The following is a 72,089-nucleotide window of genomic DNA, read 5'->3' as shown; positions in this document are numbered from 1 at the left end:
AAGAAAGAAAGAAAGAAAGAAAGAAAGAAAGAAAGAAAGAAAGAAAGAAAGAAAAGTGACATGTTGTCTGTCCCTGTGAATAGCACTCAAGGTGAAGATAAGGGGTAAATCTTACTACACAAAGAGTTACACACACTCTTACATGTAGAAACACTACAAGAATGTTGGCTTTCAATTTCTTCCAAGATGAAGTGGCAAAATACCACACATGTTGCTTACCAAGTAAACCTGCTCATTGTAACAAGGCCTATACATATGTTGAATTGCCTCTGGCCTCCAATGTTACTCTTAACGGTTGAAAAATCACTGTACATTTCCTGCCATTGAGGAGACCATTGTATATCCCAAAGAGAATCTAAATACCTCTTTCCTTTCCTGTTGCTCCCTAGAATTTTAGGTGGGTATGATTATATCACAATGCTATACAGCCCATTAAAAGGTAAATGGTGTAAATAGCCGTGCCCCTAATCACACTCCATCCTCCAAAACAGTGCCCCTCTTTAGCCAACTGAAATGCAGAGAGGCATAGCGTGGCTTTGGAACTATTTCGTCATTATTATTTCAGCTTACTTTTTTTTCTTTCCCGGGAGCCCCACAGTTCCTGTTTTCATATTGGAGTTATACTGCTAAGCAAAAACATCTATTTCATAAATTAAATAAGGCTGTTTTAGATACTTCTGCCCTGAGCCATTTGACAAAATATAGTTTTCAGACCTTATTCCCCTCCTCTGTGTTCACAAGTATACTGAAATATTACCCATGTCTCATTTTATTAATTTAGTGTAAGTGTTCTGTTGCACACATAGACATATATTTATACACATTAAGGAAAAACATGTTTCTTTTGAGAAGAGCTACAACACATTTAATAGAGCAACTGCATACTTCGGAATTCTTTTATGAACAAGTCTCTTTTATGGACATGTCAGCATAAGCCATATCACAGTGCATGCAGACTAGCCAGATGGGCCCTTACTCCTTAGCAGGGACACTGTAGAGTATGCATAAAAAACAACTGCATTTTTGTGATGCATTCTGTTCTTTGTGTTAAGGTTTCACGGGAGTGATGGTCTACTAAGAAACCAGCACATATACCAATTCACAAGGACCGAAATTTGCAGAGTTGCCAAGAGGCTGGAGATACGGTGAGGAGTGCATCTCCCACACCCAATGGTCTGCTTGGCCAAGCTCAGCAAGACAGAAAGAATGGCTAAGACTCTTCCTCCTCTTTTTGCTTTCAGTCATTGCACATTTCAAAACTACACTTCAGAACATCATGGGTATCTAGTGGGTAAAACAAGTGGCCCAAAGTCTGGAACAATTCATAATCCACCATGGCTGGCTTGCCCGTCTCCATTTGAATATCATTTTTATCAATTTTATTTTTAAAAGTAAACATGAAACTGCATTACTTGAAACAGGACTTTCATAGGCGTATTCTGTCCTAGGCCAACTATACATAATCACCAAGGTATATTTGGTGATCATGCAGGGTGCACCAGTGCTGATCTCCCCAAATGTTCTAATTACATTATGTAGGGCTGTGTCCTAATGGCACTGCCTTCATAGTGTTCTGTACTCTGTGATACCCAACCTTCTGGGGCAGTGAGGATGTCTACCATGGAATTGAGTTGTAGTAAAGCTGTGCAACTGCCCTGGGTCAGGCCTAGGGCAGCATTCAAATTAAAAATACCACTGCTTAAAGACAATGAATGAACCAAGTAAGTAATGGCTGACAAATGAAATAAAATGGCTTATTTTAATATAATGTATATATGTAAAAAGAGGTACATCAGTTGTAAAATGCATAGAGTTAATTACTGAGATCCAACACTTATGTCTGAGACATACTGCATTCATCAAACATATTATTAATATTATTTTACAGCAATATCAGTGGTTATTGACCTGTGAGCCAATACTAAAGATGTCCTGTACACAGATCTCTCTACTCTCTCACAGATGGAAAAGCATTACCAAAGGATAGCATCACATTACATTACTACATTAATACTGCATTTATCACTGCTGTGATGCTACGTCACATTAACGGCATGACAGATTACAAAGAACTAAACAGAAGCTAACAAGCATGTAACACCGGCAACCAAAAGACTTCATGATGCAAAAGTGGGCCATTTGATTAAGTCGCTAATAACAGTTACTGCTAATTATATACAGTATATTACTAGATATGCACAAGGTATTTATTTACAGGGGTTTTTTTTCCAAACTGGGCACCTTCAGTTTATTGTTTCCATAATAATCAACAGCTGATGACATTCTGAGACAAACATTTATATCTAAACTAAGGTACATATTAGACAGTCTGTGTGTGTTTTGGAATAGATAAATAGATAGATTAATCGATCAATCAACCATGTAAAGACACACTGTTATAGTAATGAGCATATGGACATAACACATATATGAATCTTTGATACTCTACAAAATAAAACAATGCCAAACAATAAATAGAATAATTAAGGAAGGAAAAATGAGTCTTTCTACAATATACTCTAAAATTGCAATTAGAAATGTATTAATGACTTAATGATCTGTTAATCACATTGTTTTATTCTTCCTGGTTTAATAACCCTGCCTTTACAATCGAGGCTGTAATGATGTCCCTTGACTATGCAAAACATAAACCTACGTGTCACATTGTACTGCTTGTCCTTGAGTGCAAGGGTTTTTATTTAGGTCTCAAGGTTAATGGGCAGATGCTCAAGGTCACATATTCTAGAGTTACTCATCCGTATGACAATAGTTCAGTCTCAAGCATAGTACCATCGTATACTGGTACTTCACTGCTGAAGTCAATGGCTGCATACTCCCTGTGAATAACTACAAAAAAAAAAGAAGCGAGTGAGAGAAACCAAGTGTGCGTCATAGATTCTGATTCACTAAGTAGAGGGATTCTCCGTACTGATCTCAAGAGAAAGTACTCACTGTATTTCTGGGAAATGTCCAGCTCTCTGGTAAAATTCCAAGATGGCTGCTTCCTGTAGCTGCTGTAATCTGAAGCTGAGACAGCCTAATGTATGCTGTGCATATGAGGACCTCTAAAAGTTATGGATCCCATTTATCAGCTAGACTGTGCATTATGGAACTCCTTAGGGTTTCAGTGACAACAAGAATTACAACTATTTGGTTACCACAAATGGTGGCAATTAGTGGGCTTAAGTGGTTAATATTTTAAAACATCTAAGGGTCACAGTTGCTAGACAGATCTGGGGCTGATGCATATTGAATTATTGCTAATAATAGGGATATTTTTCTTTTTCTTTATTTGTTTTCTATGTCAAAATATCAAATATGTAAAAACAATAAGGCTGTATTTACAATTAAGCATTACAATAGTATTTTATTATTCACATTATTTGGGGGATAATTGCTGTTAGGTATCAGCCGTAAGCACTAAGCTATGTAGCAGATTAGCATTTTATAATGTTTTTCCATATACTTTTATGTATAATATTGTTTGCATTATGTACATGGTGTTTATATACGATTCCTCAATGTATAACGAGCTAAGACAAGCTTAAGCCACACATGGTTAGGTACAGTAGGGCCTAAAGGCCTAGGGCACACATTTTTGTCAACATTCATATGTTCTTCTATCAAAATGCATAAAAGTGCTACAGAATCTGATGGCATATATATATATATATATATATATATATATATATATATATATATACTGTATATAGAGAGTCTATTGTATGAGGCATTACAGTACACCAAGGATGATGCAGTGGCCAATGTTATCTCTGTGCAGAGTCTGGTGTTGTATATATATATATATATATATATATATATATCAATATCATTACTGCAGTATTAAAGATTCTGTGCAGAGCTGCCCCTCTTTGTGGAATAAATCAATAAATCCTGGCACGTAAATTACGTAAATTCTGCTATTTAGGCCACAGGGCTAATTGTTTACTGGTTACACTGGTTACATGTTAGATGGGCGGTTAGAGCTGGTGCATGTTGAGGACTACTGTATTTCCACAAGCATAAGGTTCATGGATGTAATGTTACCAGGGTTAATATTGTTTATGTGTGTATTGTTTTTATGTTGTTGGCTAGTATTATGTATATGCTCATTAAGGTTTATGTGGTAATATATACCATTACAAATATTTTGTAATATGTTATTATAGTAGAAGACTGTTTACATACAATGTGTACCCCATGACGTAATAATATGTAACGCCCCCCCCCCCCTCAAAACACCATCACAGGCACATGTTGTGTTATGGTGTGATATGTTGCCCTTTGCTGTGATTATTACCCTGCCCAGTATGTGACAGACCCGCAACCCATGCTCCCCAGTCTATAATCAGCATCAGCCACCCTGCCCAGTGCCGGGCCAGTGGTGCATCCCCATCCAATGCCAGCTCGCAGCAACTATGCCTGGTCTCACCTGCAGCCTGGTGGGGAGAGGGAGTGGAAGGTGGAGAGAGAAAACATCTCAGCTCGATCCGCCATCTTCAGCCAGAGAGGAGATGGACTGGGAGCGGATCATACACAGACACACCCTGGGGACAGGGAGCGGTGGACAGTCCAGGCCTCTAGAGAGACAGAGAGCTCCGAATGTAGACGGAGAGACAGCAGGAAATATGTAGTCCTACAGAAGGCAGGGATCAGTACTGGAGACAGCGCCCATCCACAGCTCTGCGGAGACTGTCACTCGATCATAGACATCTCCTGCACTGGCGGTGTCTCTATCTCTCTCTTCTCCTTTTGCTCGCCACCTCTCTCTTCAGAGGTCAGTCTCTCGACAGTCTAGAGCTAGTGTCTCTATGTCTCCCCTTATTTGCGACGGGTTCCTGCGGTTTGATGCAGTCACATCCAGGAGAGACTGCACAAGCCAGTAACCAATACACAGAATGGGGGAGGGGAGGGGAGAGGGAGGGAGGAAAAAAGGTGGGGGAGGAGGAGAGAGAGAAATTGTTGTGGAGGAAAAGGAGATTAAAGGAAGAATGGTAATAGGACAAATAGGTAGGGTATAAAAGGCAGATCGCGTGGAATGGGGGATCGGATGAAGTTCTCATTGGAGGAGGAATAAGCAGACCCAGCAGCGATAGTACACATTCAGGAGCTGTCCGGTGTGTGGTGCTGAAGCAGGAGAGCGGACGCTTCCTGCCTCCTCTGCATTATCAGCAAGACAAGGCTTATACAACACAGATTCACTAAATAATCACACATCCATTTATTACAGAGATAAGTATCTGTCCAGGTGAATGCAGGATTCCTTTATAATCACTAAAATGCGAGATAATAGATATGACAGGCATAAAAAGCGCTTAGTACATTCTAATGTTTGAGAGATGAGGTGGATTTGGGTTGTGTCCATCTTCATCCTACATTTCCAAGATCTACAGCTGTCTGGTGTGCTTAAACCCAGGCCCCTATTCAAGTGTTGCAATGCAGTGGTATGCAACCTGTAGCATCTTATTTGCTGGAAAAATACTTTATTGCTTAATTGTGAGCGTTGGATAGCCCAAGGATCCATATCAACATAATCATTTTTATTAATCACAATCACTAAGCAGAACCAAAGAGAAGTTGGGTTACCCCCAAATATGAGAAATGTGAGATGGGTGAGATCCACTTGCTGCATTATATTTTATGAAGTGGATGCAATGTGTGACACAGAAACTTGTGAAATATATTATGGTCAGGACCGGAGTGATGACAACATTCAGGTCTAGCAAAGCGGCCTAGTAATAAAGCAACCCAAGATTTGTGTGTTGGATAGAAAGTTAGCCGAGTACTGGGCGCAGAGGACTTTCCTCTTCTAAGTGTTTTGTGTAGATGGGTAAATGATAGCCTCCTGAATCCAAGCTTTCAAAATCCGTTCTTTTATTATGTGAAATCTTCAGGACATAAAAACAATAAAAGCTGTAGTAGACACTTTAAGACCAAGGTGCAGAATTTGTCTTTTCTTACCATCAAATGGAAAGGAAAATGGATATGGCTTTATTAGAGAAAATGGAGCCTTCAGTTGGACTTGATAGCTTGTATTGAGATATAGAAACATAAAATTCGGCTGCAGAACATTTCAGCCCATCTAGCCTGAGTGGTTTACCTGATGCAAAGACTCAGGATTTCATTAGTTCGGTGCCTTGTCTTAGATTGAGCCAACATAGAAAAAGATGTAAAGTTGGCACCTCAGTTATCAGCTTTCTCAGATAATCTTCCTGGGATTGTAACAGTAACTAGTCAGAATATAGTTATGGTCATTCTAAAAGTAGAATCTGAAAATATGGTATTGCTACTACGGAACTCACAATCGTATAACCATCAGCCCCTTATCTGCTGCAGTCCGGGGACTCCCTGGAGACATGTAGTCTAGCATTCTCTGCTAAGGAAATGGGTCCTCGGTGGCCACGGGCTGACATCTCCTTGTACATCATTTTGTGTCTTGGTGTCTTTTATGCTTTCCTGAATATGCATGTAGTTCGGTGCATGGAAGCTACGGGTGCCAAATTCTTGATTGTACTCAACCTGCCATGACTCTTTTGGCATTTCTGCTGAAAATTATCTTATTGCTACAGCAACAAATGTGATATACTTATCAATGTGTCAAACCCTCTGGTTTCTGTGGCGATAAGGCTAATTTGCAAAGTCTTTGCAGTATAAGCACAAGCTACATTGTTTTTGTACCATTTACCAGAATAGAACTATAGTAAATTGTTCCTTTATGATAACAGAATACCACATTATTATTAACTGTTAAAAGGCCCAAATAAGTACCTGGGAATGGACAAAATCTTAACTCCTCACCATCCATGTGTACTGGATAAAGATGACATCAGTGCTGGGCAGATAATATAGGATAGAATTTTATGTGATGGCATTGGGAGTACATCAGTACACTAAAAAAGTCATGATACACCTGAAGCCACAATTTAGTGCCATTTATCCTTTTTAATAAAACATGCAGATTGAAATAGAGTAAATAACACAAAACCTTTACTTTTCCTCTCATTGATTTCTGGGCCTAGAAAGCTTTGTACTCTGAAGTGACTACAAATTCAGGAGGGCGTTTTATCTCAGGATAAGTAAAAATTAAATAGTTCTATTTTTTCCTACAGTAAGTAAAGTGCCATGAAACAGAAAACCAAACACACACACCAGGACAGACACTACCACACCGACACCCAAACACACACACCAGGACAGACTTTGCAACACCCAAACACACACACACCAGCACAGGCTCTGCCACATCGACACCCAAACACCAGGACAGGCTCTAGCACATCAACAACCAGACACACACACCAGGACAGGTTCTGCCACACCGACACGCAAACACACACACACCAGGACAGGCGCTGACACACCGACACCCAAACACCCACACCCAGACACCAGGACAGGCTCTGCCACACCGACACCGAGACACACACACCAGGACAGGCTCTGCCACACTAAAGCATAAATATTTTATTTTCTACACTGCTTTGTCATTAACTGCCCTTTTTGTATTTTTGCCCCTTGTGTATTGATCCCCAGCCAGGCCCCCTTTAGTATTGATTAATGTGCCCCCCCCACAACGTTGTGTATGGCCCCCTTTTGTGCATTTATTCCACCACACCCTTGTGTATTGATTTATGTGATGCCCCAGCCAACCCCCTCCCTTGCGTATTGATGCCCCCTTTTGTACTGATTAATGTGCTGCCCAACCACCCACTTGTCTACTGATGCCCCCATTGCCATATGTATTACCCCCAGCCACCCACTCCCCGGTTTATATTGATTTTGTAATGCCAAAACCCACCCACCCCTCCCTTGAATATATATATATATATATATATATATATATATATATATATATATATATATATATATAACCCCTAACAATTTTTTGGGGTAATACTTACATTTTTGTTTTTTCTTTTTTCCTGCTCTTCTCCAATGTGATGACCCTTTCCTTGTAACGAGGAACTCTTCCTCGTGCAGCTGTAAGATCGCCTTCGCCGGCTGCCTAATTAAGTCAAAGCGGCCGGCAGAGGCGGTCTTATAGCCGCACAACGGCTGCTTTGAACTGCGCGGCCGGGCTCCCACATTGAATGTTGGTCTGTCGGCCCACAGACTGGCCGGCCCACTTGGAAATTTCCTGGTTGTGCAAATGGAAAACATGTGCCCCTTCCAACCATATGTCATGTAGGAGATGTGTTTGGCTGATATACTGCGAACACTGGCATGGGAGAGGGGTCAGTGCATGTGTATTGATTTAACAAGGTACTTTAAAATGCACTTTTATTTAATAAACTAGTTTATTCGTTAAACTGTCCCTTTAAACAATTACAACTAAAATAACACATGCTATAGTATAGGTAATTTGTTGAGCATATTTAATCATTCAAAATACTATGCAGATGGCTGTTTGAAGTCCTGATGCATGGAGTCACAATTTACCTTCCCTGTGGTTTACCACAAAGGGTGATTAAACATGGGGAGCAAATGCCTAGAATTAGGGCAGGAATTTACAAAGTTTGTTGTTTAGATTCTCATAAAAATTAAATACACAATTGTGTTTTTGGATATGTGACTACTGGGTATTTAGGGCGTGTACTGGGGTTCCAAGGTGGTTTTTTTTCTCAAGAATTATATTTGTCATTTCACCTTTAATTTAACAGTTCTGATGTTTTCAATTGAAATTTATCAACATATGTGCATAATAGACAAAAAATGTTTTCTGTACATTATACAGGCACCCTCCCACAAATAATCCATATTAACATTATCAGTAATAAAACAAACTGTATATATATATATATATATATATATATATATATATAGCATTGCAAAACAGTGAAGAATGGTGTAATGCAATTCTTGTACATATTAAATTTCATATGAAATAATTATTTTCAATGAAAATTATAATTTGTGCGCATTAAAGTATAGGCTCATCTGTGCATGTACTTTGTGTAAGTGTTATATTTTACAATACATTAGTTGAAACTAGAGCTTTTAACCCCCCCAACTAACTACCCAATATACAAAAGTGAGTACACCCCTCACATTTTTGTAAATATTTTATTATATCTTTTCATGTGATAACACTGAAGAAATGACTTTAATGTAAAGTAGGGAGTTTACGGCCTGTATAACAGTGTAAATTTGCTGTTCCCTTAAAAATAACTCAACACACAGCCATTAATGTCTTCGCAACAAAAGTGAGAACACCCTTATGTGGAAATGTCCAAATTGGGCTCAAAGTGTTAATATACACATTTATTTTCCAGCAATGCCTTAACCCTCTTGGGCATGGAGTTCACCGGAGCTTCACAGGTTGCCACTGGAGTCCTCTTCCACTCCTCCATGATCACATCACGGAGCTGGTGGATGTTAGAGACCTTGCGTTCCCCCACCTTCCGTTTGAGGATGCCCCACAGATGCTCAATAGGGTTTAGGCCTGGAGACATGCTTGGCCAGTCCATCACCTTTACCCTCAGCTTCTTTAGCAAGTCAGCGGTCATCTTGGAGGTGTGTTTGGGGTCGTTATGTTGGAATACTGCCCTGCGGCCCAGCCTCCGAAGGGAGGGGATCATTCTCTGCTTCATTATGTCACAGTACATGTTGGCATTCATGGCCCTCAATGAACTGTAGCTCCTCAGTGCCGGCAGCACTCATGCAGGCCCAGACCATGACACTCCCACCACCATGCTTTACTGTAGGCAAGACACACTTGTCTTTGTACTCCTCACCTGGTTGCTGCCACACGCTTTACACCATCTGAACTAAATAAGTTTATCTTGGTCTCATCGGACCACAGGACATAGTTCCAGTAATCCATGTCCTTAGTCTGCTTGTCTTCAGCAAACTGTTTGCAGGCTTTCTTGTGCAACATCTTTCCTTCTGGGACCAATTTGATGCAGTGTGTGGCGTATGGTCTGAGCCCTGACAGGCTGACCCCCACCCCTTATACCTCTGCAGCAATGCTGGCAGCACTCAGATATCTATTTCCCGGGAGGGAAAATATCTAATTGTGCCCAATTTGAACATTTCCACTTAGGGGTGTACTCACTTTTGTTGCCAAGGTTTAGACATTAATGGCTGTGTGCTGAATTATTTTGAGGGGACATAGATTTACACTGTTATACAGGCTGTACACTCACTACTTTACAGTGTAGCAGAGTGACATTTCTTCAGTGTTGTCACATGAAAAGATAATAAAATATTAACAAAAATGTGAGGGGTGTACTATATATATATATATATATACACACACACACACACACACACACACACACACACACACACACACACACACACACACACACACTATCACTTATGGTCAGATTAAAATAAGTGGGTTTTATCATTTAACTGTATCCATGCATTGAATGTGCTCTGGTCATGGAGTGGTCAGCTACAGTGGTGACCCCGTGATTACAGCACCATGGGACCAGTTTAGATTACTTGCAGCAGTACAAAAACTATTTCCCTACCTTATTTTTTAATATATTGCCTAACCACATGAGGCTACCTACTTAATAGCGATTTGTAGGTTATTTTCGGCCAGGTATTCTAAAAGAACATTGGACTGTATAAATACTGGACGTATACATACATTACTCCCAATCGTTCAACCTCTCACCCCGTGGACACCAGCCACACTGCTGCCCATCTTCTGACATGGTGAATCCGGCACCCTATGCTTTCCTCCAGGGTCGCGGTAAGGCAAGTGCATTACGTGACCCTGCTGGGAGATTCATGATGGTAACCTTGCAAACTCCTGGGTGCCTGAAAGTGATTTTTAGTCACCACGGTGACCTGATCCAGGGTTTGTCAAACCCTGATGTTATATCTTAACTGTATATATTCTTTGCGAAAAAATATGTACATTGTGATGCAGGAAAGAACACCAATACATAACCCATGAAAATGATGTTTATTTTAGGTAGATTGGTTTTACATTTCACAAGAATGATTATATTTACATTCTGTGATTATCTAAGAGGAAAATTTACTGATTTGTACCTTTTCGTCGGCTGAAAAACACAATTGCTATGCTTCTAAAAGATAATCCTTCCTTTAGAAAAGCCTCCATGCTCATCTCCTGTTTTCTTCAGTGTCACCATTCTGTGGAACAATGTTCGATTCCTAGTAGTCACTAAGCTTGGAAGGCTTGGATAACCATTGGTCCTACCTACCTACCCTGCTACAGGGAGGGAATGTGTTGCCCTTTTATATATTTAGCACTGCCCTTTGCAGTCTTTCTGCAACAAATCTATATAGGCCCCTGTGAGAAGATCCTCGGGTGGAATCCCTAGAGACTTCATCAGATTCTCAGCAATAAGATTTCCATCCTCTGGAGCCTGAGTATCTGTCAGGACCACCTATACATATAAAGAATGAAAATAAGATGCACAAATACAGCTCCAGAATCTTAAGGTCTCTTGGTCCTTTTGAAGTTTTAATGAATACTGTCCCAAATTATAATAACATATAGAACAACAAAATCCATATTAAAAGCATCCTCAAATAAGCATACTCAGATAAGCAAACAAAGCAAGGACTAAGTAGTACTGTGGAACAGAATGAATTGTGAATCAAGCTCATGCAAAGCACATTGTGAGCCAGTGGCTATGAAATGTCTTAATTTCTTTATTTATATTTGTATCCGTTTTGGGAGGGAAACATTGTTGTGGGGTTTTTTTTTTCTCTCAAATTAACAACCTCAGGAAGGCCAGCTAAATCACCATCCCTACTGTATGAGGCTTATTGTATTGGGGTTTCCTTGACAAACATTGTTAATAGTGTGCTCCTAAAGAACACTGTGCATTAAAATTCATTTAGGCTCTAGTAATTTTCCACATAATATATATTGCAGTTTACATTTTCTTACACTACTAGTTATAGTTTCTTATACTACTTGTTCTGGCCCATGAACTACTGCCCATTCTCACCTCCAGTTCTAAAAAATCTCCTAGACCTTGTACTCTGTCCAAATGGATTCGAGTTTGTCCGACCAGGAAGAGAAATCTCTGTTTTACAATGGAACCGCGGACTCCAAGGGCTTGGGTCAAGACACCCTGTAACATAGAAATGCATATTTAATTGCCTTGTTAGGTACGTTGATCTAACTTGAGCTATACATTTTAGGGTCAGCTCCGCATGGAGGACTGCAATGCTTTTTTCTTGCGGCAAGACTGACAAAAAGGAGAGCTGATGTTTCAAATGCTTGTCTGCATTATAAGGGTCTAACCACAGTAAGCTTCTGCTGCAGGAACAGATTTGCTGGCCCTGCATAAAGCATAGTTAGATCGCCCATGTACTTATTACACAAGGCCAGCACAATTGTTTATGGCGAAACATGTCCCTTAACAATAAAGTGTGAAGTGAGGGACTTGAAACCAAAACTCAATATTTTATGTATTAATAGAGGTACACGCCAATCCTCAACAGCTGAATGTAACCTTAAAATTCGCTAGATATTTATATGCGACAGTATGCAAAACTAAATATCAAGAGCCCTCATAACCTAACCATGTCTGAATTTTGGACCTGGACCCAATGTTCATCTGTACCACACATTATGGAGATTTGTTATTTTAATTCAAGCATTTATTTGACAAACCAACCGCATCACATTTTTTGTAACTACACGTAAAAAGAAAAGAAAAAAAAAACAAAAAAAACAAAACCTAAAAAAACAAAACATATCCAGTTGAAATTACTTAGTAACCAGTTGTAACTCACAAACCTCAAGACCTGCTGGATCAGTTGTGTTGGTGATTGAGTAATTTGACAGCTTTGGTCCAAGAAGATCTGGGCGCTCATAATAGATAAGTTGACCATGCCCATCCTGCAAAGTGAGGAATCCACTGTATAAGAGCAACAAGCATGGTAATAAACAAAAGACTGTTGAGTATAGCAAACAAGATAGTCATAAAGGAGAGGTAAGGGGTGCTAAATGCATTCCCCCAAAGACAAGACAGGGTATGAAGGCAGAAAAGGGCAAACAGAAAAATATGCTATAACAGATGGGTTTCCAGTGGGTCCCTCTGCATAGCCGCTATCAATTCCTAGCATATCATAGAGCAACCTCATTATCATTAATGGCGCTTCTAAAAGTATTTCAAAGAGTCAGGAATTCACTTGGAGTTTCGTAGTACTCTCCCTTGGCTTTTAATTATTTCTACATAAAAAAAAAAAAAATAAAAAAAAATCAACGAGCACCTAGTCATCATTAAACATTATCTCTTCAGCATCTTGGACAGAAAATGTAAAAGCAATTATCTTTTGAAAATATTTTGAAAAGCGCTCGTTATAAAAAGAAAAATAATAATAAAACCTACAGCATTCTGGGATGGAACAAAAGGGCACCTGGGTGAGCACACAAAACCCTGGCAGCTATATTGAGAAACCCCAGGAACTGGCACCATTTAGGCAGATTTAGCATATACACACACGCACATGTGTATTGAATATGTATTTTTCTGCATGACAGGACCACTTCTAAATACACCATAAAGTGTAAAAATCATGTGCTTTTCTAGGTGACCCCTTCAAGAGGCATTATATTTGAATAGCACACAAGATAGATATGATAGAGATATTAAAGATAACAAAAGCTGTCCATGACCAAGTTGCATAATTGCCTGATGTAATGGTCCAGGATGAATGTAATGGTCCAGGATGAATGTAATGGTCCAGGATGAATGTAATGGTCCAGGATGAATGTAACGGGGCTGAACATGACTAACTTATGTGAAAGCAAAGGCTAGAAGCCAGCCAAAGGGTGTAAGGCATACCTGAAAGTCTCTTAGTTTGAGGCGGCCATGTTCAGTTTTGAAGAAGACATCTCTCTGTGCAAGTATCTCTCCATTGCTTGCACTCAGTTGCTGACATTCTTTAAGAGTGCGCTCCCAGTCGTGAACTCTTGCTTTCACCTCCACGTTTCGGGGCATCTAAGAAACAACCAGAACACGTTATGGAACAGCTGTTTTATTTGTTCTACATCAATAAAGCAGAGTTTGGTTATTATTTGTATCCCTGTTTCAGTGATATACAGTCTCAAAACCTGTGCATGTGTGTCATAATACAAATTAAATAAAAGTTAAATGTGTATACTTACACCTTGTAAATGTGAATACATAGTAACTATGCATCGTAACATATATACAAACCCATGTGCCTTGCAAAAGTGCCAGATAGTTAAAATAGCATATAACATACACAAATTTAGAGAACTTAATGGTGGTACCGCTGGTGCTCATGCAGATACTGAGTGTACATCCCAAAGCCTTTTCGTTATTGGGCCGATTTATCATAATTTTGATTTCTGGAATAACCCAGGCTAAACACAGGTTAATCAGGTACCAGAAAACTCAACGGACAAAAAATGACCCTCAGAATACGCCCTTTTGTTCTGAGAATGAAAGAAATGCCTGGCGTGTCCCATTAGTGTACATAGCTTATTTTTTTAGAATTATCATGAACAGTGTTCACGTCATCCAAATATATGCATGTTGATCGTCATCCAAATATATGCATGTTGATCGGTAGCCGTTTCCATGCCCTAAACACGTTACGCAGCACGTTACGAGAACTCACTTTGACATATGACTGGGGAATGGTATCAAAGTCAGACTCCATCCGTCCACACCACACCAACCTTTATAATGAAATGCCCCTCCGTGGTTACTCACCTCCGATTCTTTCCTACGGAAGCGTTCCCGCCAACCAGATCTAACGACACGGTCTCCAACCAATCCCAGCTATCCATGCGTTTCAACGGTCACCTATCGCACACGTTCTTGCGTTCCAAAGTTTACCAACCGCGTATCGCTATACATTCTGTCTCCCTCCAATCACGCCTAAGTAGGCGTCGGCATGTACGTGTGATTGGGTTTGGTGTGAGCCGCATTAGTGTATGGGGCGTGGTTTCGCTGTGCTTCTATTGGCAGGATGAGTCAGAGTGGATTCTGGTTCCATGGAGGTTGTGAGCTGTGGGGTCAGTTCTGTCAGTCCAAAGGGACATACAAGGACCGGCAGTACATGAGACAACCTGAACCGAGGGAGTGCACTGTTATTAATGCCGTTCCTTATATAGACTGTCACTAGATCCATCCGTCCTTAAACCAGTAGCCTCCCCGATCCGGCCTTCAGCTCCCGGCAAACAGCATGACAGCGTCCCATCAGAGCTCGGTCCCCCTTTCCCCTGGAGGCCGACGCCTAGAGGCAACCCGCCAGTTGCATACGAGAGCGTACACTTTATGCAGAGAATACCTGAGGGGAGTATGGAGAGACATCGAACCAGACCAAATGAGAGTGTCTGTGGTCAGGTAAACTGAGATACGTCACGTGAATTGCTCGCCCGATCTGTGCACACAGTTGCCAAACTGTGGCTTTTTCAATGATGTAAAGTGTATGTAAAGCTTCCAGGGAAAGGTCGATTTACCGTAGCCAATTGCTGAGACTCTGCCATTTATTTGTGGTTACTAGACTGCTCAATGCGGATGGAAACCTCCGTTTAACTGTTAGCATCGTGTCTACGGGAAATGGGCTAGACTGATTGACCTCTTAAACATTAAGCTACAGGTGCCGCAAATCAGAAATTTACATAGGAGAAGACATGATGTATGTAATAAGGGATAAGAACCATACATTGGGTGAAAAAAACCCCAACTCTTTTGTGATTGTGTATATATAATGAATTTTATAATTTATTAATTTTGAAGATGATCTAATTGAACTAATAACCAGCATACCAATCTATTATGCTGAAATCAACCTGTTCTTCAACAGTATGCCTTTGGTGCTGATACAATGTGACATTATAGGAAATAAAGAGTAACAGTTACTCTTCTTTAGTCCTGCAGAGGTTCTGTTTTCTATGCGTATTAAGGTTCTGATTTATTTTATGAATCTTGTCTACATTTTTGTTTAGTAACATAGACAATACATTACTCTCAACCTGAATGCAACTAAGGACATTGGCTGTAAGCCTCCCTGCATTGAAAAAGGATATGGAATGGGATGTATACTGTCTGCCTTCCCCCACTGGGGATTTTCAGTTCTTGTTGCTTCTGAGCCTTAAGACAGTAAAACATTTAGTGAATACTTTACTATTTGTCTTCTTACTCTCAGCGAAAGTACTGAGTGCAACCATTATTGTGTTTTTTGTTTTTTGGATTTTTTTTAAATTTTGGATTAATATAGATAGGGGAGAGAACAATGCAAGAAATCCATGCACACTCATTAAATACTATTTTAAAACACGTATAAGGCATAAATATTGGAAATTCGTCACATTATATGGCCATATATTGCTTTTCCTGCTGCTAAGCCAATGTACACCAAGTTTGGTGAGTCCTGTCTAAATTGTTATGGCTGGACAAAAAATCAGCGGGAGTGGGATTAAAAAAGCAGTCCTGCGCTGGTCTCTACTCCTGAAGCTCATTCCACCTGCTTCCTATCCAAAATGTCGGCCAGCAGGATGGGGTCCCCCTTCATCTGAAGAGATGCCAGCAAAAAGTCAAAAGTCTTCATTAGTGCGTCCCAATGGCAATCATCTATACATTGTATTTTTGTTTTTTTTTCTTCCTCCAGGTGTAAACAATCACAACATTTTATATATATATATATATATATATATATATATATATATATGTATGTGTGTGTGCAAAACCAAATCGTGAGGTAATGCAGGGATTTCTTTTTTGCAATATAACAGTGGCGTATTGGTTGTTTAAATGTAATTCCCTAAAGGTTATAGTTTATAAAAAAAAAAAAGTGTCCCTAACATTACAAAGTTAATGGGGTAAGAGGTATATCTGTTGTTGGCTGATAATAAAAAAAAAAAAAAAAAAAACTGAAGGACTCAATATTGGCTAATAGATGGTGAGGAAAAATACAGTGTTTGATCAACAATTTACAGTCTCTTGGCATGCATCCTACATTAAAAGCTTGTTTTCTCTTGCGTCATTCATTCTCACTCACTACTCTAAATGCCACCCTCATCTAAGTTATTTCCTATATTTACACAAGCTGAGTTTTTGTTTTCCTGTGAATTGTGTAATTTCACCAAAGTTTGGATGGGCTTCACCAAACTGCCTTTTGTTTAAACCATATGATAACTACTGAAAGTAGGGCTGCAACTAACGATTATTTTAATAATCGATTAGTTGGCCGATTATTTTTTCGATTAATCGGGTAAAAAAAACAATATGCAAATTTTTAGTTTATTTAAAATAATTTAATGAACTGGATGTTAAAAAACAACTTAAAATTTACATTAACATTCTTATTTTGTTATGATGTAATAAAAAAACAATATTTTCAAAGTACAAAAACCCAAACAATATTTATGAAACAAAATAACCCCAAACATTCTGAAAAGAGGTGGACTATTACTGTTCAAGAAACTTTGCCCCAGCCCTGGCACTTTGCACCCAGCACTTTGCACCCAGCACTCAGCAATTTGCACCCAGCACTTTGCCCCACCCCCGGCACTTTGCACCCGGCACTTTGCACCCGGCACTTTGCACCCAGCCCTGGCACTTTGCACCCAGCACTTTGCCCCAGCCCTGGCACTTTGCCCCAGCCCTGGCACTTTGCCCCAGCCCTGGCACTTTGCACCCAGCACTTTGCACCCAGCCCTGGCACTTTGCACCCAGCCCTGGCACTTTGCACCCAGCACTGTGCCCCTGCACCCAGTCTCCAACTCTGCCCTGCCCCCACATTCTGCCCTGCCCCCACACTCACACCCTGCACCCACTCTGCCCTGCACCCACACTCACACCCTGCCCTGCATCCACACCCCCACTCTGCCCTGCACCCAGTCTCCTGCCCTGCCCCCACACTCACACCCTGCCCTGCATCCCCACCCCCACTCTGCCCTGCACTCAGTCTCCTACGCTGGCCTGCCCCCCCACCCCCACTCTGCCCTGCATCCCCTGAAACCCCACCCCCACCCCCGCGAACCGCTCTGTGCGAATGGAGCCACTCGCACAGAGCGAACCGCTCTGTGCGAACGGAGCCACTCGCACATACATGAAGAATACTTACCTCCGGAACGCGTCACATCCGTCACGCAACTAAAAGAAGGCGGGGAGTGCAGAGCGTATAGCGGAAGCGGGGAACGCTCGCGGAGGTAAGTAAAAGGAGCCAACAACGAATCGATCACTCGATGAATCGATAACGGAAATCGTCGACAACGATTTCCGTTATCGATTATTGTCGATTTTATCGATTCATTGTTTCAGCCCTAACTGAAAGCATAATAAAGGCCTTTTATGAGAACAGAGTAGATGGTTTTTTGTTTTGTTTTTTTTGATCTGAATATTAATCACACAAAAAACTGCTGGGTAAGGAGTAAGGACTTTGACCTTGACTTCACTGTTGTGCTCTATGACTGATAACGCTATAGAAGATAAAGAATAGTTAGATGTTCATATTTATCGACCAATGTTTTGTTTCTTTCTTCACTGCATACACTGGGACTTTATCTAATCTGTCACGTGGGGATTTTCCAAGGACCTAGCGTGATAATATGATGCCAGATTAACTAAACAAATTTGTTATTGTTTTCATGAATATAATATATGCAGTTGATGTGTTTTATCCTATGTGTAAAAGAGATCTCCTCAGTGTGGTTAAATGGCCTCCATCATGCAACTGTAAGGTTTTGTGAGCTGTGGGTAGGTGTAATATTTCAACTTATTTCACAATGTGATGAAGAGCCATCCTCTCATTGCCTTTCATTAGACATAGTTACAATAAGTGACACTTAAAGGAGTTTCTATGAAATCTCTTCTCTTGACCTGTTCTTTGAAGTCCTTGCTCTATTGAGTATGTCGATTTAGTTGATTCCTGGAAAAATGACAGGACATGGCTGCCTGACATATATATATATATATATATATATATCTATATCTCTATCTCTATCAGGGCTTGACAAATTTGTTTTGAATCTAGGAGCCAGCTAGAAAAGCTAACAAAGTTTTATTTTCAACGACAAAAATTGATGTCTCCAGGGAATCCCCCCCCTTAAATATAGTTCACTTTCTTCTTTCTTTTTATTTAATACTTACATTTTCGCTTTTCTTTCTTCTTTTTTTTTTCCCCGCTCTCCTCCTACTTAACGATCCTTTCCCTGTCACAAGGAGCTCTTCTGTGAGCCCAGCCCCCTTGAGTGTCATGTCTTGAAAGGGGCGGGACGAAGAACCTCACTGAGGCACTGCCACTCAGCAGCACAGTGTGTGCAAGCAGGCCACCTAACGCCTAAAACAAAACTAAAGTGGGCGGCGTGCACACACGCCAGTCTTACCACCTCACCTCGTGCCTGCACTACGTGAACTTCGGTCTGCCATCCCACTTGCTTTAATTTTATTAGGCGGACGGCTTGCACACCATGCTGCGGCCTGCCGGACTTCAACGTGTGGCCTGCATTTGGCCCGCGGCCACACGTTGGACCAGGGGCGTAACTAGACGCCTCAGGGCCCGGGTGTGAGAATCTGTTAAGGGCCCCCCTCACCCCCCCCAAAAAACATGATTTTTACCCAACAATTTTTTTTCAACTAATTCAACAAATTCAATTTACATATTGAATCATATCTGTAAAAAAATCAAAGAAAAAGGGGCGCATGTACAAAGGGCATAATTATTAAAAAAAACGGAAAAAAGATTTCGGGCGGCCCCTTGGCTTGGGCCCCCCTGCCGCCGGGGCCCGGTCGCAGTCACGACCCCGGTAGTAACGCCACTGCGTTGGACGCCCCTGACCTAGACGTCAGGACGAAATTCTCAGTCGACCTGGCGCCTGGGATTTGTTGAGCCCTTATATATAATATATATATTATACAGGGCCAGTTTGGCCTTCCTTACCTGAAAAACTTGCTGGGGCTGGCCCTAACATACAATTACTGATTACAGATCGCACCATAGCACAATTAGAATATGTATACTCTACAAAATTAACCATGATACTTAACACCAGCACTGTCACGTAGTAGTAGAATGCACATTCCTATAAGCTTCTAATTTGAAAAGAGTGCAAAAGGGGTCCACTAAATATTGTATAACATTGTGGTCATTCCCTTTTAAAGGAGCAGTAATTTGGAGACAGAAACCTTCAGAGCTGTACGGCAGGGAGGTACTCTCTAACACGTGCGTTGATTCACTGCTTTGGTAATATTAAAGTGTGTGTCTATAATCTGGTTTTTTGAATTCAATTTTAATCAAGCTCTCAGTGGTGGTTTCAGTACATCCTGGTGGAAGTACAAGCCCTCTATAGTTAATGGCACTCGTCCTTATTGGTGTTTATGCATCTGGGAATCAGAAGTCTTGTTTTTGCACTGGTGCACTGTCTCTGCTTTTATCTAAGGATGTGACCGTTTAAGTACAATGTATGATGAGCGATACATCTTCTCTCTTTTAGTGGTGGCCTGAGCAACCTTCTGTATAAGTGCAGTCTTGTAGACTCCGTGAGAACACAATCCACTGAGCCTCGACAGGTTCTGCTACGGCTGTATGGAGCTATTCTGCAGGTAAAGTAGACTATCCCATGGGGTATGTATGTATGTATATATATATCTATATATCTATAATACCCTTGTTAGATTTCTGAGAATGTATGCACCACTGCAATCTTATTATGTTGTCTTGCAGGGTGTGGATTCTCTGGTACAGGAAAGTGTCATGTTTGCAATTCTTGCCGAGCGCTCCCTTGGACCACAATTATATGGTGTATTTCCGCAAGGACGCCTTGAAGAATATATCCCTGTAAGATGCGTTTAGCAGTGATTTGTACACATGTTTATAGACTGACTTTTGTTTCCTAAGTTATATGCTCTGTTTAGTTGGGCTACATTGCAACAATGGGGTAGTATGTATAAATGGGTAAGTCCTTTTTTTTTTTTTTCTTTCTTCATAGTGAATTTGGCACAGTTAGATTGGACCATTAGGTTTAAAATTATTTGTTGATGAATATCTCACTTCAGAGTAGACGGTTGGTGACATCTGAGCTTGCTGACCCTGAAGTGTCCAGTGAGATTGCACAGAAAATGGCCAGATTCCATGGGATGGAGATGCCGTTCAACAAAATGCCGGTGTGGCTGTTCAGTACCATGGACAAGTGAGTAGAAGAGGGCATAGTATAACAGAGCTTCTAATACATGTTATGAATGAGAAGCAAAAAAAAAACTGTAAAAGACTCTCTCATATTAATATAAACACAATTCGGGGTCGTCATGACGTAGGGACGTACCTGCGTGCTTCCTCCTCCCTCCGTCCCTCTTTCCCCTCTCTCCTTCCTCTACCGGAGTTTGCCGCTTACAATTGCCGGCTAGAATCCAGGCTTGGGGCTGAGTGCTCCGGCGGCTGAGCGGTCCGGCGGCCGAGCGGTTCGGCGGCTGAGTGGTTCGGTGGTCTGGTGGTTCAGGTGGTGCAGCACGGCACCGGATAAGGTGATATTGCGGCAATACCCCCGATACCCCGATACAGCAGCACGACGGCACGGCACGGCAGTCCCTCTGTCTCCCTTTTTTTTTTTTTTGTGGCAAGATCTGGTAGTACTCCCTCTGGTGGTGAGCTAACCAGATTACAACTATATATCCTGTAAAAGGAGTTAAGTTGGAAAATTGATGAAGTGTTTGTTGGGGCTTATTGCCTAAATGCCTGTTCATCATTCAGATGCACTGCGGTCTGGACACTGCAAAAGGAGTTAAGCTGGAAAGCCGATGAAGCGTTTGTTGGGGCTTATTGCCTAAATACGTGGTCAGCATTCAGATGCACTGTGGTCTGGACACTGCAAAAGGAGTTAAGCTGGAAAGCTGTTGAAGTGTTTGTTGGGTCTTATTCCCTAAATGCCTGTTTAGCATTAAAATGCACTGTGGTCCGGATACTGATTTGTCTTAGATTATTTCAACTCAATTCAATCCAATTTAAGACTGGAAGTCTATATATTTGATAATAAAGTAAAAAGAACAAGGAGAAGAGGGGAGGAAGAAAGGAAAAGGAAGGAAATAGAAAATGCCTCCTAAAAATCCAAATCGGAAGTCCGCAGGCATTAGCTCTCCAAAAGGGTGTATTGGGGCAGGCAAAATTGACAAATTCCTTAAAGCCTCCCCGGTTATGACGAAAACCCGCTCAGCAAAAAATGTGCCCTCAGTGGAAGGTAGAGAAGATATAGACGAATTAAGATCTGTATCTCCCCCAGAAACGGAGAATTTTGGGGGGGAGAATACTCGGTCAAATGAACCGGGACTCCTCAGTACCATTCTTAAAGAAGTGCAAAATTCCAATCAAGCTCTAGTGGAATTAAATTCAAAAGTTAAAAGCTTATCGGTTGAAGTCTCCTTTATTCGAGATGACTTAAATAAGATACGAGAAAGGATTGATAAGTTGGAAACATTGGTCCCTTCTTTAGATAAAGAAACCACGCAGATAAAGAATATTACAACTTCTCTGAGTACGGACATGGGGAAATTGAAAGAGAAAATGAGAGACATGGAAGACAGATCCAGAAGGAATAACATTCGTATTCTGGGTTTACCAGAGGGGGTGGAGGGATCAGATTCTAAAATGTTTTGTCAGAGATGGATTGAAGAGACTGTTGGGCTACAAACACTCTCTCCGTTATTTTGCGTGGAAAGGGCCCATAGAATTCCAGCAAAAGCCCCTATACCGGGGGCTCCAGCCAGGACTATGATAATTAGATTGTTAAATTCATCAGATCGTGATGTAATTCTTAGACGTGCCAGGGAAATGGGTACAATCACATATAATTCGGTAAAGATTGCCATGTATCCAGATTTTTCCAGGGAAACACAATTACATCGAGTGGCCTTTGGGGAAATTAAAAAACGGCTTAGATTGGCGAATATTCCTTACTCTTTGTTGTTTCCCACAAAGCTCCGAGTACAATATAAGTCAGGAACCTTATTTTTCTTGAGTCCTCAGGAGGCGATGGTTGGAAGGAGAGGGGTTGTAATTCTAAATGTCTAATTTATTTTGTTGTAGGGATGGAGGGGGGGGAGTAACTATGACGGTGTGTAGAGATACGTGGGGAAATTGTCCACCACGCATCACGGGGGGGGGGGTTATGTGTCTGCAGGGTTAAGATTTTTTTTTTTTTTTTTTGAATGTCGATTAAGGTTTTGTTTTGGAATGTGAGGGGAACGGGGGAACGTAAGAAGAGGGTAGCCATATTTGATCGCGTTCAGAAATATCTTCCGGCTATTATTTGTTTAGCTGAAACGCATACGATAGGAGAGACTCAGAGGAGGTTGTCAAGAAGATGGGCTCAGGTGGAATTACACTCCTCTCATTCTAATTATTCGGCTGGAGTTTCACTACTTTTCCATCGTAATATTCCATTAGAGATTAAGAACAAAAAAATTGATGGGAGAGGTAGATTTATTTTTGTACATTTGACAATATATAACCGAGAGATGATTATGGCTTTTTTTTATGTTCCTCCCCCTTTCTCCTCACAGCCAATAAATGCATTAGTTCAATTTATTCGAGATAAGGAACATCTCCCATTATTTTTGTTTGGAGATTTTAACTGTATATTGGATTCTGTGAAAGATGTGGTCCGAGTGGGTAATTTACGGACTATGAATGTAAATATCCAGACCCCATTAGCAAGAATAATTGAAGAACTAGGTTGGAATGATCCTTGGCGTTTAATGAATCCTGTTACACAAAGATTTTCATGTTTTTCCGCCTCGTATCAAACTGCATCTAGGATTGATTTAGTTTTATGTAATGATTTGGGGACTAGGTTTATTCATAAGATCGTATATGACTCGAGGACAATCTCAGATCATGTACCATTAGTGGTCGATTTGTTATTGGGGGAGGGGAGGAAGAATGAAGGGAAACCTTTTAGGTTCAATCCCCATTGGCTAACACTATTGGACACTAAAGAGAGGAATATTCATACCCTAAAAGAGTTTTGGGAGATAAATAGAACATCCGCAACTTTAGGGGTGGTCTGGGACACACTTAAAGCATTTTTGCGGGGGCTGCTCCTTAGAGATGTGGTCATAAAGAAACGAAGTTTCTTCCAAAAAGAGAAAGCTATAAGAGAGAGAGTTTTCAGTAGTGAAGCAAATTTTGCAAAAGATCCTTCAAGGGAGAATCATAAACAAATGAAAGAATTACAGGACCAACTTGCAGCTTTGATGATAGATAAGGCACAACACAAGTTATTTTTTAGAGGTCAAAGGAACTTTGTAGAAGGGGGTAGGCCGGGGAAATTGTTAGCAAACTTGGTAAAGGCCCAGAAAGATAAAAGCGATATCTTGGCAATTGAAGAGGAAGATGGTAGGGTGGTAAGGGAACCAAGTAAAGTACAGGCAGTAGTTGTTAATTTTTTTTCTAAGCTTTATCAAGCAGATCCAGTAGTAAATGAGGGAGATATAGTGGATTTTTTAAAGGAGTGTGCTTTACCTACGATCACGGAAGAACAGAAGGATGTATTAGAAAGGGAAATTACGGTGGATGAGATGAGGGATGCACTTTTCTCTTGTGCATCCTCCTCTGCCCCAGGAGGGGACGGTCTCCCTTTTGGGATTTATCAGGAATACGCAGGTGCTCTCTTACCTATGTTATGCTCAGTTTTTACTGAAGGTCTGAAAGAAAAGCAGCTACCAAGCTCTATGCTGGAAGCAGTAATTATTCTTATTCTTAAAAAAGATAAAAATCCAGCAAAAGTGGATTCATATCGGCCGATTTCCTTACTTAACACCGATGTGAAAATCCTAGCTAAAGTGCTAGCTAGAAGATTGGCAAGGTGTGTGTCGGATCTGATTGGAGAAGATCAGACAGGGTTTGTACCAGGAAGATTATTACATTCTAATCTTGAAAGAGTTTTTGCCAACCTCCAGCTGGGCAGGAACTCTTCCCACTCCATCCTATCTTTGGATGCCATGAAGGCATTTGATAGGGTGGAATGGAGTTTTTTATGGCATACGTTAATAGCTTTTGGTTTTGGAGAGGGTTTCTTGAGTTGGATACAACTTATGTATAGTTCTCCAGTAGCAAGGATAAACTTAAATGGTAAGCTTTCCGATATTTTTTCGTTAAGTCGAGGAACCCGGCAGGGATGTCCACTTTCCCCCCTCTTATTTATATTATATATTGAACCCCTAGCTCTTAGTATTAGGAAGAATCATCAAATAAGAGGATTTGGGATAAAAGGTAATGAAGATAAACTGCTGTTATATGCGGATGATCTATTATTGTTTCTGGAAGACACTGAAAAAATGCTCCCAATAGTGATAGACACGGTTGATAACTTCGGTAGTCTTTCGGGTCTTAAAATTAATTGGGATAAATCAACACTTCTTCCATTGAATCCAGCAAGTATCCCCAAGGTCCAGGGGGTTAAGATTTTGAGTCAGGGGGATCCTGTGGAATATTTGGGGATTAAAATTTCGAGTAAAGTCGAGCTTTTTATGAAGCAGAATCTTATCCCATTAGGTATAAAGATACAAAAAAAGGCGGAGATTTGGGCTAAACTCCCATTATCGTTGGCAGATAGTGAGTTTAGTGAAGATGATTGTTCTCCCGCAGGTTTTGTTTGTTTTGTCTGCCTCACCAGTGTGGATTCCGGATAAATGGTTTAGAGGGCTAGAAGCTGCACTGAGTAAACTTTTGTGGGGAAGAGGAAGAGTGCGTATGAAATATGCCAAGCTTACATCACCGGAGGGTGAGGGTGGTTGGGCATTGCCCCATTTCAAATTATACTTTCTAGCTACGAAGATTCAGAATTTGAGGTTAGACGAATATGGAAGATTAATACGGTTTCTTTTAGAAACTAGTGGGACCTCTAACCCCATTGAAATGTTGGAGATGGATTTACAAGTGGATGGGAAGGTTGGTTACACAACTTTGGTGAAATTATATAGGAAAGTATGGCAAGAAACTAAACGTATTTGTAAAATTGAGGGAAGTTTACCCCATACACGTATATGGCACAATTTAAAATTCAAGGAGTTTCACAAGGGTTTAGGGAGAGACTTTTGGATTAAAAAAGGTATTAATTTTGTTGGTCAGTTGTTTACTACTGGCCATATTAAGGGCTTTGATGAGCTTAAATTTGAATATGGTTTGGATAATGGTCATAAATTTTGGTACAATCAATTATTACATGCATATAATTACACGGAAAATAAGAAGTTTTTTGTACTTGAGACACATGATTTGTTTGAATTTTTACAGATAAGGACTATAGGGAAAAAGACACTTAGTATTATTTATAAAATGTTGCTTGGAGAAATGGATATAGGTTCCGAGATAAGATTAAAAGGTGGTGGGAAGAGGAGATCGGGGCTATTGATGAGGCCTCATGGAACCGTATTCTAATTAACACAGGGTGTTGCACTCTAAATAAACAATACCAATTCACTCAACTTAAAATTATTTATCGGCTATACTACTCTCCGCATCAGCTATGGAAGATTAATTGTAGAGACAATTCAGATTGTCCCAGATGTGGGGCCCTTAATGCAGGTTTATTGCACTTATGGTGGCAATGTGATATGATAAAAAATTTCTGGGACGACATATTTAATTTTTTGAAGATTAAATTTAATTGCAATGGTGTAATAGATCCAAAGGTTGTAATACTAGGTGATGTAGAACAGTTTGGCAGGTTAAACAAACTCTTCAAGAAAATCTTTTTTTTAGGGAGATTATTGATCTTGAGGAAATGGTTTGATAAAGGAGCCCCCGCACTACCCCAGTGGTTAAATTTGATTGACCAAATTAAAAAATATGAACAATATAGAAGTGGTGAATCCAAAAATAAAAAGAGGGACTTCCAATTTACTTGGGGTCTATGGTGATATATAATTATTTATTTATTTATTTATTTTCCTTGCAGACACAGGGCGGGTTGGGAGGGAGGTTATACATTTGTGAATACTGTCTATTTGGTTTTAATGTATTTATTTATTTGATAAAAGAAAAAAAGAAAAAAAAAATAAATAAATAATAAAAAAAAAATTTAAGTAAGGTCCCTTATATTTAAGCATTTATATTTCCTACTAATGAAATTTTTGTTCATTGTCGGGTTCTCTGTGTGCAATAAAAAAGTTAAAATAAACAAAAAAAAAAAAATATAAACACAATTAATGGAGAGCGCATGCCAAAATTCATATCCATCATCCTCCTGATCCCCTTTGCTCTGTCCTGTGTTAACTCAGAAGTACATGGCTAGCCTTTTTCTCTCAACGTCTTGCAGGTATATGTCTGAGATTTCCACTCTTTCATTTACGGAAGATTCTCTGATGGAAAAATTTTACCAGCTAAAGAGTCTCCATTTAGAGGAAGAGATGCAAAGTCTGAGGTAAGAATTGTTTGGGTTCGAGTTACTTGCCCCTGGCCTTATTTATCCAGTATTTTTATGTCTGACTTTCTGAAGCGACTAGTCTATGAATACACTTTATGGCTCGGCTACCTGGAGCCCTCCCGTGTGGGATGTGGGCAGGAAGTCCCGCTGATGTTGATGGGTGGTCCAGCGGACATCACGGGACACACGGCTGTTTAATGGGGAAATGGGCAGGGTTTGTCACAAACCTGCTCCCGCAACCCAGAGTTTTCCCGGTGGTGATCTGGTATGCGCACGACAGATAATTTCTCTAGTTCTCTGTGTGGTGACTATAGCTCTGAACTTACACATTTTTGTTTTTTATAGCAAATAACTGCAAATGTGACCATTTTGTTTAGGAAGTAGGTGCGCCTTTGGTTTTGTAGATGTTACATCTGTCAATTTGTCCTATCTTTTTATAGATTGCTTTTGGAATCCACAGCATCTCCTGTTGTCTTCTGTCACAATGATGTTCAGGAGGGTAAGAGACACTCAACATTCCCTGATATTCTCCTTTGCAAGATTAGTTAGGCCATATTGTTGGGCAGTTTTTCATTGGGCCACCTAAACACTTGCATAACTGGTGCTTTAGTTCATACTACACCAACATTCTTACGGCATCAAGTTTTGTTTTTTTTATGATATTTGTAATATCACATAATACTAAATAAACTAATACTAAAAGTTAGAACACTTACAGTATTTAACACGACTAGACTGTCCTATGAATTAAATGTTTACAGTTCACCAATACTTTGTTGGGATCTCTGGGTCATCATGAGCTTGTGGCCAGTTTTATGATTGTGTGTGCCCCTTTCCAAGACCTTAACTGACATTATTTTTTCCCCATCAGGTAATATCCTGCTTCTTTCATCTCACAGTTCACCTTCAGAAAGACTCATGCTCATTGACTTTGAGTACAGCAGCTACAATTACAGGTCAGTCCGTTGTCTAAAGTGAACTGTCTGTTTACCTGCTCTCAGATGTTCATTCTTTATCAATTCTGATGTACTGCTTTTTAGTGAAAGCGATTGCGTCATGCTTGGCATTATATGAGCAAGACCTTGTGTGCTTCTGAAATGCAGTTTGTTGCATTGATTTGTATGGATATTAAATGCTTTTAGTCTGTCATATGCTTCCCATGTGATGTTAAACATGTGAGTGCTAATGGCACAGTTAGTGCCTCTGTTCATGGATTTCATGATGATATCCTTAGTCTTAGACTGAGCAGCTAGTTTGAGTTAATGCCCGTGTTATATGTAGGTTGGTAAAAGGTGCTCTTGATAAGAAGCCAATCATAATTAGTACACTTGCAGTTTTATTATTTGCAAATTGTTAATGTCATATCTGTACATCTGCTAACGTATGAGCTCTATGTTGGTAGAGGTGCAAGGTATGAATGTCTAAAGGAAAGGTTAACGCAGAGATTCTAAAAGGGCTTGGTAAGTACTTTCATATAATAAGAGGCGAGCAAAGATTATTTGACAAATCAATTGTTTAAAATGATTGTTTTAATCAGGGCCGGCCCAAGACAAAATGCCGCCTCTCCGTCTGTCCCTGCCGCTCCCCCCCCCCCCCCCGTACTTACCTTTCAGCAGTCCTGCGGCGAGTCTCCCTGTTCGGTCTCGGTGCCGGCTTGTAATGCTGAGTGCCGGAAATGAGATAATCTTCCGGCACTCAGCATTACAAGCCAGCACCGAGACCGAACAGGGAGACTCGCCGCAGAGGAGAGAGAGGGGCGCCGAGCGGGTACTGACGGCTTGGTAAGCGAAAACCACTCGGCTTCCCCTTTCTCTCTCTTTCGCTTTTAAAAAAAAAAAAAAAGTGCAGCCTGGAGCGGTTGCCCCACTCTGCTCCATTGTCGGGCCGGCCCTGGTTTTAATGAAGAATTAGTGACTGTTGTGTTTTCTTTAACATAACAGAAATCCTACTTAGAACTACAATCAACTGCAGATCAATATTGCTTGAATACTCCGTCTCAATAGAAGTGACCAAAAAATAAAAGGAACAACAAATAGCGCAAATAGCTTCAAGCAATTATTTGTGAGACTAAATTAGTAGTAGTGCCTCTCGCCTCTAATACTTAGCTACCCAACGACTCAAAGTAACGGGATAGTGGTATGCTGTCATGTTGGGGAGGGTGCAGTAAATGACCGTTAATGTCCCCAAAGGGCAGCATGATATGGCCAATTTATATAAGCAACTCATGATTTCATTTTTAATGGTACTGTCTCTTGGGACAAAAAAAGATTAGATGCTGTTGAGGCCCCTGCTTGTGAGAGTTTTAATGCTGAGTTACATTTCAGGGCTGAAGGTCACTTACTATCGCTGACGTTAATGCCACTGATAGTGACTGAAGAAAAACACAATTGCATTACTGTTTTTATGTTCACATTGTGTGTTCAATAGTCACGTGGTCCTGAGTTCTCAGTTTTTCCTCCAAGCTGCATATTTAAAAGCAAAATCCCATTTGAAGGAATATCGACCATAGTGCATTTATCTATTCCGTTTTTAAATAATTCTTTCTGAGGCTAATGTAATCTGCTGTTAAAACATGAATCCTCCAAAAACTGCTTTAGGGGATGAATCAGGGTGGTGCATGGATTATCTGTAAAAAGTCTATCCATCACAATACAGAGTGTCACAGTCACTCGGTGTTACCAGATAAAGTGTTCACCAACTCGGGATGAGGCGGATGCTCGTATCTTGGATAGATGGGACGTTCTATTCTCATACATATAAAGAAGGCTAGACAGGACTCGGTAATTCCAGAATAGTCAGTCCAAGCTTATTAAGTAATAGTGGGGGAAACAACGAAAGCCCGAATTTAAGAGAACTCCCACAATTTCTTTAATAGTATCGGATTACAATTGTGATTTCAAAAAGATATGTGCTGTTTTCTTTTTGCATAATAGTTTTTTAGGCTGCCTTTAGTGGTTTACTAATGTCTCGGTCTTAATTACCCATCCTGAACCTCTTACTGAAGAAAGGATTTTATTGTATAGGCAAGACTTAGAATTGCCATAAATGTGGTATTTGAGCAAGGAAATTATTCAAAATATCGCATGACAACTATAGCAATCATGTCTTCAGATAAAGGAAGTTTATTGAAGCTACATTAGCTAATGTGTTTTGCAGATAAGCTTAAACAATAGGGTGACTGACGGCCAGCAACGGGAGGCTCCGTTCTTTAACCCCAAATAGTATTCAGCACAGGATTACCTTTTATCTCAAATTACATGTCATGGTGGGATATGGGATCCGAGGTGGTTTTTTTTTCAAAGGAGGGGGAATGTTAGAATAAAAGGTCATAATCTAAAATTAAAGCTATAGAGGCTTAGATGCAGTGTAAGGAAGTTTTCCTTTACTGAGAGGGTGGTAGGCAAACGGAGCAGTCCCCAGCAGAAGTGATAGCGGGTAATACGGTGAGAGAATATAAACATGAATGTGGTAGGCTTATGGCTGTCTCAAATCTGAGATAAGACCAAGGACTTTAGGTCTGAGTCTTTGCATCAGGAAAAACACCAGACTAGATGGGCTGAATGGTTCTTATCTGGTGTCAAATTCTATGATTAAACAATAAAATCCAGGGCAAATTGTATGAGCTGGGTCATCGCAGATAACTCAGATAGCATATGTTTATTTCTAGTACTGTTATTTGTGAAATTTCCCCGATTTTCAGGTTCAATTATTTGTTTTTATAGGCATAGGTACAGTATGGTAACTCTTAATTTATTTTTATCACTTGTTCTAATAACAACATTATTGGGACTTATTTATAAAGCACAAATGCTCTGCAAATTTTTGAACATTCTGTAACAAACTAAGCGCACAGATAGGTGAAAGATTCTGGAGCCTTGGTTTAATAAAAGCTAGTACTGTACTGCTGAGGCTCTGTTTAAGCCAATGTTGAACAACAAAACCATCCTTAGTAATTTACTGCTTGGTTTATAACCTGGAGTTATAGGTAGGGCTGTTGTTGACCAACTTGTTGATTACCCTTGGCCTAAAATTAGTGATTTATTAGCTCTGAGCACTGCCCTAGGCCTGACCCAGTGCAGTGCCTTCAGCCGCTCTGTCCCTCATGCTGGAATATATCATCTCCATGTACCCTGTGTCATAAACGTGCACAGCGCCTTTTACTGAATGCTTAGCAATGGACCTACTGTGTAGATCGGCATTGTCTCTTGTAACTGGTCCGTTGAGCAGTGAAACATGGCGGCTTAACTGCCCAGGAGAGCATCTTCCACCTGGCTTTGCAGAAAATGCTCCCCTGTTGACCTAGGCCAGAACACCTTCCTGCTTAAGTGCTGTATTGCTTGACATTGCTGTATTGCTGATGTATGTATTTCTACTCTTAGCATGTCCCTGATATTGTCAGTGTTTTGTTGTTTCTTGTCGCCAGAGGGTTTGATATCGGAAATCACTTCTGCGAATGGGTATATAATTATCATCACAATGAATGGCCTTTCTTTAAATCACAGCTGGATGACTATCCAACGAAAGAGCAACAGGTGAGCAAATAAACTGTTAATTTCCAGACTTGACGAATGTACGCTGATCAAACTAATAGGCCTATATCGGCAAGATCAGAAACCTGCCAGCTCCATCCTCTCTCTGTCTGAGCTCCTTCACAATGTATATGTGGAAATGGGCTTTCGGAAGATATTGCAACATAGGAGCCTCATCTCATACCAAGAACGGCGCTGAAGTAGCCTGCCCTATAAGAAGATATATACTCCGGAGGGGCATCACCGTGTTTTTTGTTTTTCCTCTCTCACTTGCACCATTACAGAGGAGACCTCTCCGTTAGCAAGCCTCCCCTGCACGAGGAATACAATAGACATACATTTCAGCCTCTCATAGGTCTTGTCGGTGTCGTACGGCTGAAATCCCTCTAGATACAGTGAGTCAGGAACCCACGCCTAGGCATACCCTGAATTAATTACAGTTAGACTGGAAAAACCACATGGAATCCTCCTCTTGTTGTAATCACCATCTTGTAATGGTCCAAGTGAGCAAAAAATGGTGATGCCCCTCCCGAGTAGGTCTCTTCCTACAGGGCGGGTTATTTTCAGCATTGTCCGCTCCCATGTTGGTTTTCTCTCTGAAGGAATTATCCATGCTTTTTGAAATATCTGTTCTGGGGCATATCTCTCTCCTGGCTATTATTAACAACAAGTCCTTGGGTGACTGCTTCTTTGTAGGCCACTGGGGAAAAACCACAGGAATTAAATGCTTACTGTTTAATGAAAAGGATGACAAGATGACTCGGTGAACAGAGATACATTTATAAAATCAAACATACATGAAAGGAAGCATATTAATGTATCCCTTCTCTATGAATTTAAAGTGATAGCTGGGCATCCGATTACTGTACCCAAAATGTGGTTCTTATGTAGGAGCAACATGTAATTCTGTTCCGTCTCTTAATCAGTGTTTGTCTTATCAGCTGCCTTTTTTACGTTCCTACCTGGCTGAGATGTTTCCTGAGCTCAACGAGGATGAACGTCGTGCTCAGGAAGAAACAATGGTTATTGAGGTGAACAGGTAATATGAAAATCTTGTGCGATTTATCCTTTATCAATACTTTTGAAGAGTGTAATCACTAAAAGATAATATTTGAGATAAAAATTCGAGCTGTTGGCCATTTTGTACTCCTAAAGGGGAAATTGATTTACAACTATTGCTTACCAACCGTGTTCTACTTTGAGCCCAATACAGGGTTAATCACATGAATAACGGTATAACAATTGCCTTAGGAAACTGGTTGAATATCACTTCATTTAACACACTGCCATTTTCCCTACCTTGTTTTATGTTTTAATAAACCACCCCCATTGTTTCTCTGCTGGAAAAAAAATCAGAAGAAACACAACTTTATTAAGCTTGATTAAACTTTTGACCCAGCACTGTAGCTCTTTTTTTTTTCCTTTAACAAACTGTGTAGCTCTGATAGGTTGGTATCAGATATGTGGTGTGTACCAAATGGTTTCTTATTTTTTACTTACCATGCTTCTACCATTTGTTGTTTTTTTTTAATTATTATTATTTATATGTAGGTTTGCTTTGGCCTCACACTTCTTCTGGGGTCTATGGTCCATTTTACAAGCAAAAATCTCCACTATTCAATTTGGGTATCTGGTAAGTATTGAGTGTGGGACTTCCTTTTTGTTTTTACCTACTGCTACAGGCTTATTAGATCCTGTTATCTGAATTACATGTAAAAGAGATTTCTGTCACCACCTAAAGGTGGTTGATAATCCGGCGGTGCACTGGAGATCAGGGTCTCATTCCACAGCCTGGGGTCCACAGCATTACTAGCTAACTGCTGACTGACCCCCAATGTAACTGCAGTTACACCAGAATAACTCTGCTGGCTTGGTCATAAAGTTAAATAAAATAAACTCCTGTGAGCCCATTTTGAGCCCAGCTGTCAGGGAAGGAACACAGAGTGATTTAGACATGAGAGGAAGGGGCTGGCAGACAAGGAGTCTCCCCATGAATTTGTCCTTTCCAAACTCAAACTTACCTCCATGTGTCTCAGGGGGTTATCGTGACAAGCCTTTTTTGATCACTCCCTCATTAGCATCCATGAGGCAGATGTGCATCAGCGTCACGTGACCCAATGCTACTAAACTGTTTTAGATGTTTAGATCAACAGGAGAGCGGCATATTTTAAATGATCTCATGTGACTTTTTTTTCCTTAATAACTTAAGTACATGCTATTATGTACTAAAAGAAATTTGCCTGCTAGGATGTAATGTACTATGTATGCCAGCCAGGAGTCTGCTCAGCCAGGTAGAGCCAGCATTGATCTACGCACATTGGGTGTTTGTTACAACATAAACACTGGTTACGCTTAGCCATTACAGCAATCCCATCTCCTGGCATCAGTGAACACTGAATGGAGCCCATGCTGGCTGATAAAGGAACTGCAATATATAAGTGTGTGTGTGTGTATATGTATATATATATATATATATATATATATATATATATATATATATATATATATATATATATATATTATATTCAACGTGTATGTCTATGCATGTATAGATTACATACCTTTTCTCTCAGTGATCACTGTATTATACAATAATCAGCTACATTAGTGCAGCTGCACTTGCTTTGTTAATTATTTCTTCTTCTTCATTCCTTAGGTAGTTGTAGTAAAAATTGTATGGACCCTTTTGCACATGAGATCAATGTTTCCTGTGGTAATGCTCTATTTGTTTGTTTATATTGTAGGAATACGCTATGTCTCGGTTCGAAGCATATTTTCAACAGAAGCCTCTTTGGTCCTGAAGTGCATGTGTAGCAAGTGTTATGCCTCAAGCACATCACCCCACTTTCACTGATCACTGTATTCTGGCCGCCGCCATTAATTTCCCTGTCTTTCTCCTTGGATCGTGTACTTTTGTTTATCAAAGCAAATATTCCTTATACGCTTTACCACCCGATGTCTTCTGTGCACACTATGTCCCCCTGAAAAACACCTTTTCTCAGTGCTGCTGTTAAAGTGGGTCAACAGAGGTAGCAGCTCTGAGCCCAGACTTATGTCCCCTCAGCCCTCTCAACAGCCACCAAAGGCGTGAGGTCTGTATAGCCTCTTGCACATTCCCCTCTTGACATTTTGTCCTCCTGCTATATGATGTCATATCTGGATGCCCAGCAGCAACCCTTTATATTTAAAGATATACTCTACTTGTTCACTGGTCAATAGCCAAGTGCTATTTACTTACCTTTCTTACAACTATATTGTTTTTATAAAGAAACACTAGGCATTGTACTAAAGCTTCTGCTAATATACTGATTTAATAGCAGAACATCTGTTTGAAACATTGACTTTGCTTTTGAATGTCCTTTCAAATGGTTTTAAGTCTCTCCATCTTGCATGGGATATGCAATGCTGCTATATCTTTAGTCCAATGACTGAAGATATTAGTGTTACTAGTACACGCAATAATTTAATTCCTATTCATTTTTTTTTAATAAAAAGTCAATTTAAAGCCATTGTGTTTTGTTTATTTCCTGCATTTTATCTCTCCAGTTTTATTGTACTGTTTGTAAAGCAAATCCCTTCCCCGTGTGGTGCTTATGGGCAATCATTGATATCCTAATGTATACTCCTCCTCTGGGTTATTTCTAACATGGTTTTTATTGCACTCCATCAGCCTTGGGTGTAGTTTGTGAGAAAAGCAACAATGACGCTAACCTTTTTTTCTGATATTATTCACGTGGCAGTTTGCTATTTAAATAGAGGGAAATGGAATGCTGAAATGTAGCAAAGTAATTATGGGGTTAAATGTTACATTTTGTTAAAATTTATTGAATTCCATATAATGTTTCAGTTGTTTTTAGCGTTTTTTGTACTTGTTTGCCCTCATAAATAACGCCGCCCGTCTTATGTTGTCTAGCTTATTTTTGGAGTCTCTGCACATTTATTATTATTATTATTATCATCAGGTTGTAATTTTGCTTACAAAAAGGCATAGGAAGAAAGTGTCCAAAATAAATTGCTCGTATTTTTTTAGACATTCCGTATAATAGAAACTATTTCTGCAACAGAGAATATTTTTCTTGCAACATTCCCTCTAGAATTATTAGGTAAAATGTTCTTGTTTTATTTTGTATACGTACATAGGCCAGTGTTTTGTGACATTGGGCCTGTGACTCTTCCGTCATTGGGAGCATGTGCTCCCCTGCTGGCCATGTCCCTGTGCAACATCTCATTTGTGTGTGTTGGGTCTCATGTTACACTGGGAGTACTTGGCTTCACTCTACAAAATCAGACACACATCTGAAGGGCACAGAGGACAGAAAGCAGCAGCTGCGTGATTCAGAGTGTATGCAACTGTATGCGTGTGTATGAGCCTGTGGATCTGAAGAAGTTTAACAAAATTAACAGGTGGGTTTGCACCGTACCGGCTTCTGTGTTTAGTTCTGTATACATGTAGAACTTTCATTACTTTTATTATAACTATGATTGGGCTTACTAATGGGGCTGAAGTTTGTGTATGTATTTATAACGCTGTATGAGCGATATCGTCCTACTACTTGTAACGTGTTCAACAATGTGGTGCTGTATACGGCTTGGTTATATTGTATGTGTCTGATGAAAATTAAGAAGGGAAAAACATTCCAACTTGGTGTGTGTTTATCTTAAAGCTCAGTCTCACTTTGTGTATCCTATGTTTACATCTTCTGGTTCCTGAAATATTTATCTTATATCTGAGTGGCTTAGTGCATTTATTGTAGTGATATTACTTGGATTGTTTTACATTTCAATTACAAAATTTTCCAGCAATCTATTATAGAGTCCTCTACATTATTTACAATACAGAATTTCGGGCCCAATTACTCTAACACTTATTTTTTTTTTTCTTGTGCAGTTGTATGAAAAAACCCACTCTAGGCTGAGGTTGCCCAACACCAAGGATTAAAGGGACACTGTGTACAGAGCCCAACTTTAGCCTCTCTAGTAGGGATCTTTGCTGAATCCAGCTGCAGTAGAGAGTAGCACTAGGGGTGTCTTTTAAGCATGTGCATGAGGATGTGTGTAGACACAGAGTGGAATTCGCCAGTTTTTTTTTTTTTATATATTGAGTATTAAGAGCTTGTTACAGATAAGTAACTTAAAACACAACGCTCTGCTTATATCACATGCATTGACAAATGTTATACCTAAGTTTACAATCACTGCTGAGTGGTCATGTGATATTGCTCAATTCTCCATTAGCTGCTAAGATTGGTAGGGGCATCCAGAAAAGAAAACTGCGCCAGTTAATCACAGATGTTGCACCAAATGGTTTGTTGACATCTAATAAATCTGTGTTGCAAATGGCATAATTAGCATATGACACATAGTGGCCCCATTTTATTTCGGACACTTGCATATCTCTTTAAAAAGACAGACTTGGGTAACGGAGTAATGCCAGACAGAGCCAAGCAAGAGCTGGGGACTCCACCCATCAGTGCCAGTGTCCTGTAGAGAGGAGTAGGAGGATTCATGATGAGAACAGTTTCCCTCCCCACCGACAGAGCTGGGCCTGCAATAATTGTGGCCTGGGGACCGGCGGCCACAAAAAATGGGTCGCAGCGAGACATAAAGGCCGTGAGCCCATGGGGGGCATTGTATGTATAGTGCTATAGAGAGGCCGTGAGCTATGCTAATTCTCAGGCAGCAGAATAACTGCGCTGTCTCGTACTGGGCATCCCCTTTACGCTACCTTACCATTCCCTGTGTCTGTGCTTTCCTACCCCCCCTCCCCTTTTTTTGCTCCCTACCTGAGCCCTCCAACCCTTACCAATTCTTATTCCTCTGATGGCCTGTACCGGAGCTTTCCCATCCACTCTCCTTATATAAGCACCCTTGCACTCTGCTCTGTACCAGAATGATATCCACTGCTCATAACATGCATTGTTGCAAATGTCCGGTAATGTAAATGATACAGAACCTGTGGATGGCAACAGTGTTGTTACTGTAACATGGATACCATGGCGATTTCGTAGTCTCCAATAGTGACTTTCCCTTCATTTTGAAACCAATGCAATTTCCAGTACATTTACATTTTGCAATTCGGGAACGTAAAAGCCAAGTTAGACTTGGTTGGAATATATTTAGTCTGGGACAATTGTATATTGTTTTTTCTAGAGCTACAGCTGATAATGCAGTCAAGATAAACATTCTTCATCCATTCACACAGGGTTGCTTGTAACTGTTTATACCCGAAATGTTGTTTACAAAGAGATTTTTAAGATGTAAGAATAATCCTGTCAGCAGTACTGTGGGCTTTATTATCTAGTTTCACATATCACTGACTGACACGGCTATAGTACTGGCCTGCAGCGTGTGGAATGTATAGGAATTACTTGTTACACGTCTAACACACAGCAGGATAGCATTGTGCCTGTGCTAGTAAGCAATATGTGGAAATGTATGTGTCCTGGGATACATGGCTGATGAGGTCACTCATCACACATATATGAACGTGTAGGACATCCCATTCCAAAACCATGGAGCCCTCTATTGTGCTATAATTGCCTCCGCTCTTCTGGGAAGGCTTTCCACAAGATTTTGGAGTGCGTCTGTGGGAGTTTGTGCCCATTCAGCCAAAATAGCATTTGTGAGGTTTGGCACTAAGAAAGAGCACCCCCCACAAAGTTGGAAACAATTGTCTAAAATGTCTTTGTATGCTGTAACATTAACAATTCAGTTCACTGGAAGTAAGGGCCCTAGCTCAAACCTTGAAGAACAGCCCCAGACCATTTTACCTACTCTACTGTATGTTCTTAGAGGTAGCATTCTCCTACCAAACCCAAATTAGCCCTTCCAGATAGTGAAGTATGATTAGTCACTCCAGAAAACACATTTTCACTGCTCCAGAGTCCAGCTGACCCTTGTATTGCACATAGTGCTGCTTGTCGGCTGTGGAAACCCATTTCATGAAGCTCCTGATGCACAGTGCTCGTGCTGATGTTTCTTACAGAGTAAGGAACGAGACAGGCAATTTTTATGTACTACACTCTTCAGCACTCAGAAGTCCCCCTCTGCAAGTGTGCATGGCCTACTTCTTTGGGGCTAAGCTTCCGCATCACAATTGCACATACATCAAAGCAGACAGGTCTCTGACATGCGGAGTTCTTTGACAGTGCCATGTCTAACGTCACTGAGCTCTGCAGTACGATCCATTCTACTGCCAAAGTTTGTCTATGGAAATTGATTTTATCTGCCTGTTAGCTGTGGGTCTGGCTGAAACACCTAAACTCAATCATTAGGAGCGGTGTCCACATACTTTTGGTCATACAGTGAATTAGGGGGAGAATAGACAGAAGGATAAAAAATTTGAAAGAATACTACATATCCCCTAACAAAAATCAATGTTAACGAAGCAGTAAATATTTTGTTAATCATAAATATTCATTAATGGAAAAATAAAATATCTATTACATACAAGTCCTGCTTGAAATTCGTCTGCCAGTAATAATGACAATATAGTACCTAGAGATGAATATGTTGACGTATGACCACTGATATATTGCTATAAGTTTTTGCTTTTTTTTTTAAATACACAAACACACAGTGGTTCCATTATGCCTAATAATATTATTAATTTGTGTTTAACAGACCTCGTCTATAGTGTTTTTAGATGGTTGCATATTCTTTGTTTATATGTGCTCTAGCTTTGTTTTTATTTATGGAAAAATATTTTTTCCTTGAGCCTAAAATTCAGTGCTGTATACCAGAAACATAAATTAGCATTGACAAACTGTTTTTATTTCATTTTGCTTTAATGAACTTCCTTTATTTCCAGACCTGGAGGATGTTATTGTCAGTCGTGTAATATTTTATTTGCATTTCCCCGCTCAAACCAGAGATCTGATATTTTAATGGCAATGGTAATTAAGTCTCCTTCTTTCATTAGACAGAGTGTCCAAAAGGGTGGTTAACCCCTTAAAATGTTTATCACATCATGTGGCGGTGTGTGTGCATCCGACGGGTGCAGGGAATTCTGCAGTCCTCGGGAACCCCATTTTTTATGGCAATTCTAATTAAGTCTCTTCCTCCATATACTTTCATTAGTTATTTAAATCAAAACTATGTTTGGTTAGTATATTATGTAATTTTCCCATGGAGTATTTCTGCAATCTGGAGGGGCAGCTGAAGACATTTTGGTGATTTATTTTTGTGCACTTGGAGATAACCTGTGCAAAAAATGCTAAACAACTGAAAGCATTTTTTTTTTTTTTTTATATATATTTTAAAGAAAAAAAATAATAATATAGGCTAATTTTGGCAAATATTGGTGGCCATATAGCTGCATGACAAAAGCAACCAGTGAAATAACCCAGATTGTCTACTTTCAAGAAATCTGGTTATCTATTTTTTATTCAATAAATAATGCAAGACTGAAACAGCAGTGGATGCCTTTTAATATTTGCCACAAAGATATAGAAATTATTACATGTAAGGAATTTCCAAACTCAAGACACTTTATTGGGTCCGTATCTAGTAAGATAACAGAGAAAGAACATACACATATGGGTATTATCCATCTACCTGAAAGCATATTATACAAAAAGTAGACCAGTTTGAAAAAAAGAAAAAACATTTTTAATATGACGGTAGTAATAAAAATACAATAGGAGTTCCTCTTTAATCTCATTTTTATATACAATTTGTAAGCATTGAAGCAGACCTTATCTTACTGATGTATCCGTTCGTCTCTCTTACAAATACACTTGGTACTGTGTAAAAAGCAATGTACGTTGTTGGTACTTTAGAAATAAGTAATACCAGTATTGCACGATCTGAACATGTATCTTTAAACCACTCTCCTTCAGCTTACCCCTCTTGAATTCTCCTTGTATGAATCTCACCTCTCGCATACTTGGATGTCTTCCAATGTTTCGTTATGGAAATAAACACACAAGCTAGATAGAAAGGGTGGGGGTGAATAAGACATAAGCAGGTTTTTAAAAGAGTGTTATACACTTACTAAAAGATGTAACATACAATTGTAAAAGCGGAACATATAAAAAGAAAAATATTTGTCCCATTATACCGTGTTAAATGGTATTAAAGTCCATCATGGAGACAACATGCAGGTGTTGGCTTGTGGATAACCAATTAAAAAATATGCTTTAAATATATAAATTTTTGGACAAGGCACCCCTCTATGGTTTGTCTGAGATGTACCAGTTGGGAATCCTCCCTCAGATTAAATAATTTCCTAACGGTTTCCCTGGTGATATGATCACCGCTTTTCTCTCTAATTCCCACTGTTCTTAAACAAGAGATGGATGATGGATCTAATTCTGTTTTGCAGGTCCAAAGATGGCAGAGGCTCACCAAGCGGTAGCCTTTCAGTTCACTGTTACTCCTGATGGCATTGACCTGCAGCTGGGCCGTGATGTTCTTCGGCATATCTACCTCTCTGGGTTTGTGGCCTGTAGGAAACGTCTCATCAGACTTAAGGTGATAACAAGCAAGCTATGAACGATGAATGGCAAATGTAAGAAGTCCAAGTGTAATATATAGCTGAAGTACAAGCACGAGATCCAGGGATTCAACCATATACTTTCATACACTATACAGACACTCCACACACATACATTAAGAACCCGTTAGACACTGTAATCTTATTGCCCTACTATATGTATTTTGTCATGTTCCTCTTTTTTTTTTTAAATACAGGGCTTCCCCCCAAAAAAAGACTAAGTCTCCTTTGCCCCTTCGTGTGAACATATGGGCTCAAAGCTCTTTTAGAATACTGAGGACATTTGTATTTGCCACTTAAACATCCTTTCTGAAATACATGTATATAAATGTGAGGAACATACTGTAAAAAATAAAACCGTAAAAAAACGCACTAAAGCAGAAATTATGCAGCCAAGGTGGGAAGCACGGTTACCAAGGCAGCAGAACGATATAAGAGTGCGGTTGTACATTACGCAGGATAGGGAATCTCAGCCTCATTTTCAATTGGCTGCACACACTGTTCTGCTTCAGTATGATGGTACGCAGATACAGACATCTACAATCCAGGGATAGAGTGCCAAATAAACACACCAAATATTAAACACTGATACAGTCCTGCTTGCTATTGTCTATGTAAACAAAACCTCTGCAAGTCAATGGAACTTTGGTATTTTAGCTCTGGTTATACATTTCCTTTTAACCAAATCGAACATCTACGTGTACAGATCAAGCAAGAGACACCATGAACTACTGCTCCTAGGTCTTCCTTATGTAATTGAAAGGGTGTGAGTGTTCAGAAGTCAGGCTGTGTGTTATAGGCTCTTGAGAAACAAAGAAGTACTTTATTGAAAAGAGAAATTAAGCACCAGATATTCATAATTTCATCCAAGCCTTATCTCGATAAAGACCGTAAGGTGGAAACGTTGACCTTATTGTTGAATTAAACGCACCTCGCTTAACTACTGGAGTGGCGAGCGACTTTATTTGTGATATCTTGGCTTGATGTGACCTAACCTAATCCATTGTTGGTACAGGAAAAAGCATTGCAAAAAATGGCAGGATAATGATTTGTGTATCTGAGTCTCTAATCTGTTAATGGATATATTTGGTTAGGTCAATATAATTAACACTTAATAGTAAAAAATATTAATATGACTGCTCTAGCTAGCTGTCTTCTTCCTGGTGCACAGTTCTCAAATTATGACTAGAGTTTTAGGATTTATTATGTTAACATTAAATAATTAACAGATATTATACTGGAGAATTTGATAATATGGACATTATGTGATGACCTTGAGAAAATTATTTCTCTTATTCTTTCATCCACAGAGCTCAGTGCTGAGTGGGGTGTACCCCGCTAGCCCATCCACATGGTTTGGCGTTGTTGCCGTTACACTTGGGTCACTATATGGAAAGGTGGATCTGTCCCTGGGGGTCATTAACAAGATTAACGACTTTTTGCCAGGAAAGTAAGTAGACTGGCACTCCTTTAATAAGGTTTTCTTGTCGTAAGTGCTAGGACATAGGAGCACCTATGGGCATTACAATGGAATATAGGCATCCAAAATGATACGTTTCTACCAAGCGGACTCAATATTGTGAGAGATTTAAAGTTTTGCTACTATGTAATCTCTGCAACATGGCAAGGCAGTTACACTGTATGGGTGTTTATAATATGTACTAGTTAGTAGGCTTGTGTGTTTTCATTGTTGAAACCAAATACCGAATAAACTAATATGGCAGGGGCTAAACATCCCAGTAGAGTCGCTAATACAGACCTTTAACTCCTGAAACCTCCCCAGGCCAAGTTTCAGCTTCAGGAGTTAAAGATCTGTACAAGCGACCAATGGTCTCCCCAGGCCAAGTTGCTTTGAGCTCTACCTTGTCCTGCACTTTGTCACAGAGACTGAAATCCCCGTTCCATCCAAGCCAAGTTGTTCGGAGCAGTTGTCTGAGACAACCGTTCTAAGCAACTTGGCCTCGGAGGAACAGGGATTTTAGTGCCCCTGGCAAAGTGCAGGGCAAAGTACTGCTTGGAGCAGCTTGGCCTGGGAAGACTAATGGCTTCAGCATCGTGAGTTAAAGGTCCGTAAGAGCGACTCTATTGGTCGCCACCAGGGGGCTCGTCTGGCATCAACCAATGAAGAGCAGCTGCCCTTCATTGATTAATGGCAGAGGAGCCCCCTGCCGGCAACCAGAGTCGCTCTTACAAACTTTTAAAATCCTGGCACCAAAGCTGCCGCATATTATTATTGCATTTACCCTGTATTAACCCCAGCTAGAAAAATAAAATGGGAAAAAAACAAATACGAAGAACGTACACGAATATTCGGCCGTAAAGAACATGAGAACAGGCGAATATTCGTGGAATACGAAGATTTATTTTCACGAAGAAGAACACGAAGACTTGGCCAGCACTAAAGTCTGCTAGTTAGTATTGTTATTGAGTGGCAACTGAATGTCAAGGTGATATATGGGTTAGTGTAGTGCACATCTTATTGCGCATATATGAATGTGGTTGAGCCTTAATAGTTTCATTACTATCCTGAATATTCCAGGCCTCTTCAGGGTGTAGGCTGCTGGCTGCTTTGAAACTGTAGTAATTGAATGCATTTACTATTTATTTTGACACAACAGAGACACACCTGTAATAATCCAGTTTTTCCATAAATATGATTCTTAGAATCCACTACTGTTTCTCAATCTTCTTCTCAGTATTAGAGGAAAGACACACAATAGAAATTAATTCATTATGTAAATAACATAGTTACCAACAGGACCCAATTTGCTGGGTTAAACTTTTCTAAGTGTGTTTATGTCCCAAATATTAAAAATGCCTCAAAATTGCACATGTGAATAAAGAGGCAGAGATGGTTTGTAAACCTTAGCATAATGCCATTTGGGCCGGTCTGACAATGGAGCCGAGTGGGGCAAGCCCCTTTTTTTTTTTTTAAGAAGAGAGAGAGAGAGGGCCCTCACTCTCTCCTCTGCGAGCCCTCTAGATGATGTCATTTCCGGCGCTCAGCATTACAAGCCGGCACCCAGACCGAGCATGGAGACTCACCGCAGGACTGCTGAAAGGTAAGTACGGGGGGTGGGGAGGGTAGATAATGGGGGGGGCGGCAGGGAGAGGAAGGGTAGATAATGGGGGGGGCGGCAGGGAGAGGAAGGGTAGATAATGGGGGCAGGGGCAGCATTTTAAACTTCGCCCCAGGCGGCATTTTGTCTTGGGCCGGCCCTGAATGCCATGTGTGCTCAGTTGTTTACACTGTAAAATATATATGTTCATGTACAGTATATGTATGCATGCGAATGTCTATATATTATACTGCAAAATACACACACCCATTTATGGCATGCATGTTGAAAACTACATTTGTAGAAATACTTCAGATAGAGGTAATGTTATTTTAACTTATAATATAATATAATTTACAGTATAATATGCACCTCCCTAAGTATCCTAAAAACAGAAGGAAAATGTGCCATGTTACAATGGATATTATTTTTTTATTTGTGAACAGAAGTTTTTTGTTTTAAATATATGGAAGACTCATACACGGCTCATTTTATATAGGGCCATCAAATTCCATAGCACTGTACAATGGGTAGACAGGACATAACAAATAGTATATAACATAACAATTTGACTTACAGAGACAACGGGTGAGGAGGGCCCTGCTCACATGAGTTTACAATCTAGAGGGATTCGGGTGTATTACACAACAGGTAAAAGGTAAAAGTGCCAAAGTTAGGGATGTACCATCCACACTAGTAAAAGTATTGCAGGAGAGGGACTAGGAGAGGTTAGCTAAGGGAATATTGGGGTGTTAATGTGCTATGTTGTAAGCGTCCTTAAAGAAGTGGGTCTTGAGGGATTTTTTTAAGGAATAAAGACAGGGGGAAGACGGATATACCGGGGGAGAGCATTCCAGAGGATAGGGGCAGCCCATGAGAAATCTTGTAGGCGTGCATGAGAGCTAGAAATCAGAGGAGAGGATAAAAGGAGATCATTGAATGAGCGGAGAGACCGGTGAGGAGTGTATTAAGAGATGAGTGAGGAGATGTAGGGAGGGGAACCGCTTTGAAGGACTTTGAAAGTAAGAATGAGGATTTTGAAATTAATCCTGAAGCACAGATACTGACAGAGGGGAGAGACGTTAGTAAAGCTATGGGAGAGGAAGATAAGTCTGGCAGCAGCATTCATGGATTGTAGAGGGGTGAGACGGTTAAGAGGGAGACCAGCTGTCACGACCACTGACACCAAGGCGCACACCTTCTTCTGCCCAGTAGCCCACCACCAAAGGAGACACACAAAAGCGGGTAGTAATACAAGCCAGGTCGGTAACAGAGCGGGTAATCAGACGAGCCAAAACTGGAAACCAGAAGATACAGGCAAAGGTACAAAATCGCTAGGCAAAGAATCGTCAGGCAGGCAAAGGGTCAAAAACTAGCAACTAAAGAGAACTCCCAGGCAACGAAGACCACAACAGGGTACTAGACAGAGCATTTCTGGGGTTTTTAAATCCGGTGCTCTGCCCCCAGGCTGCATCACAGCAGCTCTAGACGGCCTCCCAGAACCCCGCCTCCGGCCCAGTCCAACCGCGCCCCCTTCACAGCAGCCAGGAGGAACGCCACTGGACCGGGAGCGGGTGGGTGCAGAATACTGGGGGTCACTGCTCCCAGATCCTGCCTTCTTACTTTGACGCCGGCGGGCGGACATCCCACTGCACGCATCAAAGGGCTTAACAGTCGCCCCGGTAACCTCTGCGGGCGAGCAGCTCTCTGCACGTGCACACCCGGTACCGAGGGAGTGACACCAACTAAGAGAGAATTACAATAATCAAGGTGGGAAATAATAAGGGCATGGACAAGAGCCTTAGTGGCATGCTGTGTTAGGAAGGGACGGATGCCGGCAATGTTTTTAAGATGGAGACGACTGAATGTGGGGGGAGAACGAAAGGTCGGAGTCAACGGTAACACCAAGACAGCGGACGTGAGGAGACGGGAAGATGATAGCACCATTAACATTGAGGGAAATGTTCTCTATTGGTATATGTCACTCATTTACTTTCTCCCCAGTTGTGATTATAAACCTCTTCTCCAGGTCTGCCCTGGCTCCAATATCACGTACTGTGGTTAGTGCCGTTATCTTCTCTTCTGGGATTTGGATCTCTGGGATTCTTATCTACCGTCAAACTCTGCGTATATTGCTCTCTTATCATGGATGGATGTTTGAGCCACGTGGAAAAACAAGCTTGAAAACCAAAGTCTGGGCAGTAGGTTCAATTATCATTAAGCATTGCTGGTCTTTCACATTTTAGACTGCGCATTTATTGATGCTAACAGCTGTATTAGACTGCGGTCCCTAACCAAGTATGAACGCTGCTCTTGGATGTGCCACATATCAATATATTGTGTAATAGTCAATTCACTAATAGCATGTACAATAGACAACATGTTATCAATATTTTAATAAAACAAAACAAGCAAATTAATTCCTGCTCTTCATCTGACATTGTGAATGGGTTAACATTACATATATATGAGAACAGGGGGCAAATGTTATCTATAATGGTATTTATAAGAGCCGAAGAGTATTGGGTCAACAATGCACTCCAAGTTTATCCTATACTAGGTCTGTTGTGTCAGATCAAGAAGAAGATTTATTTGATCAAATTTCAACACACTTCTTTCCCAAAGTCTGTGGAAATCAGTTTCCATACATTCTGACATAGACTTATCCATCCCAGGGTTGTATGAAGATAATGTCCAAGAGGCAACCAATGCTTTATAGCTTCCAGATGTCTCTTCCGAAGCTGCCGGTGCCGCCCTTGGAGGATACAATAGAAAGGGTAAGAAAGCTGCTGGCAGATTTATTGTTATGTACCATGTACAACATGTGGCTCATATGTGATGAGAACGACATATAGTATATGTAGTTTTGGGAAGTACAGGGGCTAAAGAAAGTGTGTGGTGAAGAACCTGCCAGTTTTATATAAATGTATCTTCCATTATCTGATAAGATTCCTAGCTGTAATTGTGTTATTTCCACTTTGCTATATTTGACTCATATGATTTATGCTTTTCTTTCCTATCTGATAATATTTTCCACGATGCCCAGTAATTTGTTTTAATCATTGTTTCTAGTACCTGCAGTCAGTTCAACATTTACTAGATGAGGAGAAGTTCAGTAAAATGAAGCAATTGTCAGAGGAATTCAAGGCAGATCTAGGACACAAATTACAAAAGTATCTGCACCTAAAGTCGTGGTGGTCGTCCAACTACGTGAGTAGTTTCTAAAGCAGCGTTGCTGGTATTGTATGACTGACATGTATACAAGGTATATACAAGTAACATGTATACAAGGTATATACATAAAATAAGCACTAGATCTTGCTACATTAATTAAAGTAAAATTTCCAGCTATATAAAAAGAGTACTTTTATTTATGTGCCTATGGTATTTTGCTATGTTAGGGGACTTGGTCTTTGTTGGAAGTTGTGCCCAATCATGATGGTTTTTTTTTATATATCTTCCATAAATTTTCCAGGTCCCTATCTTGATTTAATGTGAACTTGTATCTAAAGGACCACCCCAGCTCCAATTTAATGTAAAATGCATATTGGAGTCCATTTTGGAATATTTTGCTCTTCATTGCAGTGATCCACTACCCCATTGGGCAGTGTAGCAACTCCACTAAAACAGCTGTTGCCTCCTGGGTACGGTGCCTGAAGCCGTCATTTAAATCAAGAAAAACAAGCATAATCTCAAACAGGCATAAAATGCATCACCTGTTACAGATAAAGGTAGTAAGAGATGACACAGGACAAAAATAATTGTTAGGACTTCATCATATTGTATGTTTACTCTGAGTGCACAACAAAATGAATGGAAAGATGGCATTGCATACGGAATTAATCAGGAACTTGAGTTTCTTGTGACCCTCTTCATATAACTTATCCATCCTACAGGTCAGTGACTGGTGGGAGGAATACGTTTACCTGAGGAGCCGAAGCCCGATCATGGTGAACAGCAACTATTATGCTATGGTAAGAACCACTGCTGCGTCCATACTGCTGCTCTCAGGTGCTTGGACCTGTACTGGTATTTTTTGGTCCTACAACTCCTTCTGTCCTTATCCAGCAATCATATGTAGTCTACCGACTGTATCTGTGATTTGTCTGAAAAAGGATGTGAAGAATACTGTGGGAAGTACACAAGCAGGAAGGACCAGCTAGCAGCCAAAACTCATTCTGTAGGTTGAATTGGGCCGAGTACCCTTCACCTCGGATCACAAAGGCAGCATTTTATCACAGCTAGAATCATTTTCTGTTTCTTAGGCAACAACCTGCTTTTGTGTTACATGACAACAACCTGCTTTTGTGTTACATGACGATTAAACAATCCCTGAGATGCAGTGAACCATTGTATTTTTATCTAGTGTTGCCCGACCACGCTTTATGTATATTATGTTTCATGCCATACTGCATATATTTTCTGCCTTAATGTCCCATAAGTACATCCTACCACGCCTGAGCATTCTCTATACAAACTGATGGGACATTTTTGTTTCCCACTCATTGTTCTTGTGCTTTGCTATAAAACAACTACATTTAGACATAATTGTATTCTCTATTGTGTGTTTTAATTCTACTGTTTGCATTTTGTCTCTTAGGATTTCCTAACAGTGCTTCCAACATCAAAACAAGCTGCAAGGGCAGGTAATGCCATCCATGCCATGATGCTCTACCGCCGTAAGCTGGAGAGAGGCCTCATTCCCCCGGTGAGTCATTCAGTTATTCTAGATGACTTTGATGAACCCAAGAAATGTGAAGAGAGCCGCCATTACTGTTTTGTGCTTTGGGGATAGTGGTAGGATTGACAACATGCAACAGACAAGGCCAGGTTAAATAACTGGAGCACGTAACAAAAAATGCCTCTTATTTTCTCATGGTAAATTATTTTTGCCACCTCAACACAAATAAAACATAATGAATGTAAAGTAAACCATAAAAGAGTTTATTGCAAATTCCTCTATATTCCTTCATGATGTCACATTATGTCCCATCTAATCGGAGGCCTGGCCATTGCACAAGTACAAACCGTGTTTCACTGTACGTGTGCAGCCAATTAAGTGCCAGTCTGCAGTGAAACACGAGTCAGGATTATGGGCAAGTAGCAACTCACTCCTGTATAAGACAGTTTCATTCATTCCAGGAAAATTGGCAAAAATATAATGTGGTGCACAACATAATATCACATGTACCACACAACACAAGGGTGCGATCAGCTATTGCACTTGAACTGCAACACAATCCTATGTAACATGGAGGGGGTTGAAAGGAAAATCTGTGAAGAAAGGGAAGGAGGAGCCTGAACAGCCAATCAGAGCTTTCTCTGTGACCTAAAGCCCTCCCACTCCTGACTGGGTGCAGATGGGAGAGAGGAGCCTGCTCTGCGCTTGTTTATGCCCACTGTAGAGCGCCTCCTCTCTGCTATTGCCTCACAGTGCCGGCACAGGTAGCTCAGGCTATCGCAAATCAAGTATGCCACTCCAGGGCCCTGGAGCAATAGCAATTGTTCCATGTCCTCCTTGTTAAATCCAGCACTGGCAACAGAAGTACAATGCTTTGCCTCAGCTAAACTGTTCTGGGGATAGCCGCATAGAGAATTCCGTGAAATCCTAAACCCGAGGTTTAACTTCTACCAATGTCATTGATGTAATCATACATTTCTGAATATTATTGAAACGGCTGAGCGACATATTGTCGTATATGCATTGATTAAGAAATCAAAGTACTAATGAGCTTTCCTATCCACAGGCTATGGCTCTTGGTATTGTCCCTATGTGCTCCTATCAAATGGAGAGGATGTTCAATACTACAAGAATTCCAGGATCAGAGACTGGTAATCGGCTATTGTAATATATATATATGATTATGGATACTTTAACAGCTAGGATAGCTGACTAAAGTCTTACTCTACTCTCAAGATGTGTATACAGCCAGACTGGTGTTCCCAGTGCATATACATCATCACATGGTTGATACTATACATTAGGCAAAATTTACTAAAGTGTGAGTTGAGGAGAAGTCTCTAACACTCTCTAATAGGGAGTTGCCTGGAGAGTTTATAAGAGATTGGTTTTTTATGTCTGTGACTTCATTATACATTATGAAGGTCCAACTTCAGTGAGCATCTGCTGCGGTAAGAGCTTAGCTAGCCCGGTATAGTATATAGCTAAATCTCCTTAGTGAATAAACCCCAAAACATGATTTAATACCGGTATATCCATTCAAAAAACACAAAGCATATCATGCATACATATTATGCATTTGCACAATGTATTCACAGATCGTCTCCAGCACCTTGTTGAGAGTCGTCATGTGTGTGTGTACCACAAAGGACGTTATTACAGACTGTGTCTGTATGAAGAAGGCAACCTGCTCAGCCCACGTGAGCTCCAAGTTCAGATTCAGCGCATACTTGATGACCCTAGCACACCTCAACCTGGGGAGGAAAAACTGGCAGCACTAACTGCAGGGGACAGGTGAGAAGAAACAGAAAAGAAAAGGAGGACATTTGGGTAAAATTGCAGAAGATGCAGGCCCCCCTCTCCTGAAATTGATATTATTGATAGTATCCTATCTCTTATCATGTAAGGAAAACATGAATAGCCTGCTGTTCTGCATAAACTAACATGCAGCATTTACGAAGCCTTCTCTCCTTTCAAGGTGCTTACACTATTTTGATTTTGTCATGGGGCATTTCTTTTCTTGTTCACCATACAGGGTTCCTTGGGCAAAGGCTCGCACTAATTTCTTCTCTCATGGAGTGAATCGTGCCTCTTTGAGTTGTGTGGAACGTGGCATCTTCTTTGTTAGTTTGGACACAGAACCAGGTGGATTTCAAGAAGCTGACAAGTCCTCACTTAGTGTGTATGCCAAGTCCCTGTTACATGGAAACTGTTACAACAGGTAATTAGTGTAATGTGGAAATGTCTTGCGATAAGTTTTATAATAGCACTAACTGCAAGGGAATCTTTCCAACTGTCTTGCATTTATGATTATGTTTTAGGAATAGTCTATAGAATAAGCTGTGATAGATACCATCAATGCATACAGTGAAGTGGGAATTTAGTGGCTAACACTGTTCATTAGGTAGCTACTGCGGTGTATAATATATTATCTGAGATAATGAATGTTTGTTTTTGTTATATTCACAGGTGGTTTGATAAATCCTTCACTCTGGTTGTATACAGTAATGGGAAGCTGGGGCTGAACGCTGAGCATTCCTGGGCTGATGCACCTGTCGTTGGACATCTGTGGGAGGTACAATGACAAACAATTACAGTGAAATGCACAGGTCCTGTATGCATGGTTGCATACATGTTAGTGCCACAGACATGGGAACAAAATGGTTTTAGTATGGAATATTGTTTTTTATTTTTTAAAAAGGGGAAGAGGAATTCTGGTGTATTAGGTTGCATTAAACTCTTCACTGATGAAACAATGGCTTCACTGAGGTCTCATGTATATTGAGATCATGCATACCACTGAAGACCTGTCCACTCCTTTGCATGTTCACATAACGAATTTCATGTATCCAAGAAAACCTAAACAAATTGAATAATAATAAACATGTGTTATTGTAACTGTCCTAAAAGCAAAACAATCCTAGATGGAAGTAAAATCTGAGCAAAAAAGATGAAAGTCTAGTGTCTTAGACGTTTTTTATAAAAAAAAAGATGAATTCCGTTGTAGTAGACTGTATTCTGAGCAGTATCTACAGTCGTGTGAAAACTATAGAATTCAAAGGGAGTGTACTTTCTTTTTCACACGACTGTATATGAAACCATATGATTCTGTAGAGTTAACCATTTTATTTAGAAACTTATTATAGGGGAACAAGATTTTCGTATCACAGAACTACACTAGTCTACATTTAAAACTTTTTTTTCTGGGGCTAATATGTAAAAATAATAATATGATTGCACTGCATTTTCAACCTTTACTAGTCCCCTTTGTGTGTGTTTCCTTGCACAGGGCCATGCACATGCTTGGGCAACATCATTTAGTCACAATGAGGATCAGTTTCTAAAGTGTTTTTGCTCAGGCAGGGAGTTCCCATGTATCGGATCCTTCAAAGCAATTTTATCTGGGTTGTTTTGACTTTGTACCTCATTCTAGATCTTTACACAGAACAGTCAAATAATAGTTACCTATGTATCAGAAGGCAGATTTTCAGGTCCCTAATGATTTTAGTGATAGGAATGGTGGTTGCTTGCAAACAGTAGTGTAACTACAGGGGTCACAACTGTGAAGGGGCCTGTCTCTCTAGGGCACCCAGCGACCACTCGTTCTTGTCTTCTCGTGCCGGTTCAGAATTGTTTAGAAAGGACTCTTTTGACCTGGAGTGAACCAGCCCCTCTCTAAACAATTTTGAGCCTGCACAGGGAGGTGGGCAGGCTGGGGTATGTATGTTTTTATGTATGTGAGCATGGATGTCTATGTATACATGTATGTGAGCATGGATGTCTATGTATAAATGTAGGTAAACATGAATGCATATGTAAAAGCATTTGTATGTATGAGCATGAAGTGTTTGTGTATTAGCATAGATGTGTAAGTGTGTGAGAATGTATGTGTAATTGGTGTATTATGGTGTGCGTGGTAGCATGAGTGTGTAAGTGTTTGTGATAGCAAATGGATGTGTATGTGTTGTGTTTGTGTGCGGAAATGTATATATATATAAGTGTGAGGGATAAATTATGGAGGAGTCCAGTATGCAGGAAGACACCACTGAAGAAAGTTCAGAGAGCACCACTTAGAAGATCATGCCCTAAAACTGAAGTAAGCCGAGGTCAGGGGTACCAGAGAAGCAGCAATCCGTTCAAGAGGCCAAGGTCAGGGTATCCAGAAATATATCGAAGTCCGTAAAACAAGCCAGCGTAGGGGTAGCCAGAAATATATCGAAAGTTGGCTCAGGCAGAGTGTTTGGTGGTTAGGGTGGCACTCGTAAGCTGCTTGGGGGCAAAGCTGTTAGATATGTTACTTGGGGATGTTGGGGTGCCCCGGGTCAATTTTCACACCATGACTCTGGTTTCTAGTTATGCCCCTGCTTGAAAAAAAGCATTTAATTACATATAACATTTCTGATACAGTGCCTCTAATCACAACAGATCAAATAATAATTATGATATGTTTATACATTAGTCTACTCTTCAAATAATAATAAGCCTGAAAATCAGAGTGCTAAGCAGAACATATTGTCAGACACTCCAATCAAAATAGATAAAATTTATCACCTCTTTCGCTCACAAAGAGAAGTAGCTATTTTTTTTACCAATATTGAAATAGCGTAGTGGGACACCCGATGTCAATGTCTAAATGACAAAATGTTGTTTTTGTATTAATCTTAGAACTGGATTTGTTGGCTGTGGTAATGCACACAGCAAAAGTAACAACTGCCCACAGCCCAAAAGCCTCTAGAGGTATAGTATGGGCATACAACTATTCTTTGCATTTTTCTTGTAATTTGGTGTCACTGATCCAGTTAAATGTGAAACTGATCACGTGAAATCCATCACTATTATTTTATGGTTGCAGTTTTGTTTAATACTGTATATTATTATATATCTTGAATTGCTATACACAAATATATACTGGTTTACAGCGTAAGAACATTGTCAGTTTATGCTTTCTTACGTAATAGTAGCCATTGTTATTGTAACTGTCTGTAGAGGTAAACTCAAGTATTTTACTAATACTGATCCAGCTTGATTTGGGGCTCACTCATATTCTTGTCTGTTTTAGTGCTTCTTCCCTACATAAGATGCTGTAACTGTTTTGTATTTGTTCAAAACTTGGTCCTCCTTTATTTTTTTTTTTACTGCCTAGTCTTGTCTTATCATTCTTATTATCATTATCATTTCCTTTCCTAGTTTGTTTTGGCCACCGATTGTTTTGAACTGGGTTACACAGAAGATGGAGACTGCCATGGTAATCCTGGCTTAGACCTACCGCCACCATACAGACTTCACTGGGATATTCCGCCGAGGGTGGGTAATTCACTCAGAAAGACATTAGTCTCAAGCAAACCAGGCACCTTCAGAAAGCACAGTGAAATCAATATACAAATAAGTTGGTGACTCATTACGGTACATGGAAACCAAGAAGTATGGTTACTCTCTTGCAAGCATAGGTTTATATCAGAACATGAGGTGCAATAAAACAGAGTATATGTAAAACAAATCATATAAATATGTAAACATTTTAAAAGGGGAGATGATTTTGGTTAAAGCTTATATAAAGACTTCCTTGTGTAAATTATCTTGGTTAATAAAGGCATACATATAGAAATGGTTTTTAATCATAGGAGATTAATCAGGTGTCAGGAGATGTTCTCCTGTGTGGCAAATAGCTGAGGGGAAGCACCGTGAGGGACCTCTCTGTTTTCTGTAGCAATCATACATTAAACTTCTCTAGGAGGTTATGGAAGAATTACTAATTTAAATGTCCTGTCTCCCAGTGTCGGGAAGTCATCGATGAGTCTTACATGACGGCAAAGACATTAGCCGATGATGTGGATTTTCACTGCCTTCGTTTCACAGACTTTGGGAAAGGCCTCATCAAGAAATGCCGTACCAGTCCTGATGCCTTCCTCCAAATAGCTCTACAGCTGGCACATTACAGGGTAATTTAAGTGCTAAAAGATTATAATAGTAACATTGGGGCTTTCTCCGAGTTTATCTTATGTGTTCGCTAACTATATTTTTGCATTGGCACAGTCATTGTCCAGTATTTCAACCCTCACTTATTAAACGCTTTTTATGTTACATCACAATGTTATCAATCACACATTGTTCTACATTGTGCTCTTACTCTAATACAGGATAAGGGTCACTTCTGTCTCACCTATGAAGCATCCATGACTCGCTTGTTCCGTGAGGGTCGTACAGAAACTGTGAGAGCCTGTACCAGACAGTCTTCTGACTTCGTAAGAGCTATGGAGGATCCCAACCAAAGTGTGAGTGCCAGACATATGGACATGACGTCCCTATGCATTTTTTGTTTAATGTGATCCCAGTCACTTGCTATGCTGGATAATCTGATTTTTTGATTGAATCCAATATTTAATTGTGTAGGATGCCATTCGCCTAGCTCTTTATCGTGCCGCTGCTGATAATCATCAGCTTATGTATCGTTTGGCGATGACGGGGAAGGGGATTGATCGCCACCTCTTCTGCTTATACCTTGTGTCAAAATATTTGGGCAAAGACTCCCCGTTCCTCCAACAGGTGAGACATAGTGTTCATTTTCACTTTGTGTGCCTGTAACATCACAATAATAAACTGTCCTTTTCATATAATAACTCATAGATTTATCAAATAACTCATCAATACTAATACCATGTCGTAATAAAACTTACTAGATGGTTCCATGTATAAAATAACAGGGTCATATTTAATTTTGTCAGAATATTTTTTTCAAAGGAAAGTGGATTGTCCAGCTATAGAGCGGTTGAATGATGAGTAAAAACAGTAAAAACTCACGTATGCTGATAAAATCCACCTGTGCTTTTCTCTACAGTGTTTACGTACATTATACGTGTCAGTTGTGTGAATTGTGTATAAAGCACATTACATGTACATACATAGTGTATATGCTGTTCATAACAGGTCTGCTTTCCTGTGTACTGCAGGTACTTTCTGAGCCCTGGCGTCTTTCCACATCACAGACCCCACAGCAACAGTTGAAATTATTTGATCTGGAGAAGTTTCCAGATCACATTTCTGCAGGTGGTGGGTTCGGACCAGTAAGTGAAGCATTTTTACTTGGTTTCCTAAAACAAGGTCTCCCTACAACTTAATCTGTATTTAGTGAATTCTCAAACTGTTCTTTCTCATTCCCTGATGTTTTCTTTTGTCTACCATACTATTCTTCCCGACCCAGGAGGTAATGAATCACTGATTTTTTTTCTTCTCAAAGGTTGCTGATGATGGTTACGGAGTCTCTTACATTTTTGCTGGTGAAAATCTTATCACGTTGCATATTTCTAGCAAGTTCTCCAGCCCAGAGACAGTAAGTTAACATAGCTGTTTCTAAGCGGCACATACACTACATGTGCCAGGGGGCTCTAGAAGAGTTTTCAAAGTAAGCTTGCGAGCAGGGCTCTCTCCACCTAATGTGTCGGTTTGTCTTAGTCTGTCAAGTCTTGTCTTGTCATACCCCTTAAATTTATGTATTGTATTAAGCGCTGCGTAAACTGTTGGCGCTATATAAATAAAAGATAATAATAATGATAAATATTTGGGTGCTATCATCTAATATTTGGGTGCAGTTGTAATTGGTATTGTATTTCACTGTAGTAAAAGAAAACTCCTTTAGGACTTTGATATTTACCCATTAATATGCAAGCTGCGTGACTAGACCCAAAACACTGGCGTAGCTCTAGGGGGACTGGTGGGACCCTTTCTTCCTGTCTCATCGTACCGGTTCAAAATAGTGCGTTTGAGCGTGAATATCTAACTATGTGAGTGTGTGAGTATGGATGTCTAAATGTGTGTGTGTGTGAACGCGCATGGATGTCTTATTGTGTGTGTGTGTGAGCATGAATGTGTAATTGTGTGTGTGAGCATGAGCATGCATGCTTAATTGTATCTGTGTGTGTTATTTGTGTAAGCGTGTTTGCGTATATGTGCCAGAGTGTATGTTGGAAGAGGGGGGCAAAACACAAAGAAAGCACAGACAAGTTGTTTGGGGGCAATGACGGGACATACCAGATTTTTTTCACACCAGGGCCCTGTGGTTTCTAGTTACGCCCCTTACCCAAAATGTCATCTGCTTCAAAGGTATCACAGTATGAAATTCACTTAAATGTTCTGTGGACCAGCTAGGAAGCTAAACTCATCATGTATTCTGAAAAGCATGTCTAAAAAGTTCAATATTGTAAGAAGATTCTAAACTTTGTCATCTTGGTGCTGGACAGTACCCTACCCTGAGCCTTTCTTGAAATTATTTCCTGAGCTTTTCAGAAAAAGGGAAATATACTGCAGTGTTCAGGCCTCCTTAACTGCAGTTAAGTTTCAGGCATTAGTGGCAATTGGCAAAAAAGCAATCAAATAAAACAAGTACAGTAGTACAGAAACCATTCATTACATTTTGTAAAGCAGTTCTCTGTATGTATGGCATGTAAAAGATATAAAATGAAATTTTGAGAAAAAAGAAATAGATTGGATGTACCGTAATGTCAAGTAGTATCAGAAGGTGGAAATTAAAGTATGATAATAGCTTAGATGATATTTCCAGAATGAAATTCGGAGAGAGTTCAGAGGAGAGCTATCAAAATGGTGAATGGTTTGCAGGATAAAATATCAAGAAAGAACTGGTTGGGCAGACTGCATGGGTTGCCATCACTTTCTATTAATAAGGGTTCTCAATATGTATAGCTTGTAGGAAAGAACAGAAAGGTGAGATATAAACATTTAAATGCTTAAACGGATTTGTCAAAGTACAGAAATGGAGGAGAAATGTTAGAACAGGAGGACATATTTTAAAACAAGAGGGTCAGAGGTTTACATACAATGTAAGGAGGTTTTACTTTAGATAAATAGAATAGCCTCCCCTGCCCAAGGCAAAATGCCGCCTGGGTCGAATTTTAAAATGCCGCCCCCCCTATCTACGCTTCCTCTCCCTCCGTCCCTGCCGCCCCCCCCCCATTATCTTCCGGCACTCAGCATTACAAGCCGGCACCGAGAACGAACAAGGAGACTTGCCGCAGAGGAGAGAGAGAGGGGCGCCGAGCGGGTACTGACAGCTTGGTAAGCGAAAACCACTCGGCGCCCCTTTCTCTCTTTCGCTTTTTTTTAAAAAAAAAGTGCCGCCTGGAGCGGTTGCCCCACTTGGCTCCATTGTCGGGCCGGCCCTGTCCTCCCATACAAAGTGGAAGGGATCCACCTATCCATACAATGGATAGGCATAAATCTGTCCTGAACTTGAGATAAGACTGATTAAGATCAGAGTATTTACATCCCCCAAAAAAGGGCAGACCAGGTGGGCCGAATAGCTCTTATCTGTTGTTAAATTCTACATTTCCATATTGATTTGGGGGATACTTGAGTATTTGTGTTAAGTTATCCAGATAGATACTGCTAAAGCAGTTATTTTACTCAAGTATCTAATTCTGTCTTTTCTGTCAACAGAATTCTCACCGTTTTGGGCAGCGCATCTGTCAATCCATGCGGGATTTGGCTCAGCTTCTCACGTCCCCTGTCCGGCACTGATGTTCTAACCCAGTCACTGCTGGGTGATCACATGATTCATTACATGACTGGTTACCTTTCACTCACTTCAAACTTTATCTAATAGTGGTACACGTTGTAATCATAAACATTTATTGTCTAGTGTGTGCCATACTGGTATTAGTGGGATATGACTGAAAATGACACAATAACAAAACTGGTTTTGGAGATGAATTCATTTATTATTATTATTATAATAGACTGTCTCATTATGTACACCACAATCCATCACTAACATAGCACACACCGCTTCTGATATGTCTCCTAAAAATGCCTTGGACTTAGGGTTTGAATTTGCACACAAAGTGGTTTTGCATGCGACACGGAGCATCATTCCACTTATTGAATTCTAAGGAGAGAAGAGAAATAAGAATGCATTTATCTCTGGTTTTAGTCCCCTAGGTGTGTTATACTGATTATTAAATAACTGCACTACATACAACATGTTAGTAAAGGTATCTTATGATCAGTTGATGTTTAGTCCAACTCTGCCATACTTACTGGATCCTATAGTCAGCTCTCCACAGTACTCCTCGTTATTCAGATTATTGGGTTCTCCATTCTCCCATGTCCTGTAGTTGTACATTGAGCCATCATTCCACTTCCAACGACGGTTCTAAGGATACAAACTCAATTACTCAATTCTTACTAGTAAATTAGTAAGGATAAGTGTTCTCCAAATTAATAAATGCATCATGATTTGTCATCTTCAGGAATGCAGACTTCAGCCAACTAGGTTCTATGAGCCTCTGTATGAGATTCTGTATCTATGAATGCACATTTGCTCATGTTGGAGGATGCAAAAAGCTTACTTTTCGTATAGCCCCCAAAAGTAACTACATTGTATTGATTTTCTTGGTTTGTGTGGGTGCCCCTGCATTAACACCCTCCATGACATTGCACTACACAGCATTCTGTGATGTTTGTGGGTTTTGTGGAATTCAGAATCCCCAATGTGCCTATCCCTACCCTAAGAATAGATCTGTTCTGTGATATCTCCCTAGAGCTCGAGAGATTTTTAAGGACAATATATGTAGTTTCAAATGTCATTTAGCTAGCCATTTCATGTAAACTAAGACTGAAGTGTCTACAGCTTCTAGAAAATAGATGGGAAAACACTGACTGAAAATGTAAAGAGTGTTCTGGTTGCTAGCTAGAACAGTAACAATCCAGTTTCCTGTCTTTTCACCACATTTTATGTTTTTTGTTGATGCAGCAAGCCACTGACTTGACATAGATAGATTTCATATGCTTACTTCAGTCTCCACACTTTTGGGTCTATTTTTCCTGCAAGACAACCCAATTTTAAAAAATATTAGCTTACCTGCTCAGGGTCGTGGAGTCCAATCCAAACATCTACAGAATGTGTATAAGCAGAAACGTGACTTCCAATTATTGATGCCTCTGCTTCATCCAATATGGAGGCCAAATGTGCACCATGCCCATAACTGACACATTCAAACTACAGGAGAAAAGTAGAATTTCTAGTGTTACTTAAGGAATACAAACACAGGTTCCATGAGCGAAATGTGACAAATGCACCAAGCTAAGTTACTGTAAGAGAAGTGCTACTGTATTAGTAAGTGAACTCAAATTTATGAAAAAGCTGTTACATTTCAGACTATCCCTGGTCCTATTCTTAATACAACATAGTACTCATACTCTTTTCTGTGTGGGATCAGCAACCTTGCAACATTATTTCAATAGTATGTAGTTCCTTTAGTCTTCAGAAATCACATAGAGTCTAGAACCATGTTACAACTCTGTACTTTGACTGACAGTAGGGTACTAATGCAGCATACACCCATTGATCATCGGCAATGAAAGAGAGTTTGCTAGAAATGCTATGGCACTGCTTTTGGTGGATATCACAGCTGGAAAAATATAGATCTAAGTAAGTTAAGAAAAAAAAATAAGTAATAGATAATTGTCAGTGCTGGACTCAGTTTTTCATTAAATAAACTCTTCTATTTCATGGCTCTTATGGGTAGAAATTGGATATAAGACAATATAATCTGATGGGGGAGTACCTGCTGTAAAGCAATACAATTGTATCGCCTAAACACTGCACATTATCCTGAATTATGTGATATGATTTGAGAAGGGATTCTTAAATATGGTTGTTTATTCAATCAAAGCAAGAATGTTAAGACCTACTGTCTAATGGATTTTTAAAGCCATATAACCCCTAACTAGCACCCCTATAAACAGACTACTGAGTACATCTTACTAGTTCCATATAGAAAATTCTATGGCACTGTACAGGATAGACACAACAATAACGGCAAGATGTGATATTCACTGTAATGTCTAAACATCGCACACTCCTTGCTCTCAAATCATAATCTTAACCAATCTCTATCACCAAACAATTACTAATTCTGCATATCCTTTGTGGGGTTTTGTTTGGATTCTGTGAGTAATGATCTTACTAGATCCATGACCACTTGCCCTGTCATAACACATTCTGCACATTCCCTTTGTAACATATACACACACACATACACCAAATTGCTCCCCCTAATCTCTAATTTTTGAACACACCAATGTGGGGACCATAGTCACTCAACATGTCTCTCTTCTCCCCGTGCCTGCATGTAGAACATTTGTAGAAGATTGCATACTTTTTCCATCCCTCTATATTTATTCTCTTTTCTGTCATGCCTTCCCATTCTCTTACCTCAGCCTCAGACCAGGTCAGTCGGAATCGGAAATATCCATAGCAGTGGGACTTATAATAAAACCAACCAAAGGGGCAGGAGGAGCGGGGAGCAGCTAAAAACAAGAAATACAATTTCTACTCACTTTATATATTCACCCTATGTCAAATTAAATACAACTTCTGTACATGTTATACATTCATAGGAACACATTGTAAACCTGCTCACTCTACCTATATGATTTATTTATAAACATCCATGTTTAGCTCCTCTTAATTACAATATCAAACAGGCGTGGAGGTACTTGCATATAAATTTGTTCAAAATACAAATATAAATGACAGTACTTAATTATCTGGCCCAATATTATTGGCTAATACTATAAATATATAAAAGAAGGTCAGAGCACTCCTAATTGTTTTCTTGCACATTTTATTTATTGTGTACCAAAATTATTATTTATTATTTTATATGGTGCCAATATATTCCTAAGCATGTAAAGTTGAGGCAAATTATCATTCAATTTGAGAATCTATAACCCCTTTTCCCCCACATTCGAGTTCTTGAAGCCAACAGGACTCAAAATATGCGGTAAAATGGAAAAATGTTTGGCAAACAATAAACTGAGCTTTTTCGATCAAGGTGACTTTTCCCAATTATTAAGTATCTGGTTTGGAAACAGGTTTTCTTCAATAACCTTATGTTATCTGATCATCTTAGTAGTGTATAGCCATCTGACATACTCACCATCTGACAGTGACACCCCAAGGACCACACAGCCCAGTAAGACTATACACCACGAGGAGGACATCCTGAGAACACAGAGAACCTTGTGTTACACAAAGGGGAATTAAAGTGTTTTATAATCGCTTTAGTTGGATCAGTTTTTAGAAATCATGCCATTTTTCCCACTCTCCCCTTTTCTATGGTATGAGGCTATGTTCTTGGCACATCAAGGCTCTATGGTCCTTTTAGACTGGCAAACTGATATGAGGAGAACTGCTCAAATGCACTTAGTTATGGTTGATTTTGGTGCTCTATAATGTTTTGCGTATTTTAATGAATCAGAGGGATGCCTCTACCACTAGGTAAATAGTGGTTACTGAGAGGTTGATACACTAGAAAAACCTAAATATGTGTGTGTCTTGATACATAGCACACTTAAGCTATTTACTAAAGCTGCCTTAAAAAGTGCTTTTTAAAAATGTTTTAGCATATATTTAGATTTCATATTAAGACGTATACATGATAAATAATTAGCTCTCTGGACATAATATACATTAGTCACAAAATAGCACGCTTAGTTCATTACCTCCCTAAATGCCAGTGTCTTGTCTTAATCTTTCATCCAGCTAGATACAGAATGCTATCAACCAACTTTTCTTACACAATAATATTACACCAACCCATCCCCTTTGTAATGTGCGCAGACAAAGCACGAAAGTTCAGAACATCCCACTCTTAATGGCTTGTATTCTTGTAAATCATCCTGTAGAATAATGTTTGATTGACTGCAATATTCCCAAAGAACCCTTTTCCTCTGTAGGATACTAGCTATATAGTCTAGTATATCATATACAGAGCTGTTACAGAATGCAGGTAAATTTGATTTACCTGCTTAAGAATGCTGTCCAATCTGGTACCTGATGATGCTGGAAAGTGACTATGGGCATCCCCTTTATCTACATATATATAGTAGATCTGAGAGGGAGTGGTCCCTCAGTGACAGATGGAGAGCAGAAACAGGGACAGGAACTGGTAATAAGGATCTCTTTATGTCCCATGATTAAACGGTTTAACTACCCCCCACACCCAGATAAGTAACTGACAAAGGCAAAATGAGCATTGTCCTAATCCCCACATATACATACTTTATCCTAAATACAAATACAGAGATGCTTGACAAACAATTGCCATGCAGAGAAGGGAAATGGTCATCTTTGAGAATGTCGCCATACATAGTTAGCTTTTCAGTTTTTGCATTTGTCATTGTCTTAGAACTAGGCTATGTCTAATTATGCCTGGGCTATTATCTAATTACCAATTAAGTAATAAATCAGTAGGGACAGGGATATATAATTTTTTTGGGGGGGATTTGGTCTTCTGTCTGTTGTATAATGAGGATATGCTTATAGAGGAATAATAATCAAGAGACAAAATATCCTTGCCTCGTATTCATAGGTCAGAGTTACTACCAGAACCAAATGCCTAGGTGTGAAATCTTGCATTAATGAACGCAGATTCTACAAGAACATCCTTTTAGGTGTAATTGATAAATATACGGATATGGTTCAGTGTGTTGATCAGTTTGATAGCAAAAAGAAAGCAGGAATGGTATGATAAAATCATACACCTTTACCTGCCAAAACAATGATTTCCTGTTTTTTCTTATATTTAAGTCAAGAGTTTATGTTATCATCTAATATTTCAGCAATTTAATTATCATAATGAGCTCCACAACAGCTATCTGTTATCAGAATTCTCTTTAACTACTGAATACATTTGAACATTTGCCAACACAGCATATTGATGTAGTTTTATGTTGTAATAATGCATTAAAAAATACTGCATTCCAATTACATTGTACCCACCAGAGATGAGACTACTATAGTGTAGCAGACTCCTTGCAGATTTAAGAAATACATTAAAAACACTTCTGTGAAAAAAATGTGTGGGGAAAAAAAATGCTATAAATTTAACAAAGTGTGAAGTGATTGAGCAAAAGAAAAATATAAATTAAATGAATATTTGGTGTGGCCACCATTATTTTTATAGCCAATCGGATGCCTCCCTGATGGTATTGCATAACTGACAAGTATCTGCCTGTACTTCTCAGCATTGTGGGGACAATTAATTTTGACTATGTCCCCAACTCTATTTCCAGACCTAAACTTGCAAGGAACCTCCAGCATGCTTCACTGTTGCCTCCAAACACACATTCTTGTACCACTTTTCAGGCCTTCCGTGAATAATCTGCCTTCTGCTACAGCAAAAAAATCCACATTTTGACTCATCAGTCATCTGCTGCTGTTTTTCTACACCCCAGTTCCTATGTTTTCATAAATAGGTGAATCGCTTGTCCTTGTTTCCATGTCAGAGGTATAGCTTTTTAGCCACAAATCTTCCATGAAGACCACTTCTGACCAGACTCCTGGTCTGAACAGTATTCTGATCACATGATCGCATGATCACATGCACTCACACCTTATTTATCATATTTGCTAAACTATTGTATTCCCCCGCCCCATAATACTAGCACACCCACGTGGATCTATATCTTTGAAACCGACATCGGGAGAGGGGTTTCTAGTACACTTGGGCTCCGGCCAACTCTTCGTGTTCGTCTTCGTAGGAATATTCCGCGAATATTCGCCCATTCCTGTGTTCAGTTCGGGTGAATATTCATGTACATTCTTTGTGTTTGTTTTTTGCTGTTTTTTGTAGAAGGGGTTAATACGGGGTTAATGCGGAACGCACTACGCAGCAGCTTTGGTGCCAGGATTTCAAATGTCTGCACGCGCAACTCTATTGGTCACTGGCAGGGGCCTCCTCTGACATCAACCAATGAAGTGCACCTGTACTTCAATGGTTAATGGTAGACTTGTGCATTCGTCTTCGGGCGAACATGAAAACGAACACGAAGAGTGCGTTTTCGTGTTCGTTCCGAAGAGAAGACGGCGGCGGTAAAACGTAGGCGAAGACGAAGACACACACCACGAAGATCTTCGTGATCGTCTTCGTCTTCGTCTACCATTCTCCCCCCCTTCTAACTTACCTTGTCTTCGCGTCATCGCAGCAGTTCCCGGAAGTGGAAATCCACAGGTTCGCCGTCACGGGTTACAGGGCAGTGCGAATGAGCCTATTGGTCGCCTACAGGGACCTCCTCTGGCTTCAACCAATTGGTTGAGGCCTGTGAGGCTGCAAGGCAGGATTAAAGGGTAGAGACCGGTATGCAGGAACGTACCCCAGGAATCAGCAGATAAGGCAAATGAGAATAAGCCGAAGTCAGGAAACGAAGCCGAGGTCAGGGAAACTAGCAAGCTGCGAGGTCAAAATCCGAAGCCAGGGTCAGTAACCAAAAAATCAGGAACACCGTTTAGTAGCCAAGGGTCGGGATATAGAGAGCAGCAGAGTAGAGGACAAGCCGGGTTTGGTACACAGGAAATCAATAGGAAAAAATCACCAAAGGGCACTAGAGCTCGAATAGAAAAACAATCACTGAGCACTGAGCTAATCTCAGTGCTCAGCTTTAAAACTTGCCGCCAGGGGGAAGCCTCGCCCCCAGCCGTGACGTCATCGGTGCGCGTACCCCGGCGTCTCCACTCGGGGGCGCATAAAGTTAGTTGAGGGCGCGCGCGCGCGCCTAGCGGCGGACATGCTGACGGAGGTGGAGGGAGCTGGAGACGCGCCGCGGGATCCGGTACCCGCGGGCATCGGGTACTCAGGTGAGTCACTTCGTCGGACCCGGGGTTGCGGACCCTGACAAGGCCAGAGGAAGACCCTGCAGGTGACCAATAGGCTCACTCGCACAGTCTTTGTAAGTTAACCCCTGACAGCGAACCTATGGATTTCCAGTGGCATCTGCAGGGTAAGTTGCAGCATTGGGGTTTTAAAACCCCAATTCTGCAACTTACCCAGCACATCCAACTGGTCTCCCTCCCTGTTCAATTAGTTAAAGACCAGTGGCATCTGCAGGGTAAATTGCAGAATTGGGGTTTTAAAACTTACCAGGCACATCCCACTGCTCTTCCTCCCTGTTAAATTAGTTAAATGTCCGTACGAGCAGACTTTAGTGGTCGCTCGTACGGACATTTAACAAATTGAACAGGGAGGGAGACCAGTGGGATGTGCCGGGTAAGTTGCAGCATTGAGTTTTTAAAGCCCCAATGCTGCAACTTACCCTGCAGATGCCACTGGTCTCCCTCCCTGTTCAATTAGTTAAATGTCCGTACGAGCAGACTTTATTGGTCGCTCGTACGGACGTTTAACTAATTGAACAGGGAGGGAGACCAGTGGGATGTGCCGGGTAAGTTACGGCACCAGGAGTTTAACAGTCTGTACGAGCGACCCTATTGGTCTCCAGCAGGGGGCTCGTCTGCCATCAACCAATGGCAGACGAGCCCCCTGCTGACCACCAATAGAGTTGCTCATACGTACATTTAAACTCCTGGCGCCAGAGCTGCGTTAACCCCGTATTAACCCCTTAACCGGGAAAACAAAGAAAAACCGAACACGAAGAATGTCCACGAATATTCGCCCCAAGAGAAGACAGGAACAGGCGAATATTCGCGGAATACGAAGATTTTTTGCCCCCCGAAGACGAGCACGAAGACGAACACGAAGAGCCCCCTGGTGCCCAAGTCTAGTTAATGGCAGACGAGCCCCCTGCTGGCGACCAAAAGAGTTGCTCGTACAGACTTTTAAAATCCTGGTGCCGCAACTTGGCCGGGAGAGACCACTGGTGTCCCCGCTCCAAGAGTTAAAGGTCCGTACGAACGACCAATAGAATCGCTTGTACGGACCTTTACCTCTTGGAGCGGGGAGACCATGGTCTCCCCAGGCCAAGTTCCTCCATCAGGAGTTAAAGGGCCGTGCGACTGAGTCTATTGGTCGCCTGCAGGGCCCTCCTCTGGCATTAACCAATTGGGTGATGCCAGAGGAGGCCCCTGCAGGCGACCAATAGAGTGACTTGCACGGCCCTTTAAGTCCTGATGGGGGACTTGGCCTGTCTTGGCTAAAGGTCTTTAACTCCTGACGGTGAACCTACGGATTTACGCTCCTGTTATCTACGCAGCATCGCAGGGGTTAACGGGAGCGGAAATCCGTAGGTTCACCATCAGGAGTTATAACATAAGAATAACTTTATTGGTCGCAGGAAGAAGTGCAGTGCCGCCTAAAAAAAATCAAAATAGACAAATCACCAGGTCCAGATGGCATTCACCCCCACGTTCTAAGGGAGTTAAGTAATGTTATAGACAGACCCCTATTTCTAATATTCAAGGACTCTATAGTGACAGGGTCTGTTCCCCAGGACTGGCGCATAGCAAATGTTGTGCCAATATTCAAAAAAGGGACAAAAAGGGACCTGGGGAATCATAGGCCTGTTAGTTTAACTTCTGTTGTGTGTTAGTTTAAAGTGTTTGAGGGTTTCCTAAGAGATGCTATTTTGGAGTATCTCAATGAAAATAAGTGTATGACGCCATATCAGCATGGGTTTACAAGGGATCGGTCCTGTCAAACTAACCTGATCAGCTTTTATGAGGAGGTGAGCTCAAGACTGGATCGGGGTGAATCGCTGGATGTCGTATATCTTGATTTTTCCAAAGCATTTGATACGGTGCCACATAAAAGGCTGGTACATAAAATGAGAATGCTTGGGCTGGGGGAGGATGTGTGTATGTGGGTAAGTAACTGGCTCAGTGATAGGAAACAGAGGGTGGTTATTAATGGTACATACTCTGAGTGGGTGACTGTTGCTAGTGGGGTACCACAGGGGTCAGTTTTGGGTCCTATTCTTTTTAATATATTTATTAATGACCTTGTAGAGGGATTGTATAGTAAAGTATCAATCTTTGCAGACGATACTAAGCTCTGTAACGTGGTTAACACAATAGAGGACAGTGCACGATTACAAATGGATCTGCATAGGTTGGAGGCTTGGGCTGGGATGTGGCAGAAGAGGTTCAACACAGATAAATGTAAGGTTATGCACATGGGGAAGAAAAATCCAGGCTGGGAATATGTATTAAATGGGAAAACACTGGGGACGACTGACATGGAAAAGGATTTAGGAGTTTTAGTTAACAGTAAATTTACCTGTAGCGACCAGTGTCAGGCAGCTGCTGCTAAGGCAAATAAAATCATGGGGTGCATCAAAAGGGGCATAGATGCCCACGACAAGGAAATAATTCTACCACTGTACAAGTCACTAGTCAGACCACACATGGAATACTGTGTACAGTACTGGGCACCAGTGTACAAGAAAGATATAGTGGAGCTGGAGAGGGTTCAAAGACGGGCAACCAGAGTTATAAGGGGAATGGGAGGACTACAGTACCCAGAAAGATTATCAGAATTAGGGTTATTTAGTTTGGAAAAAAGACGGTTTAGGGGGGACTTAATAACTATGTATAAATATATAAGGGGGCAGTACAGAGATCACTCCCAGGACCTATTTATACCCAGGACTGTATCTATAACAAGGGGACATCCTCTACGGCTGGAGGAAAGAAGGTTTCTACACCAGCACAGACCGGGGTTCTTTACAGTAAGAGCTGTGAGATTATGGAACTCTCTGCCAGAGGAAGTGGTAATGGTAAACTCAAAAAAGGGGTTCAAAAGGAGCCTGGACGTGTTTCTTGAAAGCAATAATATTACAAGTTATGGATATTAGATTAATAGGGACAGAACGTTGATCCAGGGATTTATTCTCCATATTTGGAGTCGGGAAGGAATTTCCCCCTGGTATGGGGCAATTGGCATCTGCTTCATAAGGGTTTTTTTGCCTTCCTCTGGATCAACACAGTAGGGACACAATATGTATATAGGTTGAACTTGATGGACTTTGGTCTTTTTTCAACCTTTTGAACTATGTTACTATGTTACTATGTTACTATGATGCCTGAGGAGGCCCCTGCAGGAGACCAATAGAGTCCTTCACACAGCCCTTTAACTCCTGATGGCGAACCTGCGGATTTCCGCTCCTATTAACTCCTGTGATGCTGCGTAGATAAGGTAGGCTAGATGGGGAAGGGACCAGGGAGATTAGTAAACGAAGACGAACACAAAGATTCTTTGGTAGCCGCCATGTTCGTAAGTTCGGTATTCGGGCTGAACAACGAAAACGCACCCTTCCTGTTCGTTTTTATGTTCGCTCGAATATGAATGCACAAGTCTAGTTTCTAGGGTTGTCGCTGTAATATAAGGGAATTATTCCATATGATTCCTTTGATGTTTGGGTTTATATTATGAATATTCATTTTCACCAGCACATGATAAATTAATCAGTTGGCAATTGAGTTATAAATACATTGTTTTCACCTTATTTACTGATACTCTTGCTTTATATATACGTTCTCCAGACAGTAGACAGATGTATCACAGTTAATAGAAAAATATAGCGTGGTTGGTAACATCACCTGAACAAAAGTCCCGCAATGGTGGCTTGAACAGTGGATGCAGGGTGCAAAATAGTGGCGTTCCCAGCCACAAAACACAGCAATGAAGAAAGAAATGTGAGCAATTAATGCATCTCCATTCTCCAACAGATGAATCCACAGAGGTCCAATTAATATAAAAATATGAAGTTTATTGAAAAAAGAATGTCATTAACAGAGCTTACATGAAAGGGAAGTATAGAGATAGAAAAAGCCTCTTGGGTAAGCAAAATACTGAATGAAAGAGAAATATCATATTGCTGATTGGATTTAGAAGTAGGGAATCTACTTTAGATAACTCAATTGTCTTTGTAACTGATTTAAATTTGGAATTTTAGAAAATTAGAAAAATCAAAAATAATCTGACCCTTCTAAAAGCAGAAAGAAATAAGGGATGTATTCACAAGAAACTTTTATGTGAAATATATATCACGAAAAGCAGTTTCCCTTCAAAATATACTCTCTCCCAGTTATGTATCTGATCGAAAAGAGATTGTCTGAAAACCACTGGAATGTATCCGTGTGCTAATAAAAAGTGTGTCTGCTGCAAATTTGTAAATAAAAGCAAAACCTTTGTATAATAATAGTTAGTTTATTTTGAAGGATTATGTTAATTGTGAAACCAAGAGAGTAATATATTTGATAACCTGTGAGAGATTTTGTATGAAGATGAGAGAGCATATAAGGGAACATATTTCTAACATCAGATGTGATGATAGAAAATCCCCCATTAATCTCAATTTTCAGCAATGTAGTGGAAGTGACCTAAATTATTTCTCTTGTACGGGAATAGAAAGATGCAAATTGGGCCCTAGAGGCGGTAATATTAATGCTAAATTGGCCAAAAGGTTGGTATATTGGATCTTTAATCTCACTGGGATTAATAGGGAGTGGGAATTTAACTGTTTCATAAATTAGATCATGATGTAATATTTTCATATACAATCTTTTGATGTCATCAATTCGCTCTCCCGTTTTCCTATGAAAATTGTTACCTTCTCTGTATTTTTGTGCTTTCTATCTTAATGTACTTCACTAAATTATATTTGTTTGCCTTCCAAGTATAAATTGTATACCTTTGTACATATGCATGGGTGTACTTTTTATATCTTTTGGAGCTAAACAGGCTTGGGCCTGGTTAGCACTTGGATGGGAGGCCGCCCGGGAATACCATGATATTTACTACTTTTCATTTTTTACCATTTGTTGCTACTTTTGTTAACTTGTTGTCTACTGATGTTATTTGCTGATACCACTAAAGTGTCAATCATGGTTCAGCATATAACCTTTTCTCCTTGATTTTACATAGGTGTATAGTCCATCTTAATCCACACGTAATCGATCCGATTTGTCTATGATTAAGCCTCACTGCGAAACATGTGAGACTTCTCTCCATTGGCTTTGTTATTATTATTTTTTTCAATATATTTCATACTTTTATATTAATTGGACTTTTGTGGAGTATGGAGATGCATTAGACGTATCACGGCACCTCTGTTTTTTGCCAGTGCTGAAATGTTTGCACTGCTGTACAATCCTCAACATTGCCCATTTCTTTGTTAGTCTTCAAAAGAGCTTGCACAGAACGTGTGTCTGTCTTGCAATTTCTGCCTGGGGAGACCTTCTGGATGCAGAATAACTACCTTGTGTCTTATTGCTTTGTTCAGTCTTCATGAACCTCACCCAGTTTTATTCCTCCTTCCTCCTATTTCAATTAATGATTGTGTTTCAAGCTTCATATTAAAGTTTTGATCATTAGCACCTGTTTAGTATGATTGTTTGCTCATACACCTAACTATATGCCTACAAAGTCACTGGCTTTGTGTAAGTGTACCTAGAAGGATTGATGCAATTTTAAAGGCAAAGAGTGGTCACATCAAATATTCATTTGATTTAGATTTGTCTTCTGTTCACTCACTTTGCATTTTGTTCCATGATAAAAACAAACAATTAATGTGTATATTTTTATAAACATTCTTACTTTTCAGCATTGTTTTCCACACCTACCTAAAACTCTTGCGCAGTAGTGCAGATGTTATGTGCCTCAAATTTAGGTGCAAGCTTTACCTAAAATTTACTAAAAGCATTACTACTGCATACATAGAGAGTGAATTGCACGTCACATCATTGTGCATGATTTAAGTCAATTAAATGTTTAAATTTACATTATGCTAGTGACATACTCATACGAACAGATGGTCTTGAATCATCATCTTGATCATGAATGATCTATTTTTTATTCTTGAATAATAAAGCCACCCATCCGTTTTATAATGGTTGTAAAAATACCACATTAATGCTGTATTGGAGTCTGGACTAAGAGCTTAATCAGTCAATTTGGATGCTGGTGAAGAGAAATATTTTTGCATCTAATACAATCTGTGTGTTAGTATCCCACACACAGGTAACAAAAGACTTTAATGAACACTTATTTTATTTTAAATGTAAGTTCAGTACCTGAGTCGTCCAAGTGGGTATACACAGGAGTACAAAAAGTGTTTACACAAGGTTTTATACTGACAGGTGTGTGAGCCTGAGAAAACAAGAGCTGAGAAGGGTGAGGGTTGGCCTACCCCCAGAGATACCTTCAGTTGGAGGTAACTGGGAGGGAGCAGGGCAAAGAGG

The 72,089-nt window shown here is 40.2% G+C and overlaps 4 protein-coding genes across 4 annotated transcripts in view; 2 read left to right on the top strand and 2 right to left on the bottom strand.

Moving 5' to 3' along the window:
- Positions 1 to 4,497, bottom strand: part of MAPK8IP2 (mitogen-activated protein kinase 8 interacting protein 2) — a 17,035-nt gene extending 12,538 nt beyond the window's left edge. Inside the window, exon 1 of the mRNA XM_089487221.1 lies at positions 4,433 to 4,497. Within this exon, the coding sequence (XP_089343347.1) occupies positions 4,433 to 4,497 (65 nt within the window). The remainder of the gene's footprint in view (positions 1 to 4,432) is intronic.
- A 10,662-nt stretch (positions 4,498 to 15,159) lies between these two features.
- Positions 15,160 to 34,667, top strand: LOC149298689 (choline/ethanolamine kinase-like). The gene is made up of 11 exons (XM_089487049.1): positions 15,160 to 15,320; positions 20,414 to 20,522; positions 20,644 to 20,757; positions 20,976 to 21,109; positions 27,230 to 27,334; positions 27,778 to 27,836; positions 28,209 to 28,293; positions 31,761 to 31,869; positions 32,808 to 32,905; positions 33,418 to 33,499; positions 34,611 to 34,667. The coding sequence occupies exons 1-11, from the start codon at positions 15,160 to 15,162 to the stop codon at positions 34,665 to 34,667; spliced, it is 1,113 nt and encodes a 370-aa protein (XP_089343175.1).
- A 6,532-nt stretch (positions 34,668 to 41,199) lies between these two features.
- LOC149298688 (carnitine O-palmitoyltransferase 1, muscle isoform-like) lies at positions 41,200 to 58,630 on the top strand. Its single transcript, XM_089487018.1, has 18 exons — positions 41,200 to 41,340; positions 42,673 to 42,812; positions 46,451 to 46,622; positions 47,097 to 47,198; positions 47,494 to 47,631; positions 48,318 to 48,395; positions 49,022 to 49,129; positions 50,169 to 50,253; positions 50,701 to 50,896; positions 51,138 to 51,323; positions 51,572 to 51,677; positions 54,290 to 54,406; positions 54,877 to 55,041; positions 55,240 to 55,374; positions 55,493 to 55,645; positions 56,050 to 56,163; positions 56,337 to 56,429; positions 58,550 to 58,630. The coding sequence occupies exons 1-18, from the start codon at positions 41,200 to 41,202 to the stop codon at positions 58,628 to 58,630; spliced, it is 2,310 nt and encodes a 769-aa protein (XP_089343144.1).
- A 484-nt stretch (positions 58,631 to 59,114) lies between these two features.
- Positions 59,115 to 65,099, bottom strand: LOC149298687 (regenerating islet-derived protein 4-like). Its single transcript, XM_089487047.1, has 4 exons — positions 65,084 to 65,099; positions 61,329 to 61,423; positions 59,973 to 60,110; positions 59,115 to 59,264 (listed from the first exon to the last, which is right to left on the bottom strand). The coding sequence occupies exons 1-4, from the start codon at positions 65,097 to 65,099 to the stop codon at positions 59,115 to 59,117; spliced, it is 399 nt and encodes a 132-aa protein (XP_089343173.1).
- Between the last annotated feature and the right edge of the window lie 6,990 nt (positions 65,100 to 72,089).

The sequence above is a fragment of the Sceloporus occidentalis genome, unplaced genomic scaffold (genome assembly GCF_023333645.1).
Source record: "Sceloporus occidentalis isolate IW3139 unplaced genomic scaffold, rSceOcc1.0.p SCAF_31, whole genome shotgun sequence".
NCBI classification, from domain to species: Eukaryota; Metazoa; Chordata; class Lepidosauria; order Squamata; family Phrynosomatidae; genus Sceloporus; species Sceloporus occidentalis.
This window is presented reverse-complemented; position numbering and strand designations above follow the sequence as displayed.

Excerpts from the sequence above, each read along its gene's own strand:
- LOC149298689 (XM_089487049.1), top strand. The coding sequence starts at position 15,160 with ATGACAGCGTCCCATCAGAGCTCGGTCCCCCTTTCCCCTGGAGGCCGA. Across the intron at positions 21,110-27,229 it reads CTGTTCAGTACCATGGACAA|GTATATGTCTGAGATTTCCA; the intron begins GTGAGTAGAAGA and ends AACGTCTTGCAG. Across the intron at positions 31,870-32,807 it reads ATCCAACGAAAGAGCAACAG|CTGCCTTTTTTACGTTCCTA; the intron begins GTGAGCAAATAA and ends TTGTCTTATCAG.
- LOC149298688 (XM_089487018.1), top strand. The coding sequence starts at position 41,200 with ATGGCAGAGGCTCACCAAGCGGTAGCCTTTCAGTTCACTGTTACTCCT. Across the intron at positions 55,042-55,239 it reads TACAGCTGGCACATTACAGG|GATAAGGGTCACTTCTGTCT; the intron begins GTAATTTAAGTG and ends ACTCTAATACAG. Across the intron at positions 55,646-56,049 it reads ACTCCCCGTTCCTCCAACAG|GTACTTTCTGAGCCCTGGCG; the intron begins GTGAGACATAGT and ends TGTGTACTGCAG.
- LOC149298687 (XM_089487047.1), bottom strand. Across the intron at positions 60,111-61,328 it reads TGACCTGGTCTGAGGCTGAG|TTTGAATGTGTCAGTTATGG; the intron begins GTAAGAGAATGG and ends TTTCTCCTGTAG. Across the intron at positions 59,265-59,972 it reads GACTCCACGACCCTGAGCAG|AACCGTCGTTGGAAGTGGAA; the intron begins GTAAGCTAATAT and ends TTGTATCCTTAG.